At 33.4% G+C, this 53,103-nt stretch overlaps 4 protein-coding genes, 2 long non-coding RNA genes and 2 other non-coding genes across 17 annotated transcripts; 4 read left to right on the top strand and 4 right to left on the bottom strand.

The window, feature by feature from the left end:
* Positions 1-9,409: 9,409 nt before the first annotated feature.
* Positions 9,410-18,484, top strand: LOC114380893. Of its 5 annotated transcripts, XR_003659880.1 has the most exons (15): positions 9,410-9,655; positions 9,733-9,799; positions 10,391-10,533; positions 10,897-10,998; positions 11,204-11,275; positions 11,382-11,479; positions 11,574-11,655; positions 11,767-11,859; positions 12,076-12,140; positions 12,682-12,694; positions 12,773-12,853; positions 14,219-14,327; positions 14,421-14,547; positions 15,660-15,882; positions 18,349-18,456. XR_003659880.1 is itself a non-coding variant. In XM_028340007.1 (14 exons), the coding sequence occupies exons 1-13, from the start codon at positions 9,470-9,472 to the stop codon at positions 14,519-14,521; spliced, it is 1,212 nt and encodes a 403-aa protein (XP_028195808.1). In that variant the 5' UTR covers positions 9,410-9,469; the 3' UTR covers positions 14,522-14,547; positions 18,349-18,484. The 5 variants fall into 5 exon arrangements, 4 of the variants coding, with proteins under 4 accessions (XP_028195808.1, XP_028195810.1, XP_028195809.1 ...); XM_028340007.1 differs by lacking the exon at positions 15,660-15,882 and having other exon boundaries at positions 18,349-18,484; XM_028340009.1 differs by lacking the exons at positions 15,660-15,882; positions 18,349-18,456 and adding an exon at positions 17,903-18,091.
* A 1,289-nt stretch (positions 18,485-19,773) lies between these two features.
* TRNAM-CAU lies at positions 19,774-19,858 on the top strand. The gene is given in 2 exon segments: positions 19,774-19,811; positions 19,823-19,858. It is a non-coding gene; the product is annotated as a tRNA-Met (tRNA).
* Positions 19,859-20,809: 951 nt separating this feature from the next.
* Positions 20,810-25,511, bottom strand: LOC114382345 (chaperone protein dnaJ A6, chloroplastic-like). Its single transcript, XM_028341687.1, has 8 exons — positions 25,345-25,511; positions 24,801-24,972; positions 24,388-24,529; positions 24,179-24,236; positions 22,620-22,662; positions 22,289-22,337; positions 22,124-22,204; positions 20,810-22,040 (listed from the first exon to the last, which is right to left on the bottom strand). The coding sequence occupies exons 2-8, from the start codon at positions 24,905-24,907 to the stop codon at positions 21,198-21,200; spliced, it is 1,323 nt and encodes a 440-aa protein (XP_028197488.1). The 5' UTR covers positions 24,908-24,972; positions 25,345-25,511; the 3' UTR covers positions 20,810-21,197.
* A 1,405-nt stretch (positions 25,512-26,916) lies between these two features.
* On the top strand, positions 26,917-27,007 carry TRNAY-GUA. The gene is given in 2 exon segments: positions 26,917-26,953; positions 26,972-27,007. It is a non-coding gene; the product is annotated as a tRNA-Tyr (tRNA).
* A 140-nt stretch (positions 27,008-27,147) lies between these two features.
* LOC114380939 lies at positions 27,148-29,533 on the bottom strand. The gene is made up of 2 exons (XR_003659902.1): positions 29,231-29,533; positions 27,148-27,561 (listed from the first exon to the last, which is right to left on the bottom strand). It is a non-coding gene; the product is annotated as an uncharacterized LOC114380939 (long non-coding RNA).
* A 2,323-nt stretch (positions 29,534-31,856) lies between these two features.
* On the top strand, positions 31,857-40,593 carry LOC114382305 (probable LRR receptor-like serine/threonine-protein kinase At5g10290). Of its 4 annotated transcripts, none has more exons than XM_028341625.1 (12): positions 31,857-31,906; positions 32,587-32,682; positions 33,548-33,680; positions 33,837-33,908; positions 35,642-35,785; positions 35,859-35,930; positions 36,042-36,107; positions 36,983-37,053; positions 37,163-37,294; positions 38,104-38,445; positions 39,047-39,441; positions 40,099-40,593. In XM_028341625.1, the coding sequence occupies exons 2-12, from the start codon at positions 32,607-32,609 to the stop codon at positions 40,411-40,413; spliced, it is 1,818 nt and encodes a 605-aa protein (XP_028197426.1). In that variant the 5' UTR covers positions 31,857-31,906; positions 32,587-32,606; the 3' UTR covers positions 40,414-40,593. The 4 variants fall into 4 exon arrangements, with proteins under 4 accessions (XP_028197426.1, XP_028197423.1, XP_028197425.1 ...); XM_028341622.1 differs by lacking the exon at positions 31,857-31,906 and adding an exon at positions 32,054-32,359; XM_028341624.1 differs by lacking the exon at positions 31,857-31,906 and adding an exon at positions 32,056-32,345.
* Positions 40,594-43,853: 3,260 nt separating this feature from the next.
* LOC114381967 lies at positions 43,854-46,501 on the bottom strand. 3 transcript variants are annotated; one of them, XM_028341195.1, is made up of 3 exons: positions 45,625-46,501; positions 45,137-45,375; positions 43,854-44,333 (listed from the first exon to the last, which is right to left on the bottom strand). In XM_028341195.1, the coding sequence occupies exons 1-3, from the start codon at positions 45,715-45,717 to the stop codon at positions 44,084-44,086; spliced, it is 582 nt and encodes a 193-aa protein (XP_028196996.1). In that variant the 5' UTR covers positions 45,718-46,501; the 3' UTR covers positions 43,854-44,083. The 3 variants fall into 3 exon arrangements, 2 of the variants coding, with proteins under 2 accessions (XP_028196996.1, XP_028196995.1); XR_003660123.1 differs by having other exon boundaries at positions 43,854-44,691; positions 45,137-46,501; XM_028341194.1 differs by having other exon boundaries at positions 45,137-46,501.
* A 1,224-nt stretch (positions 46,502-47,725) lies between these two features.
* On the bottom strand, positions 47,726-51,783 carry LOC114381983. Its single transcript, XR_003660126.1, has 2 exons — positions 48,823-51,783; positions 47,726-48,761 (listed from the first exon to the last, which is right to left on the bottom strand). It is a non-coding gene; the product is annotated as an uncharacterized LOC114381983 (long non-coding RNA).
* Positions 51,784-53,103: the final 1,320 nt, after the last annotated feature.

Raw genomic sequence — 53,103 nt, 5'->3', positions numbered from 1 at the left:
GTAATATTATCCAACATTATTTTATTTATTGTTTTGTTCAAGATTATTTTTAAAATTTTTGTTATTATAGTTCTAGACTTTTTAGCTTGTGATAATATGTCTTGTTGTGATGTGTGGGTGGTGAAAATTTTAATTTAATTAATAATTTTTTAATTTATTCAAATTTATTTTTGTAAAAAAATAATTTTTTATTGATTTTTTTTTTATTTTAGGTGGGTTGGTGGTACCACTAACCCGTTTAACCCACAACTCGTGATGGGCTGGGCCGAGCCACTTTTTTTTTTTTAAGAAATCAACTTTAAGTGAATCGGGTTGAGTTGACTTGTTTAAGAGATAGGTCCAGCCAGCCTGTGTTGACTGCTCTACTCTTTCGTCTTTATTAGGCGAGCCCAATAATCCAAGCTCACTACTTAAATTGATGGGCCGAATGTGATCGATCCAACCCAACATGTAAAATGTGGTTGACTCAGCTATCAATGTCTTATCTTAGGCATTTGAATGATGCACTTCATTATTTGAATCTTGCACCTTTCATTGTATTTTAGAATATTCATTTCAGAATATAAATTTATATTCATATTCTAAATGAATCAAGTAATTACTTAACTTGGGTATTTTGTCCCGATAACTCAACAAGAAAAAGGCTCATTACTTAACTAATAGGTTAGGAGTGATCGACCCAACCCAACATAATGTCTTATCTTATATCTCAAATCCTAAGAGATCTAATTTATTCACATCTTAATTATATTTTGATCATATTTAATCATTTCTCATCTAATCATATATGTGATCCTTCGGGAATCACAAAGATAAGATATGATTAGGTCTTACCATAATTGAAGAACCAATACATAATCCATACTCAATTCGAGCTAGGCATAATACACTTTCATGCTATAGAGTAGATAAACTCTAATCATTAGAGGAACCTTATTTCAAAACATATATAAAAGAGAAATAATTGTCCTCATTTTTTTTCTTTTTTAACTATGTCTTTACTTTTTTTATTGGTGTTGTTCTTACCAAATTCTGAAGTGTTCTCCAAATCGATCTTCACTAGCAAAGTTTGTCTGTTATTAGAATGAGAAGTTACCTAATTGCGAGTAAGTGGGGTGGGCAGTTATTATCCACTATCTTTTGGCCAGTACACAAGCCCCCCAAGCCACGAGCATAGTTTGAGCAAAGTGGCTTAATGAAAAAGTGTGAGGCTGGAAAATCACCATATGTAATGTAAGAGGTTGAAAAGTCGATGTAGGTGTATACTTAATATAACATAATTGAGTAATAATGGGAATGTAATGGTAAATTTCAAGACGAATCGGATGATAAATAATAAAGTTTCTAAGTTTAAATATAATGGCGAATAACATGTACCGATTGCACAAGCATGTAATAACATGTGCTGATTTGAATATGTATGTCTGATAAAATGGTAAATGAAATTGACCAAGTTGTAAAACTAACCTTGTTTCTTCTGCTTCCATGCAACCAATTTGGCTGATGTACTAATTGTACTCAATTTTGAAATAGAGGGCCTACACTTGTTGTGTAGGATTTGAAGTAAGTTCCTACATTGATTGTGTAGGGTTTGAAGAAGTCTAATAGTGAATTGGTTGAGGTGTACACAATCCGAGATGAAGGAAACATACAAGTTTATTTCAATAAATTATTAAGAGGCCTATGTGGGCCAAAATAGTAAAGTTGAACTTTGAAATCTTTTGACTTGGGGAAGTTTTAGGAAAGTGTATAAAGTATAAAGACTTGTGTAAGTCAAGAAAAGAAAATGTCAAAAATATTGTTTAAGTCTTACGAAGATCAAGTATTGTGCTTAGAAGAGAAATTTGTAGGTTGACTTGTGTAAAATAATGTTTCTTGTATAGATCCCTGTAACATCTAAGTTGAATAAGAGCTTCCAAATAAGTAAGTATAATGATTTGCATGAATAAGAGGCATAATAAGCATGAATGAATACAACATCAATAATTTGTCAACTCATGTTAGTAGGCATATCAAGTAAAGTCCAACCTTTTTCCACCTTTTTGTACATAAATAATCTATTGAAATAAAACCATAATTTGAAGATCAAAACTGATGTGTTATAGAAGTGTGGCCAAAGCCAATGTATCAAATGTTCTTAAGATCAATGTGATAATTCAACCATAGAAGACATTTTTCTTTTTCTCTCAAGTTAAAAGGTATTGAGGTCGAAGCCAATGTAAGAGGCTAAAAAGTCAATTTAAGTAATGTGAAACTGCAAAGCCAATGTAAAAGGCTGAAAAACCAACGTAAGTAATATAATGATAAAAGACTTATATAAGAGGCTGAAAAACCTATGTACGAGATTGAACAAGATATTTTAGACCTTATCTCTCCCGTCAACCAATGTAAAGGCTGAAGCCAATGCATGAGATAGTCGATGTACATGGTATTAGGAGACCGATGTACTAGTTGTACATGGTATAAAGAGATTGATGTACTAGTCGTACAAGGTATAAAGAAACCGATGTATTAGTTGTACATGGTATAGATAGACTAATGCATTGGTTGTGCATGACATAAAGAGACCCGGTGTACTGGTTGTACATGGTATAGAAAGACCAATACACTGGTTGTGCATGACATAAAGAGACTGATGTATTGGTTGTACATGGTATAGAGAGACCAATGCACTAGTTTTGCATGGTATTCCGACCTTATATCTTCTTTTGTTTCACCTTATTCCCCTTACTAATTATAAAATATTTATCTCCCTTATATCTCCTTTTAACATTATTATTTTCAAGTGAGAATAATCAAAGTGTTAAATGAGATGTAATGAAGCATTGTAAAATTAAAAGAATCAAAGATGCATTTAGATAGTAAAGGAATGAATTCTCTAATAAAATAAAACAACTCAGTTTCTTATCAGGGTGTATTCTCTTGAATAATAACATATAGTAGCCAAAATGTTCCCACTTCTCAGGGTGTATTCTCTTGAATAATAACATATAGAACAGTTGGAGTTATAAAGGGATAAGAAAGAAAGAAATCTAAGGAAATAAATCTTATCTTGTTTTTTCACTTAGCTTTGTAAATCATTTTGTAGTAAATAGGTGGTGTTGTAAACAGTTAGTGTTGCTTAAGGAACTTCATGCACCTTGTCTTTTGTTTGGGAATGTAAAGATAGAAGTTTCCGCCCACCATCTTTCACTTTCAAGGTCCATTGAACCCAATCGTTCTCAAACTCCTTCAACCTTCTGCATTGCTAATCACAACCCAAACACGACTTGACTTTTTTTAGCATCATTTACAAAGTTGACATGCTACACTACAAACACATTACTCGGCCAAGCACCCTATCACCAAATTTAATAGGCATTATAATATTGTTTTCCATTGAGGTACTTGTCTCCTCCCTGACAAAGCAAACAAGTTGGTTATACACATCACAATAAGCCATAGATAGGTTATAGTTTTATCTATATGATTAATAAAGTATCATTTGTGTATGTACAAAGTCAAGGATAATCATGCTTGGTGTGGCATGACGAGGTAATATATATCACTTGCAAATCACCAGGAGAATTTAACATTGATTTTTGTATGCTTGAAAGCACACCATCATGCCACTGATGATACAAATTTTTAGAAAGAAAAGGAATATCTAGAAACTATAAGTTTGTATCAAGTAAATAGATAAACTTAGACATGAATTTCACTGTAAATGTTATAAAGTTTTAAGTGATTAAATACTAATTAGTGTTAAGGATTTTCCATATGGTCAAGTGAAACCACAAACTATGAAATAGAAATAAGACTTTTGTCCAAGTCGTCTTTGTTAAGTCAAAAGACATTTATGTCTTAAAGACAAATCAGGACCCATAATTATTTTGATTGGATGCAAATGAATACAAATGAAGAAAGTTGCATCTGATATGCTATCAGATCATGATTTGTCTCTGTGCGTCTGAAGTTTTCAGATGATGCACTCATAAGACGATTTGATATAACAATTAAGTAGTGTATTTAAGACCTTTATTTAATACTCTATGTCTAAGATCTGTCAAAGTCTTATGAAGAATAAGTGAAGCCTAGAGTCTAAAAGATGTTGATCCTCATTAAAAGACACACTCTGTTGTTGTAGACCTACTATAATGAAAGAAGTGACTTTCCTACTGAAGTACAAGACATGTTATTTTATTAACATGAACTTTGTATGAAGAAGTGAGATGCGTTTAAACCAAACATTAAATGCTTCAATGGACTCAAGACATCAAATGAAGAACAAAGTGAAGAATTCAACCGTTAAGAGACAACAGATACTTGGAGATGAATGCTATATATAGAAGAAGCTTCAAAGAAACAAGATACGATTTATCTACGCAAATCATTCTTTCATTCTTTCTTGTAAAGCTTTCTGTAAATTCTTGTAAAAATACAAAGCTCTCAGAACACCTTGTATACCTTGAGAGAAAAGACTAAAAGTGTTAAGTGATATATCCATCTATTAGACAATCATACTTTAGTTAGTGAACAACATTCCAATAAATCTTGTTGATCTGATTAGAGCCAGTAGTAACTTGGTAGAGCAAAGAATACTTGGTTTAAGTCAAGCTTGGAGCAGAACTTGTAAATGTAAGAATCAGAAGTGACAATGACCAATACTCGTAACTTTGATAAGTTAGTGGAAATTTAGTGGTTACCAAGAACTAGACGTAGTCTTGAAATTGAGATGAACAGTATAAATTCTGTATGTTTTCTTATACTTTAACTTTAACTGACAAAGGATTTTGAATTTATTTTTAAATCTTATATCTTCTTTTGTTTCTCTCATTGTTTAATATTTTCATTAGGTGATAAACATGTTTTCCAATCTTAAGAAAAATCTTAAATTTCTAAAAACACAATCTATCCCCCTTCTTGTGTTATTTGTCTCTACAAATTGAAATTCGGAGAATAATTAATAAAAAATAATCAATTTGTGTATAAAATGAAAGCCCATTTTTCTTGTGTTGCTTGCGTCTCTGTATAGGACGTGTTGCTTAAGGCTTTCATAAATGTTTGTCATCAACAACAATGTCGGCAACCAAGCAATCGCATGTAAATATCATTTAGATATGCTAGTCACTGTTCATGATAAATTCATGAAAAAAAACATTGTTCTTTTAGTAAGAACGAAAATTGATCATGTTCAAACAACAAATCATGTCAATATATGAAGAAGATGAAATTGTTCTAATGTATGCATATATATTTTTATGCCAGATGTTGAACTACATTCCCTGGTGTATAGCGCTCCTCAGCATGAAAAGTGTCATGTGTCAAGCTGTTAGAATTAAAAAGTGATCTCATTGAAATTTACTTACATTTGTGGTTTTACCATACTCATGTGATGAAAAACATGAAATCTCAGAGTAATACTAGAAACAACAAACCAATACGCATATAGAAGTGCATTAGAGTGTTAGATAACATAGTAAATAAAGTGAGAGAGATAGAACCGTGACGGATAAGCATGAACTAAGAACATGACTGATGCTAGTAGAATATGTGTTCTGTAGATCTGGAGATACTCTTTGTAAAGCTGTTCTTCACTTGGATTTGCTACTATGTCTTTAATATATACTCCAGGTACTGTTGGGTTAGGTGACAGAAACAACGAGTCAATGCTACCTCTGGCATCATAAGGAAGAAAGGCAGTTCTTCAATTGCATTTGAAGTGTAATATATGGCTTAGAATCATTATTCTGTAAATCTCAAGATGGCTTGCAAAAGAGGGATTATATTTCGATACCTTTATTTTATAATATTCAGCTAAAATTACTTTTAATCTATGAGGGAAAGCTTTTGATACAGAAATAGAGTGTTTTTTAAAAATTAAACCTTGGTAAAGGTTGTGTTTTCAAACGAATAGTCATGTATCATTATGTATAGCAGATTGGTATTAACTAATTTTCGTCATATTTTCTTAAGTAATTTGTGTCTAAGCTGTTCATAATATTCAGGCAAAATCTCAATATCTATAAGCGGTATCAATTATACTTCTCAGTATACCAAACTTAAAATGTAAAAGCTTCTAATGCGCACTCAAGTATTGTCAATAAGCAATATAAAGAATTAAACACGGAATATGGAAATTTTTTCTCTTCTTCAATTCTTCAATGACAAGTAACTTGCCTTACGCACAGGAGGGTACATGTGTTGTGTGAAATTCACCTATAATGAGGTACACCCCTTTTTTTACCATTACACTAATGTGCACTTTCTCTGTTCCCAGTCAACATCTTATAGATGTTAAGTGCTAAATATTATAATTAGCATCTTCTAAATGCTAAAGACACAAAACTAACGTTAAAATCATGAAATGTTATTACTATCATGTTATATTATGTGAAGAAAAGCATAATTACTATCAAATTTTATGAAGGAGGGTGAAACTGCAGGTGTGCAGGGAAACTAGGATCATTAGTGAATCTAAATTATAATTATAATAAAGAAACCGGCAACTTTGACATAATTCTTTCAAGCAAAAGAACTTGTACAGTTAACATGTTTTAAAAACTGCCTACGCCCACTTCATCAGTTATACAAATTCTTAAAAGATGTAGGATGAATAAGGTAAGAGAATTTTTTGTTTTTTTATATGCCATAGTTTTAGCGTAAAAAAGATATTGTAATATGATGCATACGTATACCCCTTTTTCTTCACATATGTATTCATGATATATATGTGATATAACATACCTTGGCCAGTTGGAGTTTACCTATAGGTATTGTGAGAAAACATCAATTAGTTTAAACCCATATCCATGCTACTTTGGTTCTACCAAGTACGTGCCTCCACTAAACTCATCATGCTCAAGTCCTGCATATTTAACTTCTGCCTTGCGCAAGATTTGCTTTGCAGTTTGGTGGTGTCGCGGTCTCATCCTCCACTTGAAACATAGGCCGAATTCTTGATCAGATTGCACATGAAGGCTTCTGATTTTTGTCAGCATTTCTGCTATCCAAGTCGAAATTAAGGTTCTGTTTGTAAACTATGAATTTGATAAAAAAATATTTAGGTCGGCGATTGATGCCAAGATAAAATTTAATTAAAGAAAATTATTATAACAATGTATTGCGAACAGGTAGATGAGACACTTCCCCTCAATTTTTTGTTGATGAATTTATTGCTTCAAAAGAGACATTTGCCCCCATTTCTTCTTCTTCTTTGGCGATCTGTTAGTAGATCTTGAAAATTTGTCAAAATCTTTCTCTATAAGACGTAATAGTGGTCGAGGAAAGTTTACCTCGGCCCCACAAGGGCCACTAAATGTTATTCTAAAGTGTTCTGTGAACCGATCTCCACTAATAATCTGATTTCCTACTCGATATGTCGAGTTTCAATGGAATGGGGTGATACATGAAAAGGTATTTTAACACTCAAAGGCAGTAAGTAAATAGTAGAGTTATAATCAAGTTAGAAGATATATCTTTACGTGCACTGTATCCCCTTATTTATAATAGTAGAGTTTATGGTTTATTCGAATGAGAAGTTATCTAATTGTGAGTAAGTGGGGTTGACCGTTAATATTCACTATCTTTTGGACAGTAGAGGTGCTAACTAGCTTTTTGGATTATTAAGCTTCGTCCAAAAACTTAGTTAACTTTATTAGAGTCTTATTTTTTAATTACAAAGTTTGAATCAAAGATCTATTTGAGTTCAATTTGTGTTATCATGCACCTTAACGATTTGTGAGAAGGGCTGAACGACCATTGGGAGCCGACACTGATCAATCGTAGGAGCAAGATGTTTCCCTTGCCCTAGCGCGAGCATATTACGGGATACATTGAAAAGTTTGACATGCAATCTTTTACAGAGCATGTTACCACACAGTGAGCAAGATGAAATTCATGTATGTAAATTTGATACCTCCTGGTCAGGGATGGAGGTTTGCTTTTGTTGAGCGACGACACAAGGACACCAGGTCCTTCCACCGTCGAGTATGGTAAATAACTAACACGTTAAATAATGTGTCATCTTTCCTACATTTACCTATAACAAGCTTTTAATTTGTTTGCCAAGGGTTTTCTATAAACTCAACGCCATGCATATTTGATGACAGTTACTGAGGACAAACGCTCTCGTGCCTCTACTAATGCACATAGCCACACACATACCCATGCATTGCAATTTGCAGTGAGACGTAACAAGAGGAGGACGACTTGCCATTGATTTTTGCTGTTGTGTTATCATCTTTACTTAGTTGTATTATTTTGTATCCCATGTTGAGTTATTTTGTAATATTTCTTGTTTGCTACTTTGTATTACTTAATCTTATGTTCACTTATTTTGATTTGTTTACTATTTTCAACTCATATTTTTTTATCCACTTATTCAACTATATTAAAGTTATCTAAAACAAATAAATTAAGCATAGAAATTAATAACACACACAAAGATATTTTATTTAATGATTTATACATCTAATAAAAGTTATTAAACTATTTAATAAAAAACATTAAACTAAAAAAAACTACCATCAAGAAAGTGGTTGTTATTTTGTATTTCGATTGAAATAGAAAACAGATAAACTAATGTTTGTTGGATAGTCAATTGTCACATATACGTTTCAACCTACCATTTATAGCATAAACTAGTTTTTATTGTATTATTGAAGAGTGTTAATACTCTACGTAATATCGAGCTTTTTAATACACATTTTATTATTCATTTAAAATTTATCATAATCTTAAAAAAATGAAAGAGTCATTGTACAAGATGTGGGATCCTTATTTTTTTGTGATTTTTAATAATTTCAATTAATGAAATAGGATATATTCAAAATAGCATAGGCCTTTTTTAACTTTTGTTGTTAGTTCATTATGCATGTGAAAGGGGCCATGCCGAATTAAAGAGCTCGTGTTGAGTCTTTGAAGAGGACTTGATTATGATTTTGGTAAAATATATTTTTAGAAATAATAAAAAAAATCAGTGAAACTAATATTTTAACCGATGGTTAATATCATAATGAGTCCAAAAGACTGTCATTTATGAATATACTTTAGGATTTTACTTAGAAAATAAACTCTATATTATTTTAATGGGTGTATCTCAATTGGTACGTGTTAATGAAAATATCCAAATTTAAATTTAAATGTGATTCAAGGTTGAATCGAGTGTTATGGTTGTTGTTAATAAAAAAAAACTCTAATGTATAATATTTATTGGTTTTATCGATAATTAATTCCTATAGAAGAATAAATCATTTGTAGTTAGATTATTTTCTTTCAACCACGGTTATTCGTCCAAAAAATTCAAACTTTTGTAGCAACTGACTTATTAATCCATTGCACACATCTTTGAAAAAATTACATTAATTTAATTAAGAAAATTCAAAATAATTTATAAGTTGAGAGAAATAATGTCTAGCTCTTAAGTTTAAGCCCACTTGAGAAAGTTGGGTGAGAGAAGTTCTTTTTTCAGAAAACTCTGTTCTCGGCCATGGAAGAATTACGGAAACTAGAGAAAGTACATAGCATGCTGGAATTCATGGAATCACGGGGCGTTTCAAACCTCGATCATCACTCTAACCGCTTCCTCGCTAATTTCATTCTCTTCTTGATAGAACCCTCCGGAGACCTTGCCATAAACGACAAGTGCTCCTTGCTTTCCCAGCTTATTCCCACTGTCAGTTTCAGTTCCACTTTCTATTCTCATTCGTATTTTCTGTTTCGTTTCATTTCATTTCTCTTTTGCTTTTGCAGCTCTCATCTTCATTCCTTGAAGACGCGTATCAACACCACCTTGACACCACCAAGCGAGAAAATTCTGGTACTGTTTATTTCTACATTTATGTATCGAATTGAATATTCTGTCTCGAATGTTTATTTGGCTCCTGTTTAAAGAATACATGTAACTATTGTCTATTGGTGGCATTATCCAGCTTTGTTTTGCTGAGATAGTATTAGTAGTTCTTTTCTTTCTCGTTTCGTGATTTCTCTGAAATTGAAAGAACACTAGCTGAAATTGGTATTATACAACAGGTTTTGTAACTAATTGTGAAGCACGGGTACTTTCATTTGCTTCACATATATGTATTCGATAATACTCTTAGATAACTGATACTAACTTCTTTTTTTTTTAATCGGCAAATGTAAGTTGTTAATTATTAGTTTTTTGTTAGCGGGGTAATTGAACCCACGACCTTTCCCTTTCCCCCTTCTTTTACCACCAAACCAACCTTATAACTTCATTGATACTAACTATCTACGATGGGAGGCTGGCATTAAATGCCTTCCAGTGCTGCATTACCACAATGTGTACTGATATTCATATAATGCTTTTCATGTTTTTCCTTCATATGCTCTGTTTCATGTTTTAATTCTAATTTTGTGATATTTTTGAATTTTTACTTTCACTTAGGTTTTCAACAAAGTCTTGTTGAAAATGCTTTGCTTGGTTGCAATCAGACAAAAGAATACAGTTCGTTGCAAAATTGTAATGAAAACACAGCCATGGTCGGGCTGGATTCCATGCAAATGGCAAATTCTACCCTTGAGGATTTTGTAAGTCTATATTAAAAAAATAACTTTTTTGCCATGATCTTGGTATTCTGTTATAATGCTCGACTAATTTGGAAAATGTGCAAGTAGTTGCATATCAATTGGCAGTGTGACAATCTTGGAACACATAAACCCTATTGGTATCTGAATAATTCCAGCTTTATGCCATCAATTACCATATTGATTAACAGATGAATAAAGTGACATATATCAGGTCTGCGTTGCAGCTTTGCTTTTTACACTGCAAACAATTTACTAGACTAATTTACTAATTTAGTGGAAGGCTTGATACTATTTATTGAATATACCTTGCTATCAAAACTTGCTTTGTGATTCTGATGTTAATTTGAACCCTTTTTTTTTCAGTGCAGATCTTACTTTATGTTTCACGGATTGGATGTAAGCAAGCCACAATCAATCTTCAAATACTTACCTATTCTTTCATTCACAGAGAGTTATATTTATCAGGTATAAGCTAGATTGATGTTATTAAACTGATATCATCTCAGCAAAGTGGGCTATTTTTTTTTCTCCTAGGAAACATATGTTTTGACAAAAAAATTGTTCATATTTCTTAGTGTTACTTTGAAAATTAGTGATTTATTCCAATAGTAAGTATGGAATCTGCAAAAGCTACTATTTCTGCTGAGAATCTGTAGCTGTTATGATGCAGCTAGATAAAATGAATGAGAAATTGCTGCAAACACCCTACAATGGAAAGTGTGTATTTGGAGAAAAAGATGAGGTGATTGATTGCATTTGAGAATTATTCAGTGGCAGTTTGAATGTTCATGTTTAAGTACCAACTTTTAATTTTTCTCATATATTTAATTTTTTTGTGAATTATTCAGTGGCAGAGAGAAACTAAATTATTGGTTTCTTGCTTCTCAAATGACCCAGTTAGACCACTTGCGACTATTCTTGAACACAAAGGCCTTTTGACGGAAAGGTGTGTATTCTGCCTTCTATACCTTGCATTTCCAGGGGAATAGTTAAGGTTGATTTTAATTTGGTTGAATCTTCCTTTTGCTTGATGAGATAAGGATAAGAGAAGAACTTAGACTAGGAGAAGAGTACTGGGCTCTTGAAAGAAAGCTCTGTTCTGCACTAACAAACAAAGAGAAGGTATACATAATTCTTGTGCATCTTTCATTCTCTTCAGAGAATGGGTATACATTTATCCAAATCCTTCTTAAAGTTTCTTGTTTGTAATTTAATAAATTATTTGCTACTCAGATTCTTGTTGAAGATGTGATGAAGGCTATTCATTTAAAGTCTTTTGATTATCGAGTGCTGAATCTTCTTCTCTATCAACTGCAAGGGACTAAGGTACAACTGATCAGCAAATAATATTTAGTGGATACTGCAGTATTCATCTAACTCTTGATGCATGCATGTGCGCACAAATGCATGGTTTCTGAGTTAGGCACTGATTTTGTTCTAAAATATTGCTAGGAACATAAATTTCTACATAAAATTTAAAAAATATTGTTAGCTAAATGTATGACTTCAGGATAATTGTGTTCTTCTGAATCTGCTTGGAAGGTGGAGGAGTTGCATATGGAGTTTCTCTCAATTTCGGAGTTGCTAGTGGAAGTTGCTGATGATCTGTAAGTACTAGCTTTTGTTTCAGTTGGTGCTGGATACCATAATATTATGTACATGCATTCGTACTTAATACTTGAGCAGATATTTTGTTGTTGTTCCTAACATGGTGCTCTTTATTTTTCTTTTAGACTATTTTAAGGATTCATAGCTTATAGCTATTCAGTAAATTCATCAACAATACATATATATATATATATATATACACACACACACACACATACATACATACATATATACATATATATATAAAGAATGTATATAGATACAAATAAATGGCCGCATTATATTTGCCAAAAAAAAATGATTGCATTATAATAATTGCTTTTGTATTTCCTTCTGCTCACTCTAATGTATCCTTCCTACAATAGCAGTAATAAATATCTTTACCAAACTGACAATAATAAAAATATAGCTTCTTTGCTGTTGTTCAAGTTTCATTTCTGTAATTACATATGCATGTATAGATTTCAGTCTTATTCTAGTTTTTCTTTTCAATTTTATAATGTTATTCAACATAATTTTTCTGTTCCGATAATTTTGCAGGTATGATTATGAGGTGAGTTTGATAATCCGAATCTTGTAACCACCGTCTGCCATACTGTTTTCCGAGATTTGATTGAAGGCCTTTTTTTAGGATGATGTTTTAGAGAACAATTTCAATATTTTGCGCATGTTTATCCGAATATATGGACCTTCAGCTGCCCCTTCTATGCTGGTGAGTATGTCAAACTGTTTACAAATGGTACTGCTAATTTATATATTTGCTGATAGAATGTCAATATGCTCTGTTGAAATTTGTTGGTTGGCTGATAACTTCCGGGTAACAATTTCAAATGTATTAATTAAACTACCTTCATGTTGTATACAGTGGCGACTGGGGAGATCGATATCCACCTATTATTAAAATCAGAAACATGTTAGCAACACACTACACTTGTTTTTAACATACACTATTGCTAGATAAAAGCCCATTCTAGTCCTACTAAGAGAGAGTGGGCCTATATTATTTAGTGGGGACCAGCCTGTGACCTGTGTTGAAAATAGAGTGCCATAAAGTGTACTACTAACATTTTTCTTAACATTTGCTGTTCTATAGTCAAATAGTTACAGTATGATCCAGCGTTTCACATTCTTAGCTTTCATCTTTTCTTACGGGATTGTTGAACTAAATTACCTAAACTAAAGAAACATTTTGCTTCTTAGTGCCACGCATAACCTCAAGTCACAAACGTGGAGTGAGGGAGTATCAAGTTTATGATCACTCCTACCATCCATTTTTAAAGGGAGAGGAAGTGCAATTAGAGTTTGGACTCAAACCTCGTTGACAATGCATGTGCAGATTGAAATAGTAGAATAATATTATTCTTGTTAGAACCTTAGAAGTCATTGGCATTTCTCACCTTGTATCTTGAGAGAAGAAAAAACTTTTATCAATGTAATTTTGATAATGTCATGTCTTCATCTTTTTACACAATCAGTATTGTTTATTGGTCTGAGGGCGAGCCCTGGTGCAGCGGTAAAGTTGTGCCTTGGTGACTTGTTGGTCATGGGTTCGAATCCGAAAACAGCCTCTTTGCATATGCAAGGGTAAGGCTGCGTACAACATCCCTCCCCCATACCTTCGCATAGCGAAGAGCCTCTGGGCAATGGGTACGAAGAGAGTATTGTTTATTGGTCTGCATGAATGAGTTTGTTTTATTCTTACAATTGGTATAACCATAGTAGCTATATAAGATCATCTTGAAAGGTGTTCATATAAGCAATCCAATTTATGTCATCTCAATCTTAAGCAACTCAATTAATTTTCTTTCCAATGGGTATTTCTATTAACAAGTTGCTTAAGTTACAAATATTCTATTTCTCTCCCCTATATATTTAATACAAAGTTAAGCAACTCATTAGTAATAGTTGCTTATATAAGCAACTCTCTCCAATTTTAAGCAATTCAAAATCACATCTGGCACACCAAAACAATATTTTTTTGTTAAACAACTCATTAAGCAACTCCCATTGTAGATGCTCTAACATATACTTATTTAATTATCTTTAAGATATTATTATGTCAAATTCTGAATTCCAGGCGAAGTGCATTGGTGAGGCTGAAGATAAGTATGCAAGTTTACAGAAATCACTTGATCCACATCTCTCTCTGAGCTACCAGAAAAGATGTGCAGAAGCCACTAAAGAAGGTAATTTGCTGGAGTCAGTCAAGTCATTCTAGCAGTATAATTAGACCATAATCGTGTGCTACCATTATTTATTGGCAATTGAATTTTTTTTAGGTGGAAAAGTATCAGACCACCCACTTGGAACATGGAGTATTCCAACTGTGATTCAAGATGAGGAATTGTATAGATTAAAGCTGAAGTCAGATATTTCGTGAATATAACTTTTAACTGCGTCTCCGAGGTAATCCTTCCAGCATAACATGATGAGTTCGAGTTGAAATGTTGAATGATACACACATTAAAGGACTCACAAAAAGATAAACGTAAAAAAAGTTTTTTATGTTTTACCGATTAGCTATTTATTTTTTCAGACATTTTTATGCTCTCGCTCTTGAAGATAAGTACCCAAACTTGTTTTTTTTTTTAATAAAATAAAATAATCTTAATATGTAATTTCGACACACCTAGCCGACTAGTTGTCTAAGTAAAGCTGAACGCATACTTGTATAACTCATTCTGATTTTATCACTTTCCACCGATGATGTGAAATATAGTGTCTGGATTACCATTTGGAACCTTCAAAATCAAAATGGACATTCATATATTCCAAGGGACAAAACAAAAAAGCAACTACTATATTGTAACTTCGGCCTGAACGTTGACAGCATGTTTGTTTCTCCGTTCCCAGCCTTCAAACTGTTTCAAAAATTATTTAATCTCCAAGACATAAATTATTTAATATAATAATAATTGCTTTAAAATATTGTTTACAAGAACTAAATTAATGTCATGTAATAATTAAGAAGTTACGTCAGAAACAATGAGGCCAATCTTAGAAAGACCATATATATTTTTAAAGGTTAAATTAATTTTTTTCCTCTAATTTATTTTTTAATTCAATTTAGTCTTTTAATTTTTTTCAGATTTAATTTAGTTATCTAATTTTTAAAATATATTCAATTTAATTCTATCATCTAAATTGAGTCAATAATGTTAAGAAATTATAATTTGTGACAATTTTAAACTGTCAAGTGGTTTTAAATTATCACCAAATACATATTTTCTGACATTTTCTAATGTTATCAAATTGAATAGAATTCAACTGAAATTGGAAGATTAAATCAAACTTAAAAATTAAATTAGATGATAAAAAACCTAATTAACTTATTTTTTAAATAAAAGACCATATTTGAAGATGGTATAAATATGGTTTCCTATCCAAATGATTCAATCTTAACTTCAATACATTAACCACTTAATTGTATAAATATGATTTTAATTCTTGTTTTTTAACAAAAATATGGTTTTAATTCTTGTTTTTTTAACAAAAATATGGTTGTAATTCTTTTATAGGCGATGGGAACATCATGTTTGTTTCTCCGTTCGCAGCCTTCAAACTGTTTCTCCGTTCCAATTCCAAATGCATTGAACTGTGACTTTACACGCACGCACTGAAGAAATCGAAAACTCAGTACAGAATAAGTTTGGCTAACTCAAAGCTAAGGACAAAGCCATTTGCATGACACCTCTTTTCTGCATCTGTTCGAACCTGGCTGTATTACTTGACAAAATTAAAGTATGCATGGCTGGAAAGTGAAGCAAACAAATCGTAATTAAATTTAAAGTATATACTAACATTATTCTAACTATAATGCAATTATTCAAAATGCTGTCTGTCTATAATCCCTATTGAATTCGGAATTGCTGGTGTTGAGAATGTGAATCTCAGTCCTTTCACTATTGGGTTGTACAATGGGATCAACTGCTCAATTACCCTTTTTCTTAAAAATAATTTAAAAATAAATTTTACTCACGTATTTACGTCATGTTTTGTATTAATATTTTTATTTATCAAATCATTTTAATTCATTATATTTTAATTTATACTTGTTTAATTTCTGATTTATCACATTTCCATAAATATACAACTAACATGTTTCCTTAACTTAAGATTCAGAAGGTACATACTAGAGCGAGCATGCATGATTGTCCTTGTCTTTTGTTCCACAATTTTTTGTCTGCCAATTACAAATAATTCAGTCCCCGATTGGAAATCTCAGGAAAAATCTAGGAAACAAAATACTATTATTTTGCTTGTATTTTATGATCCTCGGCACTCATTTGGTGACTGTAAGAGTTAAGAAGAAAGACACTACCTGTGCAAAAAAGTGGAAATATTTTACAGTTTCAGCATATAATTTTCTTTTTTATCCTCTCAGCGTAAATTGTTATCTACACGTCTGGTCACTCACTGTCACTATCCCTCTCTGCTTCTCAATGATCCATAATCCATTGACAGCTTTGGCTGATTGCAAGCTGTGGAATCACAACAAGGAATCTCGAAAGCTGAAAAGGGAAACTGAAAACCAAAATATTTATATATACTCTTAAGCTAATTTTGTCTAAATCTTTATGATATAAAATGCTGATGGAGATATAACATAGATTGGTGGGGTTTCTTGTTAACAAAAGTTAACATTGGCCGATAAAAAAAAAAAGTGGATAATCTAATAAAAAGTGAAGACCGAAATGAATAGCATTTCCTTTTATAGATTTCAGACAAGTAGTACACCTTGATTATTCTTTATTAGGATCCAAAATTTCATCAAGCCCGACCCGTATTATTCATCCTTCATAAAATATTAAATACGCACATGAAACTTCAATATGTACGAGTACCATTTAGGAGGGAAAACTAATAAATCATTGTAAGCTCTTATTAGTTAGTCAATTTCTTCTTTCACACGACTGTGTTTATGAACAAAGTTGAGTTATTTTTTCCCTTTTAGGTCAAGTGGATTCATTTTTTATATCATATTAGAGTATATTTGGTTCAGTTCAACTTGTTATGCATGAATTCCAAGACCAAATTCAATGGTCTACCGCAAATTGAACGCTAAACGAAGGGTGGGGATACTTTTATAAACTGCATTTTGTCATCAAGGTCTATTTGGTGGGGATACTTTTATAAACTTCATTTTGTCATCAAAGTCTATTTGCAAAGAATACCTAAAGATGCACTTAATGCCACTCTCTTGTTTCGTTAGCAGACAGCACCCCCTTTGCTTGCATGAGTAGCCATAATCCGGTGGAAAGCATCCTAATTGTGAAATGTAAATAGTTAAGTAGTCAAAGACAATTAATACTCAATCCCATGATGAATGACACTCCAAAAAAAAAACTGTGACGAAAATTAGATAGGCTAATAAATGCCAATTTTACCCACTCAGACACATAAAAAAATGCTTTCACTTTCAACCCTGCCACTTTTATAATCAGTCTCTAACTACTAATAGAACACCGGCCAAGGGGTCCTTGATACTGATGTGGATTCTCCCATTTTGTTTACCTCTATGGAACTGTTCCTTTCACTTTTTCTGTCACACTCCTGCACCCTCTCTCACTGTCCTGTTTCCACTATTGCACTATGCCCCCTCTCTCTACACTGTCAACACACACACCCTCCAAGACTTAAAACCATTCATTACTCAAAACGCTGAAAATAAGTTCTTAAAACCATTTTATTTTTTTCCTTCTCTCGGTTGTGTTGTTGTATTAGTGTCTCAATACTCAGTTAACATTTAAATTTGATATAGTGTGTGGGTGAAGATTGGGAATGACATCAAAAAATGACATGATAGGCATTATTCATGATCATGGCCTCACTCAATTCAATTCAGAACTCCACCACCACAATCTTGCTTCTTATTATTCTCATTACATTTCTACTCCACCATCTGCTGTGTCCAGTTTCTTGTTTCAATCAACCACAACATGCAATTCCTCCACCAGTAAGCTTTAATTAAATCCATAATTTTGTTTTGTTGTTGTGTGTGATTTTTTTTCTGGTATCCATGACATTGGTGTGAAGTATTCATCTGATGACTAATTTTCATTGAAAAATCTGACTAATCACTTTTAGTGGAGTATCTCCTTTCAACTATGCTTTTTTTCATCTATAATGTTCGAACCCAACACCTTACTTAAGGGGGATGTGTGTATGATTTGAAAATGACTAAGTTGGGTATTATGTTATGTGCAGGACCCTTTATGTGAGGAGCAAAACAGATTAGGTTCAATGCCTCCCACTTGCCACAACAAGTGCAACCAGTGTCATCCATGCATGGCAGTGCAAGTTCCAACCTCGCCTAACCATGAACGAGTTCACCCAGGTCTTCTTCCCCCAACTGCTTCAATGGAAGTTTTCTTTCTCCAAGGTAACACTAACAGGTACTCCAATTACAAGCCATTGAGTTGGAAATGCCATTGTGGTGACCACTTTTTCAACCCTTAGAAATTGTTGTAACATATTCTCATGGAGATTATGAATCCCCACCCCTTGAGTTGTAAAATGGAAATTGCCCCTTTTTTCTTTTTTCTGTTTTGAATTATGGAAAAAATTTAGATACAATTTCTTACGTGTTATATGTATTGTTCTCTATCAGAATTAGAGTTTCATTTTACATTACTAAAGTAATATAATTTTATAATAAAATATTATGATTATCAAACTAAAACTTTAATTCTGATTAAAAAATAGAAAGAAAGAAAAAGCTAATTTTCGCCCATAATTGTTTCTGATATTGTTCTTTAAAAGGGTCAATGGGATTGCTAGGGATGCACCAGATGGGTCATTTTCTACAGCATTGATTGTGTGCATTGGAGTACTTGAACAGAATATGTTAAAAGACCTAAAATCTCACTTTATGTTTGTGTCTAAAATTTGTAAAAGTTCTCTTTCTCTCGTGTGTTAATTTTTGAACTTCAATAGGTTCATAAAAAAGCACTAGAAGCCACTGCTAATCCTATGATGACTTCAATAGGTTCATAAAAGAGGCTCTTCATTTTGAAGAGTAATACAAAATTTAGTGCGTTGTTGCAACGTGCTAGTAAACTTAGGATCATGTGATAATGATTACAATAAGTTGATATAAGGGATCTTTATTTTGAAGAAAAAAATAATGAATTTTAGAAACTGTTATGTAAAAGTAACTTGCACTTCTAATTCTTGTCTGGTATAAAGGAATTAAATAATAGTGTGTTTGGTTTGGTTGTAGAAAATCATAGTGAATATAAAATCATGATGAGTTTATCATAAAAATAATTATTTGTTGTTTCTAAAAATTATGGCGAGTTCAACTCACCCGTCACCACCAATTAAAACACACACAAAGTATTGGAAATATAATTTTGACCTGTGATAGATAACCAGTTCGTAAATAATCAGATAAAAGTAAAGAAAAATAAATGAATCATAAATTTATTTATTTATTTATTTGAAATAGAATGAATAAAAACTGAGTACAACAGAGGTTCCATTATCACCAATAGTTACAAAAGAGTTACTTTGCTCTTGAGTATTAGATACAAATAAATTCATTAATTAGACAACAATCATAATTGTGCTACAATGCTTGCCTTCATAATATATTTTATTATATAATAACAGTACAACTGAATATCAAATGGGGTGGTGGCGCAGTTGGCTAGCGCGTAGGTCTCATAGCTTCTGAGTAATCCTGAGGTCGAGAGTTCGAGCCTCTCTCACCCCAACATCTTTTTATATTGTTTTCTTATTCTTTTCGATCATTTCCTCTCGTCACTTGTCTGCATCTTCTCTAACTTATTTACTTGATGTAGATTATTTTTAAAAGTTTTATTTTACCTTTTTTTAAGACTAATATAGTCTAAAAGTTTATATAAAAGCCTACTTATTAATAAAACTTTTTTAGATAAGTTCTCTTCCCAAGTTACACGTTGAACTTGTTTGTATTCCCGTTTAGGATGTTTTAAATTCAATTTGGAGAGTAAATTCACTTTTCCGACCTGTTTGATTATCTCGAACAATGCATCCGCACACTTTTATTTTGTCTGAAACCAAGATTTTACAAAAGTAAGATTAAAGTGCCTTTCTCAAACTGGTTTGCTACATAAAAACTATTCCAAAATTAAGTTTGATAAATTCAACCCAAAGATGCACATAATTAGTTGTTTACGGAAGCAATTCTATCTCCACATGGTTCCAATTTCTAAGAACTATGTTAAATACAACCGTTAAAGATTTAATATTAAATCAAGTATATAATTTAAAAATGTTACAGAATAAATTTAATACTACAATAGTACAATAACTATTATCGATATACTATAGCTACTATTATCTATTTAAATTGGCTAACTCGTTTGACTTAAAAAAAACTTTTTGAATGATGTAAAACCTAATATTTTCAATTAAATTAATTTTTTAAAAAATCTTTATTTATTTAATAATTAAACTAAATTTGGATACGATATAAAGTTACGAACCATGATGTAAAACCTCACGATCAATCCGACATATTTCTACCCCTTCGCACAACTATCATTGCTTTTCTCGTCAACACAATTGCCACTTATTTTTAAGATTATATAGCTTCTGTAATACTCCAGATGCTATAGGTGTCAACACTGCTAGTGCTAGAACATCAACTGAAATTAGCAAAAATTAATTTTGGCAAACAAAATGTTGACAACACGTTTTTTTTGGCTTTATAAATAACTTAAAATAAATTAGTATACATTTTCAATTTTGTCTAAAAACAACACTTAAGAAAACAAAGATGGCATTGCACCTGAGCTGTAGTCCTTCCCCTCACCCTTAAAAAAAACATTAAAATTGCACAAGGCATATAATAAGTTCCAAAGAAAAAGAAATATCTCTAGTTTCTTCTGCTCTTCATATCTGCCTGTCTATAAAAACTAGTAACCTACATCTACCAATATATGCTCACCAATTCCACAGTTCTAAAATGAATAGCTGCAGCCCCGAGTTGTGAGTCTCAAGGTCAAGAATGAAGCATCCATAAAAGGAAATGAGGCTAGAAATACATAGGATACAGGTTCCTCAATAAGTTATCTCCTACTGGTGGCAGCAGTCTTGCCTTTGCTTAAATCAGCTAGTTCCTCAACAAGTTTTCTCTCTTCTTTGCTCAGTTTTTTGGGGATTTCGACTTGCACCCGAACCAATTGATCACCCCTCATATTCTTTTTATTCAGCAGGGGAACACCTTTCTTAGCCATAACAAGTGTCGAGCTTGGTTGAGTCCCAGCTGGGATTTTTAAATCCACCATGCCATCCACAGTAGGAACCTTAATTGTTGTCCCCAAGATTGCATCAATATAAGACACCTTACATGTGTATAAAATGTTTGTGTCATCTCGCTTAAGCACGGGGTCAGGGATAACTTCAAGAATGACAAAGAGGTCACCAGGAGAACCCCCACGCCTTCCAGCATTACCTTCATTTCGGACCCTTAAACGGCTGCCAGAATCCACACCAGCTGGTACCTTGAGACTGATCCGCTTTGTCTTTCTCACTCGACCTTCCCCAGAACATGTGCTGCAAGGTGTTGAAGTTTCTCCAGTTCCATTGCAAGAAGAGCATGTCATAGACTGCTGAAAGATGCCTAATGGAGTCCTTGTCGATGTGACAACCCGACCCTGACCACCACAAGTGCTACACTTGGATGATTTAGTTCCTGGTTTAGCCCCCGAACCATTGCAAGTTCCACAGCTCTCTAATCGCCGAATCTCTATCTCCTTTTCCACCCCAAAAACGGCTTCTTTGAAGTTCAAAACAAGACTGTAATACTCATCTTCACCCTCAACTGCTCCATTCCAAGATCCTCTGCTTCCCCCCATGCCCCCCATGCCCTCAAACAGTGTCTCAAATAGGTCAAAAGGATTGCTGAAATCCTGAAATCACAAAGATGTGTCTTTGAGAAACAGGAAATATGACAACAAAGTCAAATTCCTCATCATCTTTAAAAGTAACTTACCCCCATGCCCATTCCTGAACCCTTAAGTCCAGCCTCTCCATATGTATCATATATGGATCGTTTCTCATCATCTGACAAGACCTGCAAAAGAATTTCAATTACAGAAGATCAATTACGAGCAGACATGCATAATGGCCAGCTGCGTTCAACAAGCTGTAGTATTACCTCATATGCATTACTAAGTTCTTTAAATTTCTGTTCTGCACCAGGTTCTCTGCAGCAGAAAGTGAACATCCAAAATAGTTAAAGCAACATTGACCAAATGATAGTGAATATCAGAAAATACACATTTTTAACCAAATGAAAGTGAACATCCATGATAGTTCAAACAGTTTTGGGAATATACAAAACATACTTTTTTAACAAGAACAAGCTACAGGCTTTATAATCAAAGACATCCAAACCATCTTGTCCACAGCAACAGTGGGGAACAAGGCAAGGGAAGGGAATCAGAAAGTAGACAATGTTCAATATGAAGGAAGAAAAAAGAACATACTTGTTCACATCAGGATGACAACTCCGGGCAAGCTTCCGATAAGCTGAAATGTCCAAAGTAGAGAGAAATTTTATATTGTAAGGATACAACAGACAATTTACACACAAAAAAAGAGCACACTCAAGTAAATCATATTTGCAGGAACTGGCTAATAATAACTTCTTAATCACCACGGTCTATCATTATGCTCCTAATCATTGATGCTTCCCATCCACTAATTTTAAACTTCTGCAAATCTATCCTACATTACAAAGAAATGAAAATAAAAAAATGTATAGTCTGAATGTTAAGTTTTGGGTGGAAATATTCCTAGAGGAACTTATACCAGAATTGTAGTTGACATTTGTTCTATTAGTCTATACAAAAGCCTCATCCATCCATCGACATCAAAGAACAATCAAAGGCATCAAAAGCAACTCATTTTAAAATTTTCAATATTTGGGTTTGGAAAGCCAATCTCCACGATTTTTTTGGTAAAAAGCAGAATAAACAGCGAACCATCAAAATAAGCTCGAGTAATAGCAACAAGAATAAGCTCTTTTGATATAAATCACAAATAAATCCTACAAATTTGAGTGATTTTCAACCTAGTTCCCAACCTAAGTTTGGTAAACTTCTTTGAGAGTTTTAGGCCCTGTTTAGGGTGGTTTTCAGTTTTCTGTATCAAAATATTTTAAAACTAAAACCAGTTTTTAGTTTTTTTGTGGTTTCTAGTTTTACAAACTGTTTTTAACCAAATCAAGAATAATAGGAGGCAGAACCCACAAATGAGTTGCCCTATACTTCTCAATCGTTTTCAAAACCACTTCGAACACAAACCTCTTTTCAGTGTCACCACCGAATTACCCTCTAAAGTTGCGTGCAATAAATCACTGTCAACCCAAACACATGAAACATTGAAGAACGCAGAGGAAGATGCTGTGAATATCCCCAGCCAAATCATCTTCCATGCCAATTAATGAATTAATGATTGAGAAATATCATTGGGAAGTGTTTGTGTATGCAACAGTGGGTATATAATTCTGATGAATGACAAATTAGATGGACGATGTGTCGATGTCATTACAATTCTGACACACATGTATGCAGCAGTGGAAGTGGGGTTGACGGTAGCGAAGGCCCCGCCAAAGAAGACGGTGCCAAGGAAGCAGACAAGGTAGTAGATGCTTTTTAAAACTAAAATGGACTCACAAATCCTTTATGTTTTAAAAATTGATGTAAAACTGAAAGTGTTTGAAAGAGTTATAAACCATTTTAACTCCATTTTAGTCAAACATGTTTTGTTTTGAAATTTACATTTAAATAACAAAACTTGCAACCACCCCAACCCAAATGAACCGTTAAGTTTTAGATTTCATTTCAGTACTTATCTTGTATGCTTTACATGCATTTTAGGCAAACCGTTTTGAGTATGCAGAAAGAGTTATATGAAAATAGAAAATCATTTATTAGTTAATGGACTGATACTCTTGGGGTAATTGATTTTCATTTACATTGCTACACTAAAAATTGGCCATTCATTAAGTAAATGAAAACAATATATTGAACATGTCAATTACCACTCTTAATTTCAGATTTACTGGAATTTCTTGACACCCCGAGGACAGAATAGTAATCCTGCACATTGGCACACATTATATAATGAGTCGATGTATTGAATTTCATGAGTTGCATAATTTAAGGAGGAAGGCTTTTCATAAGGCACTAGAAAACCAAAGGAAATCATTGTTGCTTAGAAATTCATCATGCATGAGTATTTAAAACTTACTGCATCTGCTCTAACTATCAACCTCGATCCCCTGCGACGATGCAAAGTTTGTGATGAACCTTTGTCAAATAGTGCATGCAAGGAATCTCGAGAAAAAAAGCTCGAACATGGGGCAGCCATAAACCTTATCCTGCTTGTAGCACTGCAAGGAAATTAACTTAATTTAATTACACTATCCATTGAGTAAGCCTTGGTCGACGACAAATATTTAATGACATGTAGGATACAAAACAACCCCAAGATTCTGAGAATTTGAGCGTATGTCCCAACAATTACTGTAAAAAACCACATCATAAACCCAGCTCATGGTTATATACCATAGATATTATGATAGATAAAACTATATTAAAGGTAATTTAGCTCCTTTACAAGTCAACAACATTAGTCAAGAAAAATTTAATTATAGGACTAACTTGTTCCTGGATGATGCAATCTTTCCCAACCCAGTTGACCCTGCGAAAATCTGAGGATGAATCCCCCATTGAGTAGCTGATGTATTACCAAAAGGTGCAATGGCCATCTAATATATTTTCAGCAGGATAATATGCCAAAAAAATACAAAATTTCTCGATGAAATTCTGCTAGCTGCAAAAAAAATAAAAAATTATAAAATAACACAAGATAAATCACCAAAAAGCACTTTGTTGATGCTAAGTGAGCCTGATAATGAGTAATGAATCACAAGCTAGTGAAATTCAATAATCAATTAACCATAAACCAAAAGAATGAAGAAAAACAACTACCGTAAACGACACGGGATAAAGAAGAATGAATTAGTGACTTACATATAAGTTTGTGTGTTGTTAAGCAATTAAAACATGTTTATTCATAATTCTAAGACAGGACAACAATGGAATAAAATATGAACGACAACAGTCCAATCTACAGTGAAGGAATGAACAAAAACATGTTTATGTGTAATTCTGAGACAGGACAAGAATGGAATGGGAAGATAACCTTAGTGGGAACGACAACGAGTGGGTGTGGGAATTGGAGGATGAGGTTACAGTGCTGTTTGAAATGGAGCACTCTTATTTGCTTTGCTTATACCTTATAGGATGACACAGAGAACCTCGTGGACGAGTTTTCTTTCACCCTATTATTTTCGTTTACCGCTAACGTTGGCCTCTTTACTTCGCTGTTTCTAGAACCCTAATGTCATTTTTTTTTTGGTTGGATTCATTTTTGTATTAAAAATAAAAATTATTTTATTCATTTTTATAAAAATTATATGTAATTTTTTTATATAGTTATATGTTTTAATTATTTATGATATATTTTTTTAAAAAAAATTATACAAAAGTAAATGAATATTTAATTAAATAATATTTTTCATAATTATTTTAACCAATATTTTAATTTCTTAAATGCATTTTTCTATTGGTATAAACTTGAGTTTTTATTTTTCAAAATAATTTTTTTACATGTATCATTTTCATATAGTCATGCATGTTTCTTATTTTGTAATGTATGCATTGTATTTTATATATTAAGTCAAAATATTTTTTAAATTAAAAAAGTTTGTTTGGTTTATTTATTGTTTAAATTTATACTCAATTAATTAAATTTAAGTATAATGAAATAAATTTTGATTATATTTAAAATATTATTCTGTTGATTATTATTTTAAAAATAATTAAATTAATAGTTTCAAACATTGAGAATATTAAACTTATGAAAGTAATTAGCTTTCTCATTATGCATGATTTCTCTTCCGCTGATATTTTTAAATAAGGACTGATAACAAAATCCTCAATTTTTCTCTTTTAAGAGACTTGCGTTGAGAAGATAAATGATCTCTTTATTTATTTGCAATTTATATAGAAAGATTAAGATAAATGATTTCTCAAGTGATTAATGTTGAGATGTGATTTTCTATTCAGATGATCAAAAAGAATTTTATAAATTTTAAACTCTCTTGCAACAATGATCCCCAAAAATATACAACAAAAAAATAATTTTGATCCAACGGTGTTTGGTGGAAAATTTCCTTAATATTTGGATATGTGCTTGAAACTTGTCAATTGTCAATCAATTATGTATATAATGAAGAATGTTTATAGTTGATTGTTGAATTTTTAACTCTAAGATAATTTTTAAGGTAGATCATCTGTTAAGTAGTGCACGAATAAATCACTATTAATAACACTATATATATATATATTAATTAAAAATTGGATGAATGAGATTAGCTACCGAATACATAATGATATTTAGTCAACTTATATTAATACTTTTTTTACTAAATAAAGCAAAGAATTAGACCTAACTATTATAAATTTATGCTTTTGTTTAAATTAACTTATTTTAAAATTAAAAAAAAATACAATTTTTAAGAAGACTTAGCAAAAATACTACTATTGTTTTCACACACGCACACAAGTAAAAAAATTACAAACTCGCAAAGTTGGAATAATTCCAAAAATAAGAGAATAGGATTAGTGGAAATGTTGCACTCATAATAATGAGGAATTTACTTCAAATATTGTTATATTATTTATATTTTCTTAACATACTTTTTGATATCGACCGACCTTAGCTCAGTTGGTAGAGCGGAGGACTGTAGTGGGGTTACCTAGCTGAAATCCTTAGGTCGCTGATTCGAATCCGGCAGGTCGGATTTTTTTTTTTTACTTCATAACAAAATAAATTTACAATGTTTATATTTCTCACTGCTAATTAAATAATAATATGGAAAAAAATTAAGACTATTAAATTAAGTGGTATATTTCATCTGTGAGACAAACACACTACACAGTACACACTACAATATGTGATCCTTTGAATTGGTAGAAGAAATATATAGTACGAAGGTTCTCACTTTTTCTCAACATAAAATAAAATATGAAAAAAACGCAGCATGGCTCATAGGCGTTGGATAAAATAATCGAGAAACATACATATCCACAATGCTGAAAAGTTTTTCTTCTCATCAGGGTCAACCTTTCTGGCCCACCTTGTGATCATTGCTGTGGTTTTCTTGCTTAGATGGAGTTAAGGGATCAACGAGGAAGGATTTTAAATTCTTGTACAGCTCATTAGGCTTCTCTACATTGATTGCATGCCCTGCATTCTTAATGACCACAAGTTGTGCCTTCTCTCCTACATGCCTTACTCAACAGCAAAGATAATTAAAAACCAGATGGAATTACTAACTGGTGTAGAGTTTTCATCCTGAAGTACAAATTAGAATATAGAATATATTGAGTTAAATAAGTATATATAAAATGTACATATAGTTCAAATTTTGAACCAGCCGACAACAACAATACTATGTCATGTGCTAATAAAAAAACAATATTATGACATGTGTTATACATTAACACATTCATAATAACAATCAAAGACCAGAGTGATAAATTGAGGCAAAATGATGAAGGATTTCTATACATCATATTTTATATATCATAGTACATAAATATGAGAAGATATAAGAACTTATTCATCCTATGAGGTCTGCACACATAAATATCCAGTGCTTCCACTACATATGATATGACTCAATGTAGAAAGTGTATTTGCATATAATAATCAAACCATTGCTTTCCAAATGACCCAAAAAATGCACGCTGAATATGCCAACCACAATTAGAATCAATGAGGCACCAACACATACGTCAAATTTCCAGTATGTAAGCATTCTATATGAGTGACTCCTAGCAAACCCACTTAACTGAAACCATAAATGCAGCACCGTGGTAATAACAATATTAATTACTACTACTAGTGAGTGTCCGGGCACTTGGCATAACATAACAATATTGAACCGTGCATTTATGGTAAGTGAGAAAAGTAAAAATACAAATTCAACTCTTGCTGAAAAGTTTCACACTGATGACCACAAACCCAAAAATTATAAAACTGAAAATGGACTTGCTGAAGGATGAAGATGCATCTAAAGTCATGGTGGTTTTAGCATTCCTATTGATTAAGAATAGTATGGTTCAACTGAAAACTTTGTTTCCATTTCATAGAATCTAATTCCCCACCCCACCCCACCCCCTTCCCCTTCTGCATTTTCAAATATGGTGATTGGTACTGTTAGCTACCTAATAAAATAAAGGGTACAAGAAGCAGGGTAAACAAAATAATCAGAGGTATTATTAACTACACATTACTTCTATGCTGGGAAAGTATAATATTGTTGTATGTTCTCCCTATCTACAAGTTAAAAGCTTTTGAAATTAGCCCAGCCTAATCTTTAGGATATCAACATTACATAAGAACAGTGGATCAGGACTAAAAATAAGTTACTATACATTTGAAACAAAATGTACTTGCTACCAATTCTCAGCATTGATCTAAAATAGCAAACACATGGTGGCAAGCACGATGAAAGGCATAACCATTTAGACAAATCTTATAGATCACTTAAAGTCATCATGATAATAAGGAATATATCCAAGGACTATCATTAGCCTATAAAGTATTGTAACGTGTACAAACATACTTTATATAATAAAGATCGTTGCTTCAGCAAAATCAACAAAAGTGCAAATTGCTTACTACAATTTTCCACTTATGCACCTACTAGGGGAGGTCCCTTTCACTGCTAAATAATATTAAACCTAATGAAAACTGAAAATAATATTAAACCTATTAGTGGAATTTAAATAATTTTTCTCTCCCTCTTTCATGTATATTCACAAACACATGGTACTCACCACCTAGCTCAACCCCAAACAAAAAATAAAAATTTCTAACCGAAATAGAACCCCAAGCCCTCTTCCACATCTCCAATAGTGGAAGCAAATTTATTTAAAATTCAGATCCAGATAACACGATAATGAGAACAAAGCACAAATCGCAAATTAACCCTAGATAATGGAGATGAGAAACCAACCTTGTATGAAGAGAGTGTGCGATCTGAATCAAGAGAGAACAGAGGTCGTAGCCATCGTGAGAGTGCAATCTAAACGAGGTAATAGCCACCGAGAGTGTATGATTTGAATGAAGGTTTTCGTGACTGTGAGGGAGTGAGAATGAGGGTTGCAAAGGAGAGTGTGTGGGTGGAGAGAAATGAGTGAAAGCAAGTGAGGTGTAGGTGCAAAGTGATCGAGACCAACCATAGAGAGGAACGAGACCAGGTGTAGAGAGAAGTTGCAAAGAAATTGAAATTCTCTCATTTTTGCAAAGAATTTCAATTCATGCATCCTCTATTGAATAAAATTTCTTATTAAAATGATTGAATTCAATTTTTCTTTAAATAATTTATCCAAATGTGTAATTTGAAGTAGACAAAATAAGATAAATAAGCGAAACGATATAAATAATAAGCAAGAAAATGATGAATGAGTTTTGTTTATTGATGTTTGTGTCCTACTACAATGTAATAGGTCTTATTTATAATAATTGACTAATGGTTACACTAATTGAATCACTATTAAAAATCCCTAAAATTTAAAAGATCATGACTATCATTCCTTCAACCGCTTCCTTGCCCATCAAGCTAACTTTCACATTTTTCAAAATGGCTTACACACTATTCAAACTATTTTGTCCCAATTATTTTACCATTTTATCCCAATTTAATCACACTAGTCACCTCAATAGGCTTCCTTATACTAGCCATATCGAATCATAGATGTTGCTTCAACCATTAACTCTTTAGATGTTAACATGTACTAACATATACACACCTATATTTGACTACTACAGGGCAATACATACATCAAATATTTTGTGGAACAATTAGGCTGACTCCTGACTTCTCTATGTGTTCTTCGATATTTCAAAGGTTCCTCTGTTTAAGGTTTATTTTCCCCTATATTCACTGTTCAATTGAAGGCTTTTTGTGACTCAGATTACATTTATTGTCTGTCTCTATCACAGGGTTTTTGTATTTTTCCTTGGTGATTTCTCTTGTTTGTTGGCAATCCAAGAAACATAATATAGGCTGCTTCTCTTATAAAGTTTGAGTCCAGAGCTCTTGCCTGTTGCCTCCACAGTTCGTAAGATCCAATAAATTTGCTTCGCATTATTTTTCTATCTTGAGAATTAGTTATCTACTTCATGATTTAATTTGCATGCTATTGCTATTTTTCTAGCTTTATTATATCGTGATAGTCAGTCAACTCTCCCATGTTGTAGCCAATGCCAGCTTCTATGAATGAACCGACTAAGCATAGAGAAATTATTAGTTGGCGTACTGTGCATGAAAAGTTTTATATAATCGCATATTGATTCACTTTCTAGCTCGTGAGGTATTACAAGATACTAATACAACTATTGATGATAGATATATAGTTATAATTGAGAGTTAAGAATGTTATAATTAATTTTTTAGGTAAGAGATTATGCACGTCTCATAATTTATGGAGTTAGATATTAATCTTATTCGCGGTGCGTTAATGATTTAAAGAAATTTTGATAAATTATTCTTATCCATATAAACGTAGTGAAATCTTAGATCATCATTTCAATCCTTTGAGTTAAATGTTATAATTTATTAGCTATTGTTTTGGAGATAAATAATTCTGTTACTTGATTAGCTAATGTCATGTTAGTTGTCTAATATACAAGGTCGATTTGGGATTGTCATTCTCATTGTTTTTTGTGAACTCATGCTATTTCGGATTTCCTACATCTTGCTTAACATGAATATTTTGATTAGCTTTCATATTTTTTCGGGGTACAAATATGAAAGCACTTTAATTTTTTTTGGTCTATTTTCATTTTCAATATATAATTAATTCCTAAAATTTTAAATATGGATTAACTTAATTCTTGATAAAGAAAACAGTATCAAGTCAAAGAGTTTAATTTTTATACACTGTGTGTGTATTTTTTTTTACACTTTCAATAAATTAATAATTATTTTAGGTATAACTTTTAATTAAAATAGTTATTACAAAAATTAACATACTTACTAACTACTATACATATATGTCAATCTATAATGGGATGAAAATATAATTTGTTTATGTTGTCAATTTATTCAAATGAATTCTTAAAACTATTGACTGAAATGGTTAAAGATAAAAAAATGTATTACATTTATAATTTATTACATTTCATTTTGAAGAAAGTCAGAAATACAATGAGAAATGCGATAGAAGATATGAGAGCTAACATATAAGATTCACACTTTTATTAGGGTATGAGCAACAAGATTTGTTTGTCTTTTAATGAAATTTTCCTGAGTTTGAAAAAAGAATAAATGTTTACATTTATGCATGAGTATATAAAGGTCAGAATGGCCTAGAGCTGGTTCTGAAGACCATCCAATACTGCCTTGCAATCTATTTGATATTCTTTTAAGAAGTAAATTTAATCGAATATTTTTTTTATGGATCGTAGAAAAGAAGAAAAAAGGAAATGAAAAAAAAAAAAAAAGCCAATGATAGAGATTGGGCGACAATGATAGAGATTGGGCGACAATGATAGACATTGAGCGACAATGATTGGTCTTTATTTTCAAAGTACTAGTGTCTAGTGGATAGCACATTGGATTGCTATTAGACCACGACCATAGATGCTACCTTCACCGCCCAGTATTATTGTCATTTATCAAAAAGAGGTTAAATCATAGGCTTTCTTATTTCAATTTATTCTTTTCCATATAAGTTATTTGGTTTTAATTTTGCCTATATTGCTACTATTATATCACTGCAAGAACAATGATTTAATAAAGTAACAAAACTAAACTAGAAACTTTTTTAGAAACCTTTTTCATAAGCTTCTGTTTAGTGTAAATTTACTGTAAATAAGTTTCAACCTTTGGAACATTTGTTCTGTCTGCTATGTCCTGTTCATCTCCCAAATCAACTACTATCTATTCTCTTCCGTCTTCACTTCCCTTAATCATTTATTTATTTAACCAACAAAAAGTTAAAAAGAAAGAAAAAAATATCTGACTTTGATTGACCGGTTCAAATAATCTTTGATTCGTTCATTTTTGTGTTGCACATGATTCCACTTCTGCTCCCGGTTTCATTTGTTCTCTCTCTTTTTGTGTGGTTGACCCCTATCTGTTAGTACTTAAGCTTCTTTTCTTTTGATAGATAGTTCAAAATTCACGGTTGGTCATTTGACACGTTTCATATCAATATCACATCGCTTTTTCTGGCAATTTGCCTCATTTTTTCTTTCTTTATTTCCTTCTATCTTTTTATACAGTTTTTCTTTACTGATTGCAACTACAAAGATGAAGATTTGTCATGTGCTACTTGAGCATAATGCACGTTGTTGTTATGTCAGCGGTTGATGTCAGTGGAAAAATGGATTTGGCATCTGTTCTTTTGCTATTAACTAGCTTATGCTCTTCTTCTGCACTGGCTGAGCTTGATTCACAAGGTTCAATCTTCTCTTCTTTTCTCTTCATCTGCCATGCTAAGCTAAAGCTATGCAAAATTTAACTGCACTTTTTATTTCCTTCAATTCCTTTGTCTCTGACAGGTTCGGGATTTCAACTTAATAGAAAATTGAGATTCATTCATATTTAGACTGAATAGTATTTTTGTTATGCCTCTCTTAATAAGATTTAATTTCTTTGTAATCCTTTCTGGTACACTAGTGTAACTGTTTGGGTTGACCAGGAGGCACTTTGATCCATCCTCATTTTGCTCTTTTAGCAAAATCACTTGGATTTTTTTTTAATTTATTTAAATATGCTCCATATGAATTAATGATCATTCTTTCACCTTAGAATGAACTGTTTAGTGGCAGTGTATGGAAATTAATGAATCTTTTGACCTCGGATAAAGTACTTTACCTTTGCAAACTTGTGTTAGCAAACTTTATCTTTGCACATCATTATAAGTTATGTTATTAACTTATTATTGAAACAGGCATGTGTTTGTGTATTCCTTAACAACATTCTCTTTAAGTAACATGTCCCTTGTCTCAATTAGAAATTACAATCAAACAACAGTAAATATAGCTGAGAGCCAAGGTGATGTACTCTTCAGTTTTTGGCTTAGTTTAGAGTTAGCCATGTTCTTCTCAAACTTTAATTTTTAATTCATTTTATGAGGAATACATAGATAAAAATGCTTGTCGACAAAATCTGATAATCTTATCATTTTATAAGATTTCAGTAGAAAATTATATAGATTTGACATTTATCTGCCTTTCTAGTTTTGTCAAAGTTGCAACTGGAGTTGGACTTAACTGTCAATCTTAAACTCTAATAGATGCATAATGTTTATGTTCATTTCAGAAGATGCACTGTATGCATTGAAGGTATCATTGAATGCTTCTCCCAACCAGCTTACAAACTGGAACAAAAATCTAGTAAACCCTTGTACTTGGTCCAATGTTGAATGTGACCAGAATAGCAACGTTGTTCGAATGTAAGATATTCTTATTCTTATTTCTTAATGTAAATCTCCACTGGCTGCTTTCTTTTAAATATTTAATTTGCAGAAGATTTTGACAGCCTCAACCTTCATTGGTACAGAAATAATTTATTATTTTATTCATAATGTATGATTATTACTTCCTTGCAGTTCACTAGAATTTATGGGATTCACAGGATCATTGACACCAAGAATAGGATCTCTAAATAGTCTTACAATTCTGTAAGTATTTGTGATATGAAATATCCACAAAACTGACCTCTCCCCCTGCTCCTTCCCTGGTTTCAATTCCTTGTATCATCGTGCTTTTTTTTGTTTCATTATAATGTTAGACATGAATTCATGAAATCACATTGATAGATAGATTTCTGTGTGTTAGGCGTTTGGCAAGTGTACCAAATGTCAAAATAATAAAGTCTCGGAAGTCCAAGTGTCGAATTCCACAGGAATTTTGTGTTGTACTTATCTTGAATACTTTTCAATTTATAAGAGAAAGAAATAATAAATAAGAGGGGTAGAAGAAAGAATAGGAAACAGTAAGGAAGTTATAAATAGTAAACAACAAGAGAATTAAAAGCAAAAGAGTTAATCAGGAAATTCAATGGACCTAACCTGTCTTGTTTGCTTAGGATGTATGAATTTATGATTTTTCTTTATCAATTTAATTAGATCTATTCTACCTACATACATCTATCCATTTACTTGCCTCTGATGTCTCACAATGACAAGCCTATTTTATTTACCTATCTCCCAAATGCCTTTGAAAAAACTCAATAAATAAAATGCATGAAGAATAAATTCTAGATGTTTGTTAAATGCATGGGCATAAAGTTACCATTCTATGCCTAACAATGATTTCCTTATGATATATTTTCTTTATTTTTCTATTAGAAATTATCCTCTCGAGCATCTAACCTCTAAAACCAATGCCTGCATCTTTTCTTTAAATCTTATTAGAAGTTATCCTCTCCCGAGCATCTAACCCCGAAAAGAATGTAAAGATGAAAATGCAAGACAAAATAAAAAAGATAATAAAATAGAAAAACCTGGAAAGGAATCCTTTTGCATTGATAAATCTGAGGTATATCATACATCGCTTGACTTTTTAGGCCTGCTAGACCCTAACTAGGGGATTAACCACTCACTCATGGCCATGAGGGCTTTACAATGAGAGGGGGGAAAGAAAGAATGGATACAAAAGAGAGAAGAGAGGAAGAGTTCTTAGGCGGCTTTAGGTAGTAGTGAGAGTACAGACTTGGTGTCGTTTACCTTTAGTCTGGCTCTCTATTTATAGTTGCTGCCGAAGTGGGCTTTGGGCCTTGCTTAGCGAGAGCTGTTCTGTTACGCGCTTAGCGCATTCTATTTTGCCCGCTTAGCGCCTGTTGCGCACTTAGCGCCTTCTGTTTTGTCTGCTTAGCGACTGTTGCGCGCTGAACGAGACACTGGGCTCGGCCTTTTCTGATTTCTTCTATTTCTCACTTTTTGCTTTTAGCACCTCCAATTTTTATATCTACAGCCAAAATTCAACGAAACATCAATTCTTTAATATTTAAGCGCAAATAACTACTAAATAATTATTTTTAAAGATAATTTTGCTTTATTTTCTATTATTAAAGTACAATTATTTAGCAGTTATCACTGTGTTATTTTTATATGCTTACTCAGGATTGTTGAATATACTATCTTCTATGTATCTGATGAATTGTGGTAGACTATTCAATCATTCATTAGGGTTCCTACTATCTAATTGTTAATTTCAGAAAGTGAATATGGAAACATGCATATATTATCTGTAGTGTGTATAGAAATATGTATACTTTGGTATTTTTCAAAAATCACTTGATGCTCTTTTGGTGAATTTTGTGATTTTAAGTCATACTCCCATTCTTATGAGTTCATTTGTTCATACTTTTCACCTTTTTTCTTTGGTGATGTATGTTACACATATAATGCAGTTCTTTGCAAGGGAATAACATCACTGGTGACATACCAAAAGAATTTGGAAATCTTACAAGCTTGGTCAGATTGGATTTGGAAAACAACAAATTAACTGGTGAAATACCATATTCACTTGGTAATCTTAAAAAGCTTCAATTCTTGTAAGTATGGAATCTTAGCATCTATTTTCCTTTTGTAATGTCTGGAAGTGTCTAATTTTGGTCCTTCAACTAGGACATTGAGTCAAAACAATCTCAATGGGACTATTCCAGAATCACTTGCCAGTCTCCCAAGCTTGATCAATGTGTATGTAAACTATTTTTTGATACTTATTGTTTCTTACTTTTAACTTTTAAGTACATTTTATTATCAATTTACCATTATATCTGATGGATTGCTCAAACTTCTCTTTTGCAGTATGCTAGATTCAAATGATCTCAGCGGGCAGATTCCTGAGCAGTTATTCAGCATTCCTACGTACAAGTATGTATGGTAAATTAGTATTAGATTGAATATTCAAAGCACCTTTCAAAGATAATTTTGTATCCCTGACTCAAGGACTATAGCCAAAAATATCTGGAAATGGATGCATACGTCCTAAAGAACCTAAATCTACAGCTTCATTCAACTGTTACATAATCAAATAGTAGTTTATGATTCTAATGGTCTTCCCTAGTTCCACTTTTGATCTTCTTTTGAAAGATTTGTAGTCATCACATATTCAATTTCTCCAACTTAATTTAGTAATTAAGTTCCCATAGTATGACTTCTTTCCATATACCTGATATAGAATATTGAATGGCAGAAGATTAAAGTGGTAGATTTTTTGTCACTTCCAAGAAATATAGTTTTTCATTGGCAAATGCTGATCAGTTTCCTAAGGGCCCTTGTTAAGGAAACAACAACAATAGCCTTGTCTCACAGACTCACACTCTCACTAGGTGGGTCAGCTACATGGATCATACAATACAATTGAGTTTGATAATAAACCAAATTCTCAAATATATTATTCCCCATGAGATCCTTTTTAATAATTTTCTCCAATGTCCTTTTTGGTCTCCCTTTATATCTTTTCACTGGACTAAACTTACTTCTAGTGGCCTTCTTTACACATGTCCAAATCACCCTAACTGATTCTCTGTTATTTTCCCTTTCATAAGTATTACAGCAATATTTTCTCGTATAAAACTATTCGGTGTCTTGTCCTTGTATAGTTACACATCTATCTTAACATTTTCATGTTTATGGAATCCTTGGAGAGAAATAGAAATGTTGAGTTTAGGATTCATGTGATGTTGCTCATTGTTTATTTAGATTTTTTTATGTTCCACCTAGTTTCACTATGTTCCTCATTGCAGTTTCACTGGAAATAATTTGAACTGTGGTGTGAATTATCTTCATCTTTGCACATCTGATAATGCATATCAAGGTTACTTTTTGTTGATCCTGCTTTGTTCTGTAAAGTGTTTTTCTACCCCGCCCCCCTCGCCTCCATTTACAGGCAACAAGCTGAAAACTAGTTTTCCTTCACTTGTCAGGTTCGTCACATAAAACAAAAATAGGCCTCATAGTTGGAACAGTTACAGGTTTAGTTGTTATTCTTTTTCTTGGTGGCCTGCTGTTCTTCTGGTACAAGGGGTGCAAGAGTGAAGTTTATGTAGATGTTCCAGGTTTGAGTTCCCTTTTTAGTCTGTGCAATTTTTTTTAGATTGTTTGTAGGTGCAAGCGTTGGAAATTATTGATCTGGTGACGCTACCTACACATTCTGTTCCAAGCCGACCTAACGCTATAAAGTCATGAATTAATATGATATAAGACATTGTTGTCCATGTTTTAGATTATTTTTATGAATGATATATTGCTTAGCTCGTTATGCACCATCTATTTATTGGAATGACATTTTTCTTGTTGAAAAAATCCTGATATCCACCATGATGGTCAGTAGCATCTGGCTGCAGTAATATTTTTTCCATTTTAGGACATCTGGTTAATGAATGTAAACTTATTTTTATTGATCAGGCTTAGTTCTACTAATATCTTACACATTAGAATGGCCAACATGTTTGGTTTAGGCCTTTGCTTTATTTTGGTGTCCGGACAACTTATGGCCCGTTGGATCTAATGACCACACATTAGTATATACCACCACCATTGTTTTGAACCTTGCATGACCACACATCAGAATTTACTGGTTGAACTATCTTGTAATGCTTTTAATTGTGACAACTAGTTGAAACACTGTATAACATTCATTTTATTAAAAGAAGTATTATGCAAAAGAAGAGAAGTACACCAAAGCAAGGGTAATGTATGCTAAAGAGTCAATAAGCAGAGAAAAAAAATTAAAACAAGGAAAAAATTCAAGCTTCGTAGTTAATATCAATTTTAAAATTAAGGTTGATGTGAACTATCTATTTTATTTAAATTTTTCTCTTGCTAACTATCTATTTCAATCTCTTTTTTTTTCATGTATCTTCAGGTGAAGTCGATCGCCGAATTACATTTGGTCAAATAAAAAGATTTTCCTGGAAAGAACTACAGATAGCTACAGACAACTTCAGTGAGAAAAATATTTTAGGACAGGGAGGTTTTGGAAAGGTTTATAAAGGTATTCTAGCTGATGGCACCAAAGTTGCTGTCAAAAGGTTAACCGATTATGAAAGTCCTGCGGGTGATGCAGCTTTCCAGCGTGAAGTGGAGTTGATAAGCATAGCTGTCCATAGGAACCTGTTACGGCTCATTGGTTTTTGTACTACTTCAACTGAACGCCTCTTAGTTTATCCCTTCATGCAGAACTTAAGTGTTGCCTATCGTCTACGAGGTATTTCATTACGTTGATATGAGACTTACTGGGGTCTGCTAAGTATTAAAATTGATTTGCTATAGAAGAGAGAGTATTATTAGTTATTACTTTATTTTGTAACTTGGATTAGAGGGGTCATTCATGTAGTTAAATAGTTACCGGCCTTAATATCTTATTTGGTTTCAGTCATATAAACCATTTTAACATTTCCTAGATAATCAAGGTTTAATCTAACATTCATGACACTTCTAACATTTTCAAAAATTTTGTCTGGAACTTCAGAGTTCTTTTGTTATAAGTATTTCTAGTCTTCACAACAGACTTTGGGGAATAGAACAAGAATGTGAAAGATGAATATGATGACATGTGTTTTATCACTAAAACTTAGTAGAAATGTGGCAACTTTCATCATGCAGGCCTACCCAATTTTAAATTATTCAGCTCTGTGCTGTATTAAAATCATGAAAGCCTGGTGTGACATGGAATTCAACCATGTCTGCATTATGAATTTTCTATCCTTGTCTGGCAGTATTTTAATTTGAGGGTAGCTTGAATCTCTGTATTGTTTATAATTTGGCTTTTTTTTAGTGATAATTTGTCTGTTTGAATACTGGTGCAGAACTCAAACGTGGGGAAGCCGTTTTAGATTGGCCTACCAGAAAACGAGTGGCTCTAGGAACAGCCCGTGGCCTAGAATATCTTCACGAGCAATGCAATCCTAGGATTATTCATAGGGATGTGAAGGCAGCTAATATATTACTTGATGGAGATTTTGAAGCAGTTGTTGGTGACTTTGGTTTAGCAAAATTAGTTGATATTCGACATACTAATGTGACAACTCAAGTTCGTGGGACAATGGGTCATATAGCTCCAGAATACTTGTCCACTGGAAAATCTTCAGAAAGGACAGATGTTTTTGGTTATGGGATTATGCTTTTGGAGCTCGTAACAGGTCAACGTGCAATTGACTTTTCACGTTTGGAAGAGGAAGATGACGTGTTATTGCTTGACCATGTGAGACAACCTCATTAGTATCATGTTTCTTATTTGTATGAACATGCTTGGAACTTGTGTGCATGCCTCTTGGTGCTTTGATGATGTTGACTTTGGCATTTTATTGGTATAGTGTGCCTTCTTTTGGGTGAACATTTGTAAAATTAATTTTGAATGAAATTGAATTTACAAAATTGATTTTGAAGTGAAATGATTTATATGTTAGGGTGTTTTTTTTCTAAAAGGTGAACTAAGTTCTAATCTAATACAAAAGTTTCCTAAAGTTGCTTCTAGTTAAAATCAGTTTTGAACTTAGAATCAATTATTTAACATGAGATTAATCATGTAAACATTTATCTAAAATTGTTGGCTGGTAGACTCAACGTGAAATTAAACATCACATAGACAGGGAGTAAAAGTTTGTGATGAGCTACTAGAAGTTTCTGTATTATAATTGGATTTCTGCATGCTTATCAGACTAGGAATAAGTTGAACTGTATTTTTTAAGTCATGGTTTTGCATTTTACAATGTTGATAAGCAAAAGGTGAACTAATTTTTGTAAAGAGATATGCTCCTGCCTACATGGTTTTTGTGCTTGTCTTCATAAATAAGCTTCGTATTATTATTCAGTTTATATCTATTGGTTACTGGTTTTAGTAATATTGTGTTTTGTGTAGGTTAAGAAACTGCAACGGGAGAAAAGACTAGAGACTATTGTTGACTGCAACCTTAATAAAAATTACAACATGGAAGAGGTTGAAATGATTGTACAAATTGCATTACTCTGCACACAAGCATCGCCTGAGGATCGTCCAGCAATGTCAGAGGTTGTAAGAATGTTAGAGGGAGAAGGGCTAGCTGAAAGATGGGAGGAATGGCAGCATGTGGAGGTCAATACAAGGCAAGATTATGAGAGACTGCAAAGAAGAATGAACTGGGGAGAAGATTCGGTTTATAACCAAGATGCAGTTGAGTTATCGGGTGGAAGATGAGAAGATACATAAATTTAGACCATTACAATTGATGTTGTATCACATTATCCCTTCTTAAGAGGTTAATTCGATTAGAAACAGACATAACATAGGTGTTATTGTATTCCGAGTGTAAAAATATAGGTAATAATCTTCATATTCCGATTATTATGCTGGTTATGAAATTATTTTTTTCTTTAATTGAATAAGGTTTTAACTTTTTTTCCCCTTATGTGTTGAAGTAACTCATAAGTGATGAAAGCAAAGCACCCCCGTTAATTAGCTTTCAGTGCATGCACAATCAACCATTCAATAAGGGAAACAACTCATAAGTGAAGGTCTTCTGCTAAGAGAGAATTTTCCTGTAGGAATCAGATACCAAGTTGTTGCTGATTCTCAGTTACGCGAATTTGACCATGTTTATGCTCGTATAATTAGATAGCTGCAGAGATAATTGCAAGATGATGACGTTAAAAGATTAGGTGCATGACTTTGCACATGTCGAATTAGTGTGTAGACTTACAAAAAGATGAGGTCAAATTAGTGTGTATAACACTAATTGACACAGCATGCTGCTGGACTAAAGCGTGAGATAAAATTTTACATTGAATAGAGCATGCGATGTAAATCTTCTTGATGTTTATCCCATCGGATGCACTGCACAACAAATGCGATGTGATAACTATTGCTTATTAACGCTGGTGAATAAAACATGGTAGTATTCAATTTCTGGGTAAAGCTTAGGCAACAATTGTTTTGTTCCTATAACAAATTAGTACTAGCTAAATACATATTCACTTTGCACTTGTCAGTTGTGACACGTTGTTGTTGCTTGGAACTGGAAGCAACAACTTTTGCCCATTCTCGGATCTTTGCTTTCATCCCCTCTGCAGCCAAATTAACTATTTCATTACGCTCTGCCGCCAGAAGGTACAAAGGAGGTTGCTGTGGGTAAAGAGGATCCCACTTTTCCAAAGTGATGGCACATTCTTTGTAATCCATGCCTGCCATTGCCATAGCTTCAATAGACATGTTTCCTATCTATGTTATCTAGGATCAACAATTGGGATAAGGAATTGTAATTGAGGTAGCAATTTATATAGCAAAGCAAACAAAGGATAAAGGTTGTTCTACATTACGTTAAGGTAAATAAAAATGAACCAATTCACGGATGTTGCCATTGGCAAACTTGGTTTCTTTTTGTAGTACTGCATGTGATCTCTTTTTTCTCTAACAGAATAGGATTGTAATTCAGCAACTATGTCATAACTCATGACGCCCACATCCCTCAATTAATGCCTGCAACGGCATGCAATTGCAAAAAACATGTTAAACCCGTGGTCACACCAATACCATTCATCTGTTACTCTGCATTGGATCTGAATTTTAAACGTGCCAATATGGAAAAAAATTCCTGAGGGATAACTAAATATAGGACTGGCATGCTCCCCAATTTTGCAGTTTTTAGGTGTCTTAATCATATTTTGTAAAAAAAAAAGTGTATTAATTAAAAGGGAATTAATGAGCAAGTGAATATAGTTTATATGGATCTCTTCTTGATGTTTATATGATTTTTTTATGTGATGCTTTTTTATTTTATAGACAAATATATTTGTAAGTAAATATAGTTTTAGATTTTTTAGTTAATTATGAAATGTTATTCTTTTAAAGTAAATATTTTTTTTTGTAAATATTTTATCAAACATTATAAAATAGTGGAAGTGATAAAAAAAAATTGTGTAACATTAAAAGAAAGAAAAATGAGTTATAACTTCGAATGGTATTTAAAGTATTTAAAAAAAAGAGTTTAACTGAATAATGATTTCCTCCACAAAAATTTGTTTAGCAATCACTGAAAATTAAATCGATTTTCTTAACTCACCGCTTAATCAAACACCGTACCCTATTAACTTAAGAAACTATAACTAACCACAAAGTAAAAACAACCAAAATTTCTTGAAATTAACCGAATAATAATAGAATATATGGACGATACAATTGCAAAGAACAAACAGAATAAAAGCAGTAAAGCACTACAAAGAAAAGGTGTCCTGTTTTGCTCGAATGAAATGATTATCCATTATTTGAACTATCTCTGAAACTCTAAGGTTAGCTTCGGTCTCATTGTTTGAAGCAACAGTTATAGCCCATGTCAGTGTGACAATGTGCAAGTGGATTTAAATTGCCGTTGGAATCGAGTTACAGTGAGCTCAAAAACCTTTACATTGCAGGCAACTGTGAAAAATTGCGGTTAATGCGATCGTAATTGCGACCGTGGTGCGATTGCAATTGCAAGAGTGCTAAAATACTTTGACGTTGCGATAGCAATTTAAAACCTGCAAGCTTAAACTAGTGCTGTGGCTTTTTGTCAACCAGAGCCAGAGGACTCAAACTACTAAGGTTAGTCTCAGACATAGCCCGTGTTGGATGCAACTGTTTAAAGCTCTATTTCGATGCACAAACATTGATTGTACACTACACTCCATGTAATCAACACCAGCCATTGCAAAAGCTTCAACTCAGTAATTGAAGTACCTTGATTAAATGCCTTGTTAAGAGAAAACTGACAAATGATTTATCGGGACAAAATATATTGAAGCCTATGGTACATTATAAGTACCACAATGTTATAACAAGTCGGCACCTCAAAAAAAAAAAAACATGAACTACAAGCTTGGAGGACAACTGTTTTGGAATATTCTAAGAGACTTAATAAGGTTCGATGATTTGTCCTCATTAGTAACTTAGAGTAAAGAGTAAAGACAAAAAGGCTATAATACTCTAAGCTTAGCTTCTTTAAGGTACGCATTATTTTATCTCTAACTTTTTAACTTTTACTCATTCTGACTTGAGTGTTGCAGCCTATACACTCCCATTGCGAAGCTAGACAAGTTACCATTGAAAAACCAGCACATATTTCGCAATTTTACAAAATACGAGATAAAAATGAAAAAAAAAATACATTGCTCTTTTTTAGTATTCCTTAATTAGTCATGGAAACAAAATTGTCTAAATATGAAACAGGCGCAGATAGATACTTTCCTAATATATACTCCCGTTCTTTTTTATTTAAATAAATTAAGAAACATAATTAATACACTTATTTGTAAAAAGAAACATTGAAAGTCATATAAAGAATGCATTAGAAATTATTATAGAAGTACATTAATTTACAACACTTTCTTATAAATGCTTTTTTACTTTTAATTCCTTATCAGGTACCTAAAGATAGATATTAATAGTCTTCTTGAATTATTTTTAACTTCTTAATTTGATCTCTATTAATTTTTATTTCTCTCTTATTTATAATAAATATATGTAAAATGTTTAAGGATGAGATAAAAATAAGGACGTAATTGAAAAGAGATAATGTTATCTTCATCTTTTAAATGAATAAATAAACAAAAATAAAGTTTTCTTTCAAAAGGGTAAACGCAAAAAGAAATTAAAAAGAGTAACAAAATGAACAAAGAGATTGTCCAATTCCTCGTACGTTACAATTTGCATCCATATATATAGCATTAATAAACATACCATGGGATGTCGATAGCTATTGCTTATTAATGCTACCAAATTGAACATGGTATTCAATTTCTGGGTTAAGCTTAGGCAACCATTGTTTTGTTCCTAAAACAAACTAGCTATGTTTTGTTTTTTGTTTTTTTTTATATTTTCTATGACAAATTACTAGCTAACTACATGTACTTAATTTGCACTTCTCATTAGCGACACTTAGTTGCTTGGAAGTTGATGAAGCAACGGCTTTTGCCCAGTCTCGGATCTTTGCTTTGATCTTCACTGCAGCCACCTTAACTAATTCATTAGGCTCAGCCACAAGGTACAGAGGAGGTTGTTGTGGGTCACACTCTTCCAAAGTGATGCAACATTCTTTGTAATCCTTGCCTGCCATTGCCATAGCCTCAATAGACATGTTTCCTTTCCTAATATAGGGATATTGAGGATCGATATATGATTAATGACGCAAACTAAGTGTGACTGTGAATTGTAATTGAGGTAGTAATAGCCGCATAGAAGCATTTGTATATATACCATAGCAAACTAGGTTGTTTTTGCTTTAAGTTTAGGTAACTAAAAATAAACCAATTCAGGGATGTTGCATGTGTAAACTTCAATTCATTTTCTTTTTATATTTAGAACCCGTGATCTCTCTTTCTCTAATGGATCAGTTCACTTGGATCAGCAACTACGTCATAACTCATGACGCCCACGTCATAACTCAATGCCTGCAACGGCATGCATGTTAAACCCGTGCTCATCATCACCATGAATGTTACTGATCTGCATTTTAAATGTTAAATGATAATAAACATGTATTGAAGCCGAATTTTAAATGTGACCAATTGTAGAAATAAATGTGGAGGGATGCGGCTACATCACATGAATGACATGCCAGGGAGTGTTTCCTTTTTTTTTTAAAAATGTATGTATTTTTTTATAGGCATATATATATATAAAATTGAACATAAGAAGTCATCCAGTTTAGATAATAGATACAAAGGAACAAACCAGAGCATCAACAACAATGCAAGCAACAGAAATGTCATCCCAAACCCCCCGCATAACACCCGCCATAACATTTTTTTTGGGTGAAAAAAGAGGACATAAGGCCCCAAGAAGAGATGAAATTAAAACGCACGCAAGTAAGAAACTTCACATCGGCCAAAACTAGCAAAGCAATAAAAGGGAGCAAAAAATAAAACACCCAACACAAGTCAGGCCATACTTAGCTAAAGAATCCGCCACTTGGTTGACTCCCCAGAAAACATGATGCCAAACCAAACTTCTTTGATCAGCCAATTGACCAATATTGCACACAAGTTGATTAGAGGAATGATTAGTACTACAACTCCCGGTGAGAAGCTTGATGGCAACCAGAGAGTCTGATTCAACAATCAGATCACTAAACCCTTTCTTAGACGCCAACTTTAAACCGATATTAACATTTAATAGCCTCGAGCTCATCTGCAAAAACAGAACAAGATTCAAGGAACGTTGCAAAGGAGAACAGAACCACACTAAAATGATCCCGCAAAGGAGATGGCATATGAGTCTTCCCACGAAAAAACAAGTCATTCTTGGCCCCCCATAACCCTGCCAGAGCCACACAAAACAATACACCCTTGGATAACTGATTAGGGAAGGTTTGAGAGAGATTGAAGGCTAGTCAACTATTAAAATCCAAATTGAAAAAGTTCAGGGGAAGGGAAGGACCTTACAAAATCTGCCATACCTGAATTGCATGCGGGCAATCCCTGAAACAATGCACCGCATTCTCAGATGCAACATCACACACATGACAAGCATTAGACAAACTCATACCTTTCTTAGCCCGAAAATCATTGGTAACTAAGGCTTGCTGAGCAGTTTTCCATAAAAGAATTCTGGTCCTCTCAGGACCCGACCATCTCCAAACAACTTTAAAGAGGGGATTGGCCTGACCAGACTGAGATGAAATGGAAGCATAAGTAGATTCCAGAGTAAATCTGCCATCAGTCACAGGCTTTCCAAACTGGGATATCAACATGATTGGAAACTCGGGGAGGAGGGAGACACAAAATAATAAAGCAAATATTTGAGTCCAACACCACACACAATTTTTCTTCATTCCAACCGCCATTCTGCTTTGTAAAATCGAAGACCTTGGCTTCCTTATCAACATTACTCAAATAGATAGTTGCTTTATCAACTACAGGACCAATGAAGGGAATCCAATCATGGCTCCAAAAATCAGTCTCCAAACCATTTCCAACCCGCCAAGAAACTTGATTTTGCAAATCATTCCAAGATTTGCAAAGACCCCTCCAAAAATTGGATTCAGATATTCTCTTTTGGACTTTAGGAAGAACGCCCGCACCACACTTGTACTTACCTCGAATGAGAGTAGCCCACAAGAAAGGCTTCTTTGGCATTAACTTCCAACCGAATTTCCTCAAGAAATCTCTATTCAATCTCATCCCAAGGCCCTCATCATTTTTAGTAGTGCAAACCTTGCGCCAAGGAATAGTGTGAACCTTTCTAACTCTCAAAATCACCCCAGATAAAAGATCTGCATTTCCTGTCAATCATATCACAAACCGAGAGAGGCAGCAACCCTGGCTGATGTTAACTCATTAGCAACTAGTAAAGTAAAGTTTGAGTGTCGATGCCCAGGAATTTTATTTGTATTTAGATGGATGAATATTTAATTCTCAAGCAATTAATGAATTAATTTAAATAATTGTGATAAGGAACAATAAAAAATAAATTGACATAAAATTAAATTAATTATATAAAACATGCAAGAAAAGAAAAAATGAACACTTGAGATGATGAAACAACGGTTGATTCAAATTGTGGATATGTTAAGATTTAACCTACCAAAATTACTCTCATGTAGTGTTAATGATTGTTTTGTATTTAACATTATTCCAATTATTACCTACATCTACTCATATACTTTAATCATGATCCCTCATGTGAGAGAGTCTAATCTATCGAATTCCTCTTCTAATCCCTTAAGAAAATAAACTAGTTAAATTGTATTATGAACAAAGATGCATAAAACAGACTAAACAATGTCATTCTATCCCTAGATATGAATTATTTAGATGTCATTTTTCACTTCTTAAGAGATAAACATTTCTTAATGCCTAAATCTTAAAACATACCGTAAATATGAGTGATTAAAACACAATCAAAGAAATTAAGCACAGAAAAGAAAGAATGAAATTAAAATAACATTAAATACATAATATGAATAATTACATCATGAGTGTTTGGTTATTAAGCTCCTAACAATGAAGGGTTTAGCCTCCCATTGTCATGAGAGACTTTACATTTGCAAAGGATTGATGAGAGAGAAGAAAGGGGTAAAGAGGAATGGATATAGAGGGAAGATATGACTCCTAATGGTTGATTTTCCTTCTTCTTGCATGAACCCTAACCTTTGTTTTCTATTGGAAGCTCTAATTTCATGGATATTCTGTGTGTCATTTTTCCTTTTCTTCCTCCTCTTTTTATAGGCGCATTCAACTTAAATTTTACTCGACCTCGCGCTAAGCGCGACCTCTGCACTGAGCGAGTGAGTTGGTGGTCACGCGTTTAGCTCGCGACTCGCACTAAGCGTGTCTTCACGTATCAGGCTTCTCCATGTGACTTCTTTGCACTAAACGAATGTTGCCCGCTGAGCGACTACGGTGCGCTGAGCGAGAGTCTTCAAATTTTTAACTTCTCTCTCAAGCTTTACTTTGTATTTTTGCAGCAAATATAACACCTACTGGACAAGAATTTGAATGATGTTAAAATTCTAATTATTCACATAAAAACAATAAAAGAGAGGAAATCTAATAATTTTTATATGACTTAATCATAAAATATACCCATACACAACAATTATCAAACTGCATAATATGAGATGGCAATGCCTAGACCACTTATTTAGCTAAGGTCAATCTTCCCACCATGGACAACAAATTGCTCTTCCACCTACTAAATCTCTTATTGACCTTGTCAATGATGAAATCAAAGGTATGACTAGTTGGGTTTTTGTGGAATATAGGAACTCCCAAGTACTTACCTAAATCATCCGTACTTTGTAATCCCAGCCCACTTGAGATGTCTTCCTCAACCCACCAATTAACATTTTTGGAAAAAGAAAACTTTTGGTTTTGTCCACATTAACCTTGGCTCCAGAGCTGTCAGAAAAGTGCTTAAGAGTTAGGTTTATCACATCCACCTGGTCCATATTAGCTTCTACAAAGAGGATGAGATCGTCTACAAAGGCAAGATGAGATATGAGAAGCCCACCTCTATTCACTTGGATCGATCTCTAAAGCTTCTTATTCATCACCAGATTGATGAGATGAGATAGCCTTTCCAAGCAAAGAACAAAGAGATATGGTGAGATAGGATCTCGTTGACGAACTCCAATATTAGGAGAAAAGTGATCCAAAACGTCACCATTCCAAAGCAAACTCATAATGGTTGTAGACATGCAATACCAAACCAGTTGCACAAAATTGTTTGGGTAGCCAATGTCTTGAAGAGTTTCCTTCACAAATTCCCACTTAAGACAATCATAAGCCTTATCCAAGTCCACTTTAATAATCATCCAACTTTCTTCCCCTTCCGGCATCTCATGGAATGGAAGATCTCTTAAGCAATTGTGATGTTATCACCACTGTGTCTATTCAGAATGAAGCTAACTTGACAGGGGCTCACTAGCTTCTCCATAAGCACTCTCAACCTTTGGGCAAGAACTTTTGCTACCAGCTTGTAAGTGACATTGCAAAGACTAATAGGTCTGAAGTCTTTTAGCTTTGTAACAACTGGTAGCTTGGGAATTAAAGTGATGAGTGTATCATTCAGATCTGCCACCATAGAAGGATAGTTAAACATCTACTGAATGAGATGGCAAACATCATCACTCACCCTTTTCCATTAAGATTGGTAGAAAATAGCATGCATTTCATCAGGACCAGGAGCTTTGAAGCCACCCATATGACTGAGAGCTTGATCTCATCCCTAGTGACATGCTTCCCTAGTGAATCCACCTCATCAACATCAAGATCAGGAAAAGAATTAGCAAGACGAAAAGGAGTGAAGTTGTTTTCAACCAAAAAAAGCTTCCGGAAGAAATCTGTTGCATACCTTTCTATTTGCCATTTGTCGGTGAGCCAAAACACCATCATCATCTTGGATGGTGTCCACCTTGTTTCTTCTCCTTTTGACTGAAGCCACCCCATGAAAGAACTTGGTGTTACAGTTGCCAAATTTAAGCCATTTTGCTATGGATTTTTGAAACTTGAGGAGTTCCTCCTCAGCCAGAACTTGCTGATAATCCCTCCAAACTTTCATTTGTTCATTCACCAACCCAGTGTCATTATTCGAACCAAAACAGTTTGCTAAGCATTGAAGCTTCTTCAACAAAGCCTTTTTCCTCACCTGAATGTGACCAAATATATTTTTCTTCCACTCCTAAAGATCAACCCTAAAAGTTAAGAGCTAAGCATTCCAAGGTAGATCGCTCTTCCAATGGTCCCTTAGGAAGTCCTCATGAGTGATCCATGCAGCTAGGAAACTAAAAGGCCTCCTATGCTTGTTAGGAAGATGATTTTTACACAACTCAATCAAAATAAGTGCATGATCTGATTTGAAGTTGGGTAGATGAAAAGCAGATGCTTATTTATACTGAAGTCTCCAACTGAAATTAATGAGCAAGTGATCCAATCTCTTAGTGAGGCCTTTGCGTCTCCAGGTGAAAGGGCGTCCTTGAAAGCCTGCATCAATCAATTGGCACTCATCAACAACATCTTTGAATTTGTTCATGCTCCTAGTAGTAGTTGCAAAAATGTTTGTCTCTATCATGGGATTGAGGATGGAATTAAAATCCCCAACCACAACCCAAGGGTGAGAGATTGAATCTACAAGATTGATTAAGGAGTCCATCAATCTACTTCTAGCTTGATAGTGGGGGCTGCCATAAACAACTGTCATAAACCAAGAAGGAGAAGTTCCATTCCTAACCTTCAAGTGAACATAATGAGTTTCATAGGCCAAAATCTCAATATCCCAAATCATAGAATCCCAAAGGATCCAGATCCCACCAGCTTCACCAACTGCATCTTGAATAAACACTTTATCATAGTTGCATCCATTAAATATTTTCTTCGCCACTAAACCACTAGAATGAGTCTCAAGGAGGCACATCAAGGAAGCCTTACACTCTTTTTTTATATCTCTGATGAGGTTAGAAAACCCCTTATTCTGGGTACCCCTACAATTCAAACTAATAATATTCATAAGACTAGATTGTTGGTGACTCCAACTAGTCCAGGTTACATCTCAAGAATGTCATTACCTTCTTGATTTTAAATTGACATTTGCACGTCCATGGCTTTGTCATCTAAGCACATCTCAATAGTTTTATCCTTATCTTAAACAAACCTAGTCAAACCCTTCTATCTAACTTGGCTGAGAAATAGGGACACCAGAAAAGTTCTTAGATCCAGAGCTTTCTGGGTTCTCTTCAATATTGAAACCACTCTTCATTAGGGACAATTTTTTTGCAAATTCTTCACTATTCATTTGATTTTTGGCATAACCTCATTTGGCTGAGGATTAGTTCTAGGAGCAAAAACTACTAAACCTTTTTTATTTGTACTGGCATATTTTGTAGGATGAGCCTTCCTCTTGCCAGGACCTACTTTCTTTTTTTCCTCTTCGTGCTGATCAGAGTTAATAAGAGAAGAGAAACTCCCCCCCAACTATAGTGTCATTCTTGTTAACTTTACCTTTGGTTTGGGTATAGTTACCTTTAGAGGCCCTGAAAATAATACTAGGCACAATCACTTTCTTCTTAAGCCTAGGAGTTGATTTCCTAGCTTGGGCCCCACGCTTTCTTTCCCCATCTTACGTACCAGATAGGCCCCTTGTTCCAGTGAAAACAACCTTAGCTTTACCTTTTGTGTCCTTCTTCCTAGTGACAGCATCCAAGGACCATAGAGGGCCCCATCGATATCATGAGTGCTTTGTTGTAGAATTCCAACCATTGAAGGAATGTTATTGACCTCCACGTCAGCCTTTGGGGTTTAGGCCTAACCCAGATCCAACTGAATTCCACTCGCCTCCTTAATAATAGAAACAACATCCACGGTCGCTGCTTCCTCCTTGGGCTTCTCCGCCGTCTCTGGAGACCTAATAATCTGGGGACAACTTTCTCCTCTGTGCCTTTATCTCCCACACGAGAAATAAATGACATGAAGCCCTTCGAACACAAGATTAAGGATTTCCCCCCTAACAATAAACTTTGGGATCAAAGGTTTATCTAGTTCAAGCTCTACGCAAATACGGGCAAATTAGCCTCCTTAGTGGATGGAAGTAATTGTATTCACTTTTAGCATCACTCCGATCATGTTCCCCACTCTCGTTAGGAAAGCATCATTGTACAACTCAATGGAAAGATTTAGTATTCTGACCCAAGCAGCAACCCTCCTCTCAACATCAACACTTGCCTGAAACCCAAGTCTCCATCTCTGAACAAGCAAATAGTGATTTGCAATCTTCCAAGTCCCCTCAAAAAGAAGTCGTTTGGTAAGTCAATGAGTTCCCTTTTCAGTTTGGCCAGAAGAACATGAAACCCCATTTGTCTCCCTAGAACCTTCACCATTAGCGCCCTTTTCCATCGGGATTTCAAGAAACTTTGCATTTTCCTCCTCTATGACTCGAGTTGGGTTGGGTGAACCAAAGTTTGACCAGTCGTCACCCTCCCTAAACCTGTCACAACCCACAAAAGAGCCTATCCAATAGCCTTTCTTTTACTTTTTTTCTTGCTTCTCTGCATTAGATCAACGTCCTCAACTGTCATGCCGTCAACCTCCTTAACTATTGCGCCATCAACCTCTTTTCCCGTAACCAACCAAAATGACATGTCATATCACAAATTCGTATTATTGTGATATTAGATAGCAATTTTGAAAGGTTTTTTTTTCCACACCCGCTATAACATAACAGTTCAGACCCACAACAAAAAAATGTCACTATACTAGGAGTTTCAAGATAAATTAATACCCTTCCCTCCTATATGAATATACCCTATGTGGTTATACCCATAAAAGTTTATATAACAATAACAAAGTTACAAATTTGAACGATTACTCAACAAAAAATTAAAGTTTTGGTTTTGACTCATCGGGATAGAGATAAGAAAGAAAGAGATTTTCGTGGTTTAGGAATTAGTCTAATAAATGCAGTAATTGAACATTTATAAGCATTGTGATTATTCTCCACGGCAAAACCCATATAATTGTTATCTCGTGCCTAGCTATATCCGAAGAGCCAACCAATTCACTATAGGTGAAGAACTAACAATTGATGCTATCCAAAAATATAGTCCACCTTATATTCGACTACAAACTTGAGAGCAACATACCAAATCAAAGCTCGTTCAATGTATCCTCTTTTTTCATTATTTCTTTTAGACCCTTATATTTAGCCTTACGTGACCCCTTTTCTTATGAGCCATTATCCAAAGCACTGTCAAAATCTAACTGGACCTCAAAATGCTTTGACCCATTTGCACCACCCAATTGCCCCACTTTGTTAATTGGGACCTCCATCAGCTAGAGTTTTCTATATCCCCAAAATGCACACTTCTCAATTCCACATTTAACCTCACTGTTTCAATGTCATTAGATTTACATTTACTTGTTGACTGCATTACTTTATGCACATTTTACCTTGTGTGCTTTTCCTTCTCATTGAGTAGATCAACGGGCCCATCATACTGCACACAAGCCTGCACTGATCCCACCTTTTCTTGTAAATCCCTCTCATTGAGTACATCAACTGCATTACTTTATAGAATTAATAGATGTATTAATCGTATATTATAAAGTTTTGTGTAAAAAAGTCATATGTAAAATTTGCTGGAATAATTTTCTTTTAAATTACTGAACAAATTAAGAGCTTTACAAATAAGTTGAAGTTATTTGATAGTTTCAGGTCAAAAAATTAGTTTTCAATTGAGAATACCTATGGAAAACCAAAAAAATATAAAATGTGTTCTTATAAACTTTTTGGGACTTTTAATTTTCCTAGTGTAAGAGAACCATTTTTTTTACTAACACCTAAAAGATATATAACGTATCATACAAAATATGATGCAACAATATGATATATATTAATTTTTTATACCATAAAAATTGTGCATTA

The sequence above is a fragment of the Glycine soja genome, chromosome 13 (genome assembly GCF_004193775.1).
Source record: "Glycine soja cultivar W05 chromosome 13, ASM419377v2, whole genome shotgun sequence".
NCBI lineage: Eukaryota > Viridiplantae > Streptophyta > Magnoliopsida > Fabales > Fabaceae > Glycine > Glycine soja.
Note: the sequence above shows the minus strand (reverse complement) of the source record. Positions and strands in the feature narration are given on the sequence as shown.

Bases quoted from the DNA above. Each gene is read 5' to 3' on its own strand.
- LOC114380893 (XM_028340007.1), top strand. From the start codon at position 9,470: ATGGAAGAATTACGGAAACTAGAGAAAGTACATAGCATGCTGGAATTC. The intron at 10,534-10,896 runs GTAAGTCTATAT...TTTTTTTTTCAG, and splicing joins ATTCTACCCTTGAGGATTTT to TGCAGATCTTACTTTATGTT. The intron at 14,328-14,420 runs GTAATTTGCTGG...AATTTTTTTTAG, and splicing joins TGCAGAAGCCACTAAAGAAG to GTGGAAAAGTATCAGACCAC.
- LOC114382345 (XM_028341687.1), bottom strand. From the start codon at position 24,907: ATGGCCATTGCACCTTTTGGTAATACATCAGCTACTCAATGGGGGATT. The intron at 24,530-24,800 runs GTTAGTCCTATA...ATTTCCTTGCAG, and splicing joins ATTGCATCATCCAGGAACAA to TGCTACAAGCAGGATAAGGT. The intron at 22,338-22,619 runs GTATGTTCTTTT...TTTCTGCTGCAG, and splicing joins TGTCATCCTGATGTGAACAA to AGAACCTGGTGCAGAACAGA.
- LOC114382305 (XM_028341622.1), top strand. From the start codon at position 32,296: ATGATTCCACTTCTGCTCCCGGTTTCATTTGTTCTCTCTCTTTTTGTG. The intron at 32,683-33,547 runs GTTCAATCTTCT...TGTTCATTTCAG, and splicing joins GGCTGAGCTTGATTCACAAG to AAGATGCACTGTATGCATTG. The intron at 37,295-38,103 runs GTTTGAGTTCCC...ATGTATCTTCAG, and splicing joins AGTTTATGTAGATGTTCCAG to GTGAAGTCGATCGCCGAATT.
- LOC114381967 (XM_028341194.1), bottom strand. From the start codon at position 45,486: ATGACTTGTTTTTTCGTGGGAAGACTCATATGCCATCTCCTTTGCGGG. The intron at 44,334-45,136 runs GTATGGCCTGAC...TCCCTATATTAG, and splicing joins GTGGCGGATTCTTTAGCTAA to GAAAGGAAACATGTCTATTG.